General features: G+C 30.8%; 6 protein-coding genes across 6 annotated transcripts; 4 read left to right on the top strand and 2 right to left on the bottom strand.

Moving 5' to 3' along the window:
* Positions 1-42,357: 42,357 nt before the first annotated feature.
* Positions 42,358-44,106, bottom strand: LOC129905175 (UDP-glucosyltransferase 2-like). Its single transcript, XM_055980584.1, has 3 exons — positions 43,411-44,106; positions 43,182-43,350; positions 42,358-43,124 (listed from the first exon to the last, which is right to left on the bottom strand). The coding sequence occupies exons 1-3, from the start codon at positions 44,082-44,084 to the stop codon at positions 42,399-42,401; spliced, it is 1,569 nt and encodes a 522-aa protein (XP_055836559.1). The 5' UTR covers positions 44,085-44,106; the 3' UTR covers positions 42,358-42,398.
* A 4,675-nt stretch (positions 44,107-48,781) lies between these two features.
* Positions 48,782-50,485, top strand: LOC129912157 (uncharacterized). The gene has a single exon (XM_055990290.1). It carries the CDS (start codon positions 48,782-48,784, stop codon positions 50,483-50,485), a length of 1,704 nt encoding a protein of 567 aa, XP_055846265.1.
* Positions 50,486-52,905: 2,420 nt separating this feature from the next.
* LOC129912146 (UDP-glycosyltransferase UGT5-like) lies at positions 52,906-54,547 on the top strand (the record flags this gene model as incomplete). Its single annotated transcript, XM_055990278.1, has 3 exons — positions 52,906-53,595; positions 53,658-53,826; positions 53,882-54,547. Coding segments are annotated over exons 1-3 (1,515 nt in total), but the record flags the coding sequence as incomplete, so codon positions are not given.
* A 2,649-nt stretch (positions 54,548-57,196) lies between these two features.
* On the top strand, positions 57,197-58,931 carry LOC129912137 (UDP-glucosyltransferase 2-like). The gene is made up of 3 exons (XM_055990266.1): positions 57,197-57,903; positions 57,964-58,132; positions 58,206-58,931. The coding sequence occupies exons 1-3, from the start codon at positions 57,230-57,232 to the stop codon at positions 58,929-58,931; spliced, it is 1,569 nt and encodes a 522-aa protein (XP_055846241.1). The 5' UTR covers positions 57,197-57,229.
* A 2,616-nt stretch (positions 58,932-61,547) lies between these two features.
* Positions 61,548-63,026, top strand: LOC129912128 (UDP-glycosyltransferase UGT5-like). Its single transcript, XM_055990259.1, has 4 exons — positions 61,548-62,098; positions 62,194-62,341; positions 62,396-62,965; positions 63,021-63,026. Exons 1-4 carry the CDS (start codon positions 61,548-61,550, stop codon positions 63,024-63,026), a joined length of 1,275 nt encoding a protein of 424 aa, XP_055846234.1.
* A 1,846-nt stretch (positions 63,027-64,872) lies between these two features.
* Positions 64,873-66,608, bottom strand: LOC129912121 (UDP-glycosyltransferase UGT5-like). The gene is made up of 3 exons (XM_055990246.1): positions 65,890-66,608; positions 65,663-65,831; positions 64,873-65,601 (listed from the first exon to the last, which is right to left on the bottom strand). Exons 1-3 carry the CDS (start codon positions 66,570-66,572, stop codon positions 64,873-64,875), a joined length of 1,581 nt encoding a protein of 526 aa, XP_055846221.1. The 5' UTR covers positions 66,573-66,608.
* Positions 66,609-72,089: the final 5,481 nt, after the last annotated feature.

The raw sequence follows: 72,089 nt of genomic DNA, 5'->3' as shown, positions 1-72,089 counted from the left end.
CATAAAACACACAACACGTTGCAAGTAACATGTTTCATGTGGCAAGTTGCATGTGGCAAGTTGTATGTGGCAAGTTGCATGTGGCAAGTTGCATGTGGTAATTTCCATGTGGCAAGTTGCCAGGGTTGCAAAAAGCTCACATTTCAGCTCAGCTCACAGCTCAGCTCAAATTTGAGTGGGTACCATAGTTTAGCTCATTTGAGCTGAGCTGAAAGTGAGCGCCCCAACTTCCAACGCCTATATCTCGGAATTTTGAAGAAAATGAAAAAAAAAAATTTTGATGCCAAAAGGTAGCAAGGACTCTAACCTACATTTGGGTACAACTCTCATCCCTGTAGGTCCACGCGTTCTCAAACCGGGAGAACTTAAAAGTAAAAAAAAAATAGGCACGATTCTGAAAAAATAGGCATGATGTGGCGGTTCACCGAAAAAAAAATTGCAATGTAAAATTAACATTTCGTCATATCAACCCAAAATTTATTCAAAAATTTAAAAATAACTGAAATTAACGGAAAAAAATGTGTTTTATACGTTGAAAAATGTCTAACTCACATTTTTCTTGTTAGTTTCACATTTTTTTTACAATGGCAAATTCACATTTCAATGTCAAAAAAAAATATCAAATCTTCTTCGAAAATCTGCCATATTAATTGGACATTTTTTAATGTAAATATCCAAATTAAATGGTAATTTCACATTATTTTAAGTTTTCGATTTCGAAAATGTGAAATTGATATGAAAATGTAAAAAAAAAAATGTAAATTCTACATTGTTTGAAAGATTTTGATATTGAAAATGTTAAATTGATATGAAAATGAAAATCATTCTCGAAAATGTGAAATTGATATGAAAATGTAAAAGAAAAAAATGGAAATTCTACATTGTTTGAAAGATTTTGATATTGAAAATGTAAAATTGATATGAAATGCAAATAATATTAATTCTACATATTTAATATTGAAAATATATTGAATGCAAATCCTCAATCAATAGAAAGGTTTTGATAATCGAAATGTTAAATTTAATGAATTTGTAAATGATAGTTTCATTGAATATATTCCAATATTTTTATATATTTTTGATATACAGGCGTTTATGCATCAATGTAATTTTTACATTTTTAACATCAAAATGATATGAATAATATAAAAAAGATTTTTAAACGCCAAATTTTTGTGAGTGGGAGTCAATACTTATACATAAACATATTCGCGATCCGTTGCAAAAAAAAAATGTATTTTTCACATTGAAACAATGTATATGAATAATATAAAAGCCTTAATAAAGGAAAAATAGAAAAAATGAAAATTATTTTTATTTTAAAGTGAAGCGATTGAATAATTTCAATTTAAAAATTTAATCGACCTCTACTCCAAAATTATAAATTTTAATTAGGAGCCTTTTTATGCGGTCAGTTATGTACATTGATCAGGAAAACTACTCTAACTCTACTCTAATGTATTATTTAGGTTGTTTTTACTCGTTTTAAAACACAAATATAGCATAAATCAATGTCAAATGACCCAAAGAAACGTTTTTGAAAAGAAATATTACAATCGAACAATTATTAGCTTTTGTTAAAAATTTATTTATTTATTTCTTTGAAACGAATAACATTTTCTGTGGTTGTCGAAACCCGATATTTTGGCTAAGCAAGCCATGTTTTCATGAGACTTCGTAGTACAATTAAATAAAAATCTTTCATACATCCTTATACAATCTTACTGGGAATAACTTTATCTTTTTACTTCCAATAAAAGTGAGTTGGAATACATAAATGTTTTGCAACAATGTGAAACTATGGAATGTAAAAAAACACGTGTTCCAACTAGAATGAAATTGGATGGATTTTGTGAGTTTTTTTTGTTTGATTTACTCAATTCTCACGAAAACACTGCTATAGCGTCAAAAAGTATGATTTGATTTTGGTTCATAAAAATTTTCTAGTGTGACATTCACTGGATTCGGGAGCTTTTTAATAAGTAGTATGAAACAAATTCATAACTAAGGGACCAGTTATAGCTATCATTAAAATCTATCAGTACAATTTTAGTTTTTCAAATGATTTTGATTTTGATTTTTTATTCGAATGATTTCAATTAGGTTTAAATTGCTTTTCTTCTTTAAATATGCTGGTTTTCATTTTACTACTTTTTCTACTACCTACTACTTATTACATATTTGTATAAAAGTAGGTAGGAAGTGCTTTCTCATTGATGTTTCCGTATAGCTTTCATAACCCTTTCGCTTTCAGAAGTTATGTTTTTATGCATTTAAACCCTCTTAAAAAACAAGTATTCTAAGTACCTGCTTTGTGCACGCGAATATTTTGCCGTTCCGCCATGTCCCGCCATATGGTCGATAGGAAAGGGGTTTTTACTAAGGTATGCATAGATCATAAACCTATGGTCCACAATTTTCTGCTTTCCACATCAAAGAGATTTTTTGACGCTGCGTCGCCATGTCGCTCCAAATGGTAGAAAACTATTTTTTTTTCTATAGGAGATACTTTGTGACGCACAATTACGAAATACATTAATGTATTTTGAGATGATTTGAAAGTCAAATTTTCTAGTGTTAAGTCAGTTTTTAATAAAAACCCCCTGATCTACAAATTCATGCGTTTTGCAAATTACAGCTTAACAATCGTTTCAATATTTCAATACTTTCAATGCACGAAGTCGCTGCTTCACTCGTTATTCCTTTTTGCTTACTTTTGTGTGATTTTATAAAGCCTTTTTTTCTAGAAACTATGTATTTATGTCTTTTTACTTTCAAAACAGGGTATAATTTCGTTAAGACCCTCCTTTTATTTAATAATTTATGTAAAATGAACATTCATATTTCTGTTTGGTTCTCAATATTTTTAAATATTACTACTATTTCGACAACGACATCCCTGCGCACAAAATCCGACAAATTTCACCGACGAGAAGTCTAGACACAAATACATAGACATTTTCGTGGTCCGTTGCAAAATTAATGAGTTTTTCACATTACTTAATGTAGTTTTTACGTTGATAATGTAGTTTTCACATTAAAAAATGTATTTTTTACATTAAAAATGTGGTTTTCACATCAAAGAAATGTAATTTTCACATTAATCAATGTAGCACAAAGTTGCTGGGTCACTCTTTATTCCTTTTTGCTAAATTTTGAGTGATTTTATGAAGCTTTTTTTTCTAGAAACTATCTATTTATGTCTTTTTACTTTCAAAACAGGGTATAACTTTGTTAATACCCTCCTTTTTATTATTATTTTTATTATTTATATAAAATGAAGATTCATATCTCTGTTTGGTTCCAATACTTGTAAATATTACTACTATTTCTTTACCAACGACATCCCTGCTCACAAAATCCGCCAAATTTCACCGACGAGAAATCTAGACACAAATACATAGACGTTTTCGTGTTCCGTTAAAAAAATAATGTGTTTTTTACATTATTTAATGTACCTAGTTTTCACAGTAATAATGTAGTTTTGACATTTAAAAATGTAGTTTTTACATTAATAATGTAGTTTACACATTAAAGAAATGTAATTTTCACATTAATCAATGTAGCTTTGATATGTTTAATGTGAAAATGATATGAATAAACAGAAATATTTTACAAATACATGGATTTTTTTCGGCTTTGGCCGTTACATCCCTCATTTTCATTCTCATTCTCAGTTTGGCTTCTCGAGTTCGGTTGATTTTTAGCAGCGAAATTACTCGTGATTATAAAATAACTAAGTATTAATTTATTTCTATCTTTGCCATTGTGAAAAAAAAAAAACAAAACAATTACCCTCGCCATTGTGCAACACAAAAAACAAAAATTAAATTATAGATCCTCGCAATTGTGCAAAACAAAAGGATTTTGAGGAGGAATTTGAGCTACCTTCAGCTTATGACGCTTTTTTTTGGTAAGTTTCTTACTTCTATTCTTATTATTTTATTCACCGGACTGCAAAAACGAAATAATTAAACATAAATTCTAGAATAAATCACATTTGTCCAAAGGATTCGACTTGAAATCATATTCTTAGGAGAAAAAAGTTATATTTGCAGATCGCTGATTTCTTTTCCGAGCGGAGACACCATCTATTAATTTTGTATACTTGTTTTTTTTTTTCATGAAACTCATGCAAAACGGCGATAGCGAGGCAGTGGAACTATAGAAAAACACCATAACCATTCGGCAGGAAGAAATATTCGCAATGAGGAAACTCTGATGGGAATTCTAGACGAATTCTACAAACAATCTGGTGGGAACAATTTGTAAGTACGTTTAACAATTAAGTTTTCTTGTATTATATTACTTTACTCCCCTTTACTTTACTTTTTGCTTTATTTCGTTTTACCTATATTATCTCTCACAACAGATTGATTTCGCTTTGCTGCTATGTACCCTGATATAAAAAATTTTAACTTATGAACAAGTTGGATGTTTTGTACTTTAGCATTTATACGTACTACAATGCCAATATTGAAGATGGTCGGTGCAGGCGTTTGTTTTATTCCCTGAAAGATGAAAATCTTAATAAAAGTATGTTGTTAATAATAAAAAAACCTATTCAATTTAATAACACACAATTTATTTTAGATTCAAGAGATTGTATTGTTACAAAGCTCTAAAACACGGTTTCAAAACCGACTTCACGCTTTGTTTCCAAAAAGGAGGGGAAATCGGCTGTCCAGAAAGCAACACTAGGGAATGCTTTAAACAGCTTCATCCTGCATCTCAAAACAGGGAACGATTTGAAGCAAGCTAGAGAGCTTAAAATGAAGACATCCATCAAAAACAAAAACACTATCTAATTATTCGTAATGGTTATTGTGACGGACATATTGGATTTTTGGATTTATACGGGAATTTTATGTGAGTTTTAGAAATAGTTATCTTAAATTCAATTGCTTTTTATGTGCCTTTGAAAGTTCTTTTAAAGTATTTCAAATATTTAACTTAAATTATTACGGTTTACTTAATGTTCTTGTATTGTGTTTTTATTGCATTTTTGTTATTATATTTTTAATTCTTTTTAAGCTATATAGATTTTGAAAAAAATTAACCAATTCTATTAGTGTAACCCTATTTTAAAATCGTAATAAAGTGTTTCAGGAAAAAGTAAACGAATTCTTTTTATTAAGGAATGGATTGAAACCGTGAATGTACTATAATTAAACCATGTAAGTATTATTAAGATATTATTTCAACGTAATATTGATATGAAATAATGTTGAAATGACACTATTCATATCAATATTACATTGATTTAATATCATTTCTACATTTTTTTTTGTAGAATTTAAACGTAAAATTGATATGAAATAATGTTAAAATGACATTATTCATATCAATTTTACGTTGATTTCATATCAATTCTACATTTTTTTTGTAGAATTTCAACGTAAAATTGATATGAAATAATGTTGAAATGACATTATTCATATCAATTTTACGTTGATTTCATATCATTTCTACATTTTTATTTTAGAATTTAAACGTAAAATTGATATGAAATAATGTTAAAATGACATTATTCATATCAATATTTTTTCGAAATTCGAAATTAAAATTCGAAATCAAAATTGATAAGAAAATAATGTAAAATTGATATTAAACAACATCAGCTCGAATTGGTAAGCGTTTAATGTTACTTTTACGGTGGTTTATTGTAAATTTTTTTTTCGGTGTTTAACATGGAAGGCGATTTTTTAAAAATCTGACAATATGCAAAGCGTAGGCCCATGACACAAGCTATCATTTGGCATCACTCCCAAAAATTGCTCTCAAGCGGCTTAGCTTCCAGTAGCGTTCAAAGATTCGGGGATTTTTCGAAAAAAAATTTTACCCCAACTTTCAAACGCGATTTTCTCGGAATTTTGAAAAAAATCGAAAAACCGGATTATTCCACTATCGGGTAGCTGAGAATATAAGCTTTCATATGGCACCACTCTCCTGTCTCTAGATCAAAGCGTTCCAACGCCTATATCGCGGAGTTTTGAAGAAAATGAAAATTAAATTTTTGATGCCAAAAGGTAGCGTTGACTCTAACCTACATTTGGGTATATTTCTCATCCCTGTAGGTCCACGCGTTCTCAAACCGGGAGAACTTAAAAGAAATCTCAAATGAGCTGAGCTATAGCTATAGCATAGCTCAAAATTGAGCTAGCTCAAAATTTGAGCTGAGCTCAGCTAACTTTTGAGATTTGTATAGCAACCCTGCAAGTTCCATATTGCTACTACTAGTGCTGAAGCACACACAATTCTCATAAAATTACCATATCGCACATTTTATGCGCAATTTATTTACTTTCGTTAACCATATACCGTACGTTCTGAACCGCACAACATGAGTGAATTTCACAGAATAAATTGAAAACTACATGGACGCAAGGAGGATGAAAGAATTAATTTATTGTTCACTTGATAAAAATGTAAAAAAACTAAGTGTGGATTAATTACTTCATAATAGAAATTAAAAATATCAAATGAAATTCATTTACATAATACTGAATGAGAAGTATAACTTCAGTCGCTTGTACATGTGTACACACGCTCTTTTTTTAATTCATTAGTTTTTCATTACAAATTAAAAAAAATATTTGTCGCAAATAAAAAAATGTTTGCATTAAAAAAAATATTTATTGCTACTGAAAAACATTTGCATTACAAAACAAATTTTATTGCTACTGAGAAATATGTTTTTGCTTAAAAAAAAAAAAAAACAATTTAATGCAAATAAAAATATTTTGCATTAAAAAAAAATTTTATTGCAAAAAAAAAAAAATTCAATGCAAAATTTGTGCATTAAATATTTTTTTGTTTGTAATATAAATCGTATTTCTTACAATTTCGGTTTATGACCATATATTAGGTTCATAATAGTTAATACATACAGTTGATAGCATTAATAAGCTATGTATTCTTAAATCTCCAAAACTGTAAGAAATTCGACGAATATGAAGAAAAATTTTAATACACACATTTTCAATGATTTTTTTATTTTGACTGCAAAAAATCAATTTTTTATTTAGTTTTAAGTAATCAAAGTTTGTAATGTATAGTTATTTTAATTCAATATTTTGTGTGATACCCAAACAGTTCATATTAAGCTTTTTAGTTTTATAAAATATTAAAAAATACCTCGCAATTTGCAATACTACATTTTTTTAATGCAAAATATTTTCGTATTAATAAAAATCTTATTTTAAATGCAAATAGTTTTCAGTTGAAACAAAATTGTTTTTTATTGCAATTTTTTTCAGTAGCAATAAGTATATTGTTTGAATGCAACTTTCTTATTTTAAATAAATATTTTTTTTTTAATTTTAAATAAATTTTTTTTTAATGGTAATTTTTACAACCCTGGTTTCAAGTTAGGTTAAAATAAGCTTTAAATTTTTGAAGCAAAATATTAATGTTTCGATTTTAGCCGCACAATATGTCGCTAAAGTCGACTGGGATTCTTTTATGAGGATTGTCACTTTAAGGGGGGGTTTCCATAGCATTTTAATGGAAGATGGTTGACTAATTGTTGTATAACTTTTGCAGTTTATAAGATAATCTTATGAAACGTACTTTTTTGAAAAGGTAATAAACGTACGAATATTTTTGCATCATTTAAATTTTAGAAACATTTCTTGTGCGATTTTTATATGGGTCGAAAATGATTTTTTTCCTGCAAATTTAGATTGAATCAGAATTGTGGTTGGGGCACCGTTGTTTATAAACTTTTTATTTTTTTTTTTTTTGTTTTATAATGATCAAATGTGTTTTCATGCAACGCGTGAAACAGATTTTTTTTTTTTTTTTTTTTTATTAGAAAAAAAGCTTCGTTAATTTGTTGTAATTTCATGCTTTTTTACTCACTCTTCTTAGAATAACTTTACCGTTTATTAGTGTTTTTAGATGAAACAAAAAGAAAACAATAAAGGGAAATTAGGAGAATCCAATAAAATTTCTAAAATTTAATTTGAAGTTAGTTTGAACGGTTAATTTGAAGGAAAGGTGTCAAAATGCACTTTTTTAGCATTTTGGTCGTGGGGCAAAGCGTGATTATTTTTTAAAATGTTTTTGTATTTTTTAATGAGAAGTTAATAAAGTTGTTCATGCAACCCGTTTGCCAAAAAAAAATATTTTTTTTATTTACACACTAAAAATTTGATTTTAATAAACCAATATTTGCAATCTGTTTTTGAGGAAGGGGCAGTCAAAGCATCCACAATTTATTTTTATTATTTTTTTTCATTATATTTCAAATCAGTTTCAAAAAAAAAATATATATTTTTGCTCACAGTATTTTTAATATAAATTGTTGAAAAAGTGTCTATTTTAGCTTTTTTTACTTTGAAAATTCCATTGATCACGCACACATGCAAATTTAGTTCAAAAGAATGCCACGCATAAGCTGGCGCTAATGAACTCTTTTTTTCTGTTCTTTTCTATTTATTGAAAAAAAACTTGCTCTTGCGCTCTCATTTTCTCGTTATATTTTGTTTTTGTTTTTTGTGTTTACATAATATGTACTTTTTTTTTTTGTTTCCTATTTCCTCACTCAGGCAGGCAGAAATCATTCATGAAATTATGAAGATGCTGCAGAGAGTAGGTAGATAGTAGATATTTTTTGCAAGATCATTATCTTTTGTTTTCAAAAAGGGTTGTTTTGTTCTTGTTGACTCTTGGGTTTTTTCTAACAATTCATTTCGTGTTTATAATATCGCACCCGCGGTTGCGAGTTGACACTTTTGGGTTTTTTTTTTTTGGTGTCAGCGAAATTCTTTGCATTGTGTAATATTCACATCGCTCGTGCGGGGATATAGGTAAAGGATTAGATATGTGGTATGCATTTGTTTGTGTGTAAAAATGTGTATTGACATTTGACATGTGCTTGTGCACAATGATTGATTTCTATATTTAGGTTGATTTCTGGGTTGTATTGTTTATTATACTACACTCGCGCGTGCGTGCGGGGTTATATAATATAAATATATCGTTTTGTTTTTCATAGTCTTTGTTTATATGTTGCGGATTCGGTTTTTTTTGTAGGTTTGTAGGTATAATAGTTATATTTTCGCGGGGGAATGTGTAAAGGGTTATATAAGTGTATTTGTGGTTAGAATGCACCTGATGGTATTTATAGAAATAGTTTTGAATAGGTGAAGATGCTCAGTATGTTTCCTTAGCAAAAACAAAGTTTTTAAAATTACACCTACTGAGGAAACAAGCAAAAAAGTAGCTAATGCCTATCTGAATTTATAAATAAAATATCAGTTTGAAAAAATAGATCATTTTTTTTTCAAAGTGTTGAGATTGAAAATTATTTTTGAAAACTTCCCTAAACTTTGATTACATAATTGAAAAATTAATTTCAAGGTTTAAAAAAAAGTAACTTATAAGTTATTAATGCTGCCTTATTTTTGTTTCCTAATAATGTAGTAAATAAAAAACAAAATCGATTCAGTTACGAACTGAGTTCATTACATTGCTGACTTTAAAAAAAATCTTTATTAAAAAGGTGTTGAAAGTAAATTGGATTGATATCGAGTCCATCCTCAAACAACATACACATAAGCACCTAAACATTCTATATACCTATTGTAAGTAGTGCGAGACAAAAAATTTATCAACGAAGAACAACTCAAAAGTGAGCAAGAACCTGAAAATCAATCCTTCTGCGCATCTACTCATATTTTTATACAAACTACACAAAGGATACTGTCAAGTATATTATATCAATGCACCCACATAACAAATCCTCTACCTGCTTCTCCGCTGAACAACTATAATTATTATTATAATGCAAAAAATTTCTCTGATACACAAAAAAGTCAAATGCCATCCACAACAGCAACATGGAAACAAGTTTCTTTTTCATTTCAAAAATAAATAGATATACACTCCAGAAATCTTTCATGAAAATATTGAATTTCAAACCAGTTTTCGACCACAAACACCATATCTATATAAAGATCTATGTATACCTACATCCACTTGCATGTCACCCCGCAAGCGTGAGTGCGATGGCGATCTCACAAAGAGACAATGAATGAAAACCCATAACCAACATCCTGAGAGTAAAAAACCAGAGAATTCGATGGCGAGAGAGCGAAACACATTCACTAATACACACAAATGCTTTTACATGAGATTTGACTTTGCTGAAAAAGGGAACCCAGTCTTAATCACAGATAAAGCCGTTTTTCATAAAAGCTGTGCCGAAAAACGTGCCTATACATTTTTTAAAAATCTGCCAGACGTTACCTAGTTAAGATTTCTTATGTTTTAAATAAGACAGAGTTTAACACCGCTTGTATTTTTTTTCAGTGTAGGTATCATAAAACAGTTTTCTTGGAAAAAAAATACTCTGTTCATAATTTTTTGCATTTCTCTTACAACTATCAAAGAGATAATTTTGCTATCATCAATTGGCACAAGGTCCTTCTGAATTCTCATCTCGGTCCTTGAAAAGTGGTTATCGTGGTTTGAGTTTCCACCAGAAACCCTTAATTTTTAACGCACTCTGATACACACAAACATAGTATAATCTGAATGGTTCCAACCAATTTGCAGTTTGTCGTTTCTTGTTTTTTAATTTTTTTTTTGTTGTTTGTTTGCAGTTTTTCCCTGTGAAAACTCAATTTTTAATTGAATTTTTGAATTTATTTCATGTTGATTGAACATATGCAATGAAGTCGAGCGAAATAAATGCAAAATGAAAATGAAAATGAGAAACACCAGAGAACCGTATGAATGCACCATATTGACCATCATCAGCCGAGACGAGCGAAACTGCAACAGAACGGTTGGCACAGAGGCCAAATTTAACCGACGACTTGCAACATGACAGTATTTTATTTAATAAATAATTTTTATGTGTACGAGAGAGATGTTTATTATTATTTTTTAATTTTTTTTTTTTTTTTTCTGTTCTGAATGTCGGTTTTAATTTGTGTTTATTTTTTTTTTTATTTATTTTTCCTTTGATTCGAATGAACCTTTTTGCTGTTTTCTGTCAAAAAATTTATTTGTTAATTTGAAATGAGTTCATATAGAAGCGTAGACTCATCAGAGTTGGTTTTTCAGCTTGAATTGGCAATTTGTAGTTAGGCTGTTTTACTTTTTCGGGCTTAATATAATTTTATATGAAGTTTGGTTAACAATTTAATTTTTTGAAATGTGGTTGCAATGTGGTTTCTTTTGTGCTTGTTATTTGATTTTGGATAAATAATTTCAAAAATAATTTACTCTGACACTGGGCAATAGATAAACTTTTTTAATGTCATGAACTTTTCAATCGGGTTCATTATAAAACTTGTTATAACGTATTTATCCTGATTTAAATCAAAATTGTTTTTTTTTTTTTTAATTTTATATTTTATTTGCCACGCATAAAGAGTAAGAGTAAGAGTAAGAGTAAGAGTAAGAGTAAGAGTAAGAGTAAGAGTAAGAGTAAGAGTAAGAATAAGAGTAAGAGTAAGAGTAAGAGTAAGAGTAAGAGTAAGAGTAAGAGTAAGAGTAAGAGTAAGAGTAAGAGTAAGAGTAAGAGTAAGAGTAAGAGTAAGAGTAAGAGTAAGAGTAAGAGTAAGAGTAAGAGTAAGAGTAAGAGTAAGAGTAAGAGTAAGAGTAAGAGTAAGAGTAAGAGTAAGAGTAAGAGTAAGAGTAAGAGTAAGAGTAAGAGTAAGAGTAAGAGTAAGAGTAAGAGTAAGAGTAAGAGTAAGAGTAAGAGTAAGAGTAAGAGTAAGAGTAAGAGTAAGAGTAAGAGTAAGAGTAAGAGTAAGAGTAAGAGTAAGAGTAAGAGTAAGAGTAAGAGTAAGAGTAAGAGTAAGAGTAAGAGTAAGAGTAAGAGTAAGAGTAAGAGTAAGAGTAAGAGTAAGAGTAAGAGTAAGAGTAAGAGTAAGAGTAAGAGTAAGAGTAAGAGTAAGAGTAAGAGTAAGAGTAAGAGTAAGAGTAAGAGTAAGAGTAAGAGTAAGAGTAAGAGTAAGAGTAAGAGTAAGAGTAAGAGTAAGAGTAAGAGTAAGAGTAAGAGTAAGAGTAAGAGTAAGAGTAAGAGTAAGAGTAAGAGTAAGAGTAAGAGTAAGAGTAAGAGTAAGAGTAAGAGTAAGAGTAAGAGTAAGAGTAAGAGTAAGAGTAAGAGTAAGAGTAAGAGTAAGAGTAAGAGTAAGAGTAAGAGTAAGAGTAAGAGTAAGAGTAAGAGTAAGAGTAAGAGTAAGAGTAAGAGTAAGAGTAAGAGTAAGAGTAAGAGTAAGAGTAAGAGTAAGAGTAAGAGTAAGAGTAAGAGTAAGAGTAAGAGTAAGAGTAAGAGTAAGAGTAGGAGTAGGAGTAGGAGTAGGAGTAGGAGTAGGAGTAGGAGTAGGAGTAGGAGTAGGAGTAGGAGTAGGAGTAGGAGTAGGAGTAGGAGTAGGAGTAGGAGTAGGAGTAGGAGTAGGAGTAGGAGTAGGAGTAGGAGTAGGAGTAGGAGTAGGAGTAGGAGTAAGAGTAAGAGTAAGAGTAAGAGTAAGAGTAAGAGTAAGAGTAAGAGTAAGAGTAAGAGTAAGAGTAAGAGTAAGAGTAAGAGTAAGAGTAAGAGTAAGAGTAAGAGTAAGAGTAAGAGTAAGAGTAAGAGTAAGAGTAAGAGTAAGAGTAAGAGTAAGAGTAAGAGTAAGAGTAAGAGTAAGAGTAAGAGTAAGAGTAAGAGTAAGAGTAAGAGTAAGAGTAAGAGTAAGAGTAAGAGTAAGAGTAAGAGTAAGAGTAAGAGTAAGAGTAAGAGTAAGAGTAAGAGTAAGAGTAAGAGTAAGAGTAAGAGTAAGAGTAAGAGTAAGAGTAATAGCTCTTAAGCACACTTAAAGTTATTTTAATTTTTTAGTAGGTACTTTCCTATGAAGTAAAGTGGTAGAAAAAGTTTTTTTTATTATAGGCTTTTACCCCCTCTCAATCACTATCATGAATTTCATGGTTCATTAAAAAAAAAAAATAGCTTCTATGGTTGATGAAGACGTAGGCAGGTCCATCAATAAAACACATTAAAGAGTCCGTATTTCGTATTATTAAATTATATCCCTTTTTTTGCTGCACTTCGTCCATTTTCAAAGAACACACTCTTCACCCCCTTTTTCTCGGCCTGTGTAACTCTCAAAAGCATTTTAACCTCCATTTTTCACAGACAATTTTAATGCAATTAATGGCTAGGCAGTAGCCGTAGTACAGTTCTCCGAAGCTTAACCTAATAATAATGCATCCTGTGTGCACTGAACAAGTGCGGCGGTGGTGCTAGTGGTAGTGTAGAAGGTACACTTTCCGAAAGGGTCAAGTGGGTGGTTTGTTCGTTTTTGCTATATTCTTGTTGGATGGAAAATAAGAGAGGGTTTGAGGTAGGATCTGTGTACTTGTTTTGCTGTATACTTTCCACAGCCGGAGTAGGTAAACTTAGTGCACTCATTTAGTGCCGCGTGTTTCTGTGTTTGTGTTCTTGTTTGTGTGTGTATATGTTTGCCCTTTGATGATGGATTCCTGTTTGCTGAAGCAATTAGATTGTTTACTCTTTGCTCTCTGTGCTGTGCAGAGCCTTTAGGTTGCTCAGTGGAACAGAAAGCTTAATGCAGTTTGTGTTGTCTGCGAAATGCACCTGTGCTTCTGCTTTATGTTGTAGGTAGTTGTTGTATAGTAGTGGGCTCTCTCTCTATTTGGGAAGTTTTGCTAATTGGTTGGCAAATAAGAGGAGATATTCTATCATACAGGAATGGGGTTGCAATGGATTGTAAATTAAATAATAATGGAATACCTACAATTTTCTTCACTGTTGCTCTATATTTTCAGCTTTGAGGAATGACTGGGAGGAAAAAGTAACGGAGTAACGGGTCAAAGTTATGAAAAACCGAAGTTATGAAAAACCAGAGCTTTGAAACGTGACCAAAGCTATGAAACGTGATTTTTGGTTCTGCAACCATTGAGAGGAACGATATACGGGAGGTAAGTACCAAAAAGCTAGAGCGTGTAGGCTGAGTCAAGACAAGAAAAAAAATTTATGGGTTGGGAGTGTGTACTCCAGCCGTTTAACCGGGTAGGGCAATTTTCTAAAAAAGTGACTTGATTTGGAAAAAAATTATAAAAAATCAACGGTTACACGAACAATAACAACGTAGAAAAAAATAACAAAAATAATAAAAAATTATTAAAATTATTTTTATTTTAAGTGGAGTGATTGAATATAATTCAATATAAGTTCAAGTGACCTCAACTCCAAAAATTTATAAAGCGTTTCGCCCAGGTACGACAGATCTAACTGATGAGCCCACTGTCGTACCTGGGCGAAACGCTTTATAAATTTTTGGAGTTGAGGTCACTTGAACTTATATTGAACAATAACAACTGTACCTTTTTGTAAAGTCAAAGACTTGTTCTTGTTTCTAAAAAATGGACTAATTTTTGCAAAATTAATTTTCAAACAAAATATATGGCTTTAAAAAAAAAGTAGTTTTGCTTATTTTTACCTGATTTATCGAAAACAACAAGACATTTTTGGATCCAGTTTTCTGTTTTTGTTTTATTACAAAAAAAAAGCATTAAATTCTGAAAACTAAATTAGTACTTAATTATGTAGATATAATTTGGAAAAAATTAGTTCGTTTTTATTTTTTTTTTTCTAAATTTTGCTTAACGGGAGGAGGGGGGGGGGGGGAATAATATCCCCATCCCATAAAATTTTTTTCTAATCTTGACTCAGCCTTCACGCTCTAGCTCCTTGGTATATTCCTCGTGTATATCGTTTCTCTCAATAGTTACCAACCCAAAAACCACGTTTCATAGCTTTGGTGTTTGTAGCTCAAATTTTTCATAAGTTCGGTTGTTCAAAACTTTGACGCGCTTAACCTCGTCGCGCATAAATCTGGTTTTCATAACTTCGTCATTTCCCTACTGGGATTCGTAGCTATATTTTAATTAATTTCGCCGAGTCTATGCCTTGTCGATGCAGAACAAGCTTCAAAACCATTTAAATATCCTGTTAGTTTTTCACAGCCCAAATTCTGATTTTAGATACATTAATTTTTTTTGTACGTATTAAAGAATACATTGTGTTACAAAATAAAAATCATTTCAATTACTTTGAAAATGACCTAGAAGAGGTTGTAGGTATTACTGAGTACATCATATTTCGGCACTTGAAATTTTTCGTAGACCCTCAAGTTATCGTCAAAAAACCGTTTTTCAATGTTTTCAGATTTCAACGATTTTTTACTCAGCCATTTTTGGGTCAATTTCAGATTTTTTATACCTAGTTCTAAACAGAGGAGTATGTACTTGTTCGTTTTGAAAATATTTTTTTAGTATGCTCAAGCACCAAATTGGGTGTAGATTTAATGGGTGAATCTAAAAGGACAAGATTTTTTCACAGTTTTTTAGAGTTCGAACCGTTTTAAGCTACATTTTGTGTTTTGGAAATTTTTTTTATAAACAGTTTTATTGTTAAAAAAAAAACTGTTAAAACAAACTGCGATCTGGCACGAAATATACCAAATCATAGATTTTTTTAATTATCAACAATTTTGACAACTTTCCTATTATTTTATTAATTATTTAAATAAAAAAATGTAAATGCTCAGCAAAATTGTATAAATGTAATATTTTGTTAAATCAAAATAAACTTTTCAATATAAGTTCAAGTGACCTCAACTCCAAAAATTTATAAAGCGTTTCGCCCAGGTACGACAGTGGGCGAAACGCTTTATAAATTTTTGGAGTTGAGGTCACTTGAACTTATATTGAATTATATTCAATCACTCCACTTAAAATAAAAATAATTTTAATAATTTTTTATTATTTTTGTTATTTTTTTCTTCGTTAAAATAAACTTTTCTTATTGAATTTGATATTCTTTATTTTTAAAACGAGTAAATATATGAATTTTTTTTAAGAAACTTTGTATGAATTTATACTTTCTTCAGAACGGCATACAAAATTTGTTTTTGGAAAATGTTAAAATTTTTATACACAAAAGTTGGATTTTTTAAAACATATCAACAATAAAAACAAACTAAAATTCTTTGTTATTCAAGAAATCTAATGGCAAAATTTAAAACAATTTACAAATGGTATTTTCGTAAATTCAAAATCAGCTTTTTATTATATGGAAGTTTAGTTTTATGGTTTGGAAATTTTTAAACAAAATCATTTGTATAAAAAAAATTAAATTTAATGCAAGAAGATTTGTAATAAATTCTAATCATGAAAATAACCCATTTATGATTTTGAATTAGTTTATCAGAACTTAGGATGCTTTTGGTTCGAAAGTGGAGATTTATAGCTCAAAAATACATTTAAAATAGGTAAGTATAAATTTTCATCGGGGTTGAATGTGCAAAAAATCATCTGAACTGCTCGATAACAAAATGGAAACATATGCTTTTCATTGAAAAAAGCAAATTAAGTTTGTTTAATACCGATTGTGAAATGACAATAAGACACTGAAAAGTGATACCTATGTCTTGAATCACGGCGAAGGATCGGTGATGGTTTGGGAATTTTTTAAGCTGCAGACTGTGGATCAGTGAGCCAAATCTACGAAATTATGATGGATCATTTCGAGTATAGCGATTAGAGAGATTTTTAACTCGATAATGGTTCCATATTCGGAAAATGAAATGCCATTTTATTGGATCTTCCAGCAAGTTAGGTATAATTTTAAAGGCTCCAAACAAAGTGGTTCGCATAAACAATACTCGTTCTTGAGAATAACCAACCGTCACATAACGACGGCTTAAATCCGATTGAAAATTTGTGTGCCACCTTTAAGTGAGGGGTGGCTTCACTGTTGCTCTATATTTTTATGCTTTGAGAAATGACTTTGAGGAAATAGTAACAGAGTAAGGCGTCAAAGTTATGAAAAACTGAAGTTGTGAAAAACGGAAGTTATGAAAAACCAGAGCTATGAAACGTGACCAAAGCTATGAAACGTGATTTTTTTTGGTTGGGAGTGTGTACTCCAGCCGTTTAACCGGGTAGGGCAATTTTCTAAAAAAATTGACTTGATTTGGAAAAAAATAATAACTGTACCTTTTTTAAAGCCATAGACTTTTTCTTGTTTCTAAACAAAGCTGTTAAATATACTAGTTTTTGCAAAATTAATTTTCAAACAAAATATATGGCTTTAAAAAAAAGTAGTTTTGGTTATTGGATCCAGTTTTCTGTTTTTGTTTAAAAACAAAAAAGAGCATTGAATTCTGAAAACTAGATTAGTACTTAATTAGATATAATTTTGAAAAAAATAGTTCGAATTTTTTTTTTTAATTTTTTTCAAAATTTTTGCTTAACGGGAGTGGGGGGGGGGGGGGGATAAATCCTGTTAGTTTTTCACAGCCCAAATTCTGATTTTAGATACATTAATTTTTTTTTGTATGTATTAACCCTTTCGGACCCAGCGTTACTCTCATGTAACATTTTTTTAAAAATTCGTAAAAAATATTAAATTAAACAATTGTTTAGGTTACGATGGCTTAATTGAAAGATAATAATGCCTAGTTACTGAATTATTATTTAATTTTTTTTTATATAGAGAAAGGGACTGAAATTCACCTTTTTTGAATTTTGAAAAAAAGATAAAAAATGTTAATGCAGAAAGTGTTTTGTTTTTTTGCTTAGAAGAAGTAGCATACATTATAGTTTCATAAAAAGTTATTTTCTCAGTACTCCGACTTTTTTTGGTGGTCATATAAAATTTTGATTGTTCTCTTCACAATTTTTCTTTTAATTACCGATTTTTAAAGTTATTTCAAAAATTGCCAAGTAAACAATCAAAATTTTATTGATACGAATTTGAACCCAAACTTTAGAACTTGGTACACTTTTACATCTCAATACTTTTTGTGCCAGCATAATTTCAACATAACAGAACAGTTATGTTTTTGTTGTGATTTCACTACTTTTTGCAAGGTACACAGAGAAAAATATGACCCGCTAAAAACTAACAGATTGCCATATTGTTTTACCGTCCATACATTTCATAAGGAAATCTTATTAAAATCAACGATTAATAAGGTTTTTTTAAGGAGATTTCTTATTATTTTTATAGAAAAAATCTTATTAAAATTTGACTGAAAAGTTGATTTTTTTTGCAACTTAGCACTAGAACAAAAATCGCGATCAATATTTTCATGGCAGGTTGGTTCAGGTGGTAAGGTGGGCGACTAAAGATTTGAAGTCTCAAGTTCGATTCCCAGCCTGGTCATCTTTTTTTTTATTTTTTTGCAGATTTTAAAACAATAAGGAAAACCCGATTGTTTTAATAAGGTTTCCTTTCTTGGATGAAAACCATAGAGAAATCTTATTGTTTTTGTTCTATTTTATGTGGTCTATTTTTCTCTGTGTATGGCTGTAGAATTGAAAATCTCTATATTTGATGAAAATTCAGTGAAAATGGGCGGTTGCCACGCCCCCTGGCTGAAATTCTCAAATTTTAAATTTTTTCCTTTGTATAAACTACCATCTCTACCTTTCTACCAAATTTCAAGATTCTACGATAATCAGAAGTGCTCTATAATATTTGATGAAAATTCAGCGGAAATGGGCGGATGCCACGCCCCCTGAATTGAAAATCTCAAATTTTTCTTTGTATACACAACAAGTCCTATCACCGTGTAAAATTTCAAGTTTCTACGATATCGGGAAGTTCTCCATAATTTTGATGATCTGTCAGTAAGTCAGTGAGTCAGTTACGGTTTTTGCGATTTTTGGAGCCTATATCTCAGAAACTACTCATTGTAGGAGGCTGAAATTTTGTAAGATGTTTGGTTTTGACCAGTTCAACAAATGTAGCGAGTTTGAAATTTCTAGCATCTTTGGTGTGGAAGTTAGAGGGGGGTCGAAAATGGCCTGAGTTGTTTCCTGTAAATAAGGGTGTAGTGCCAAAGTTGCTAGAGAATTTGGCTGGGCCGTGCCCCTTGATGCTTGAATTACATTTAAATAATTTCATCAATGAATATTTAGGTACTTAAAAGTTTTTAACCACAAAAATTATAATGACTATTTTTGACAAAATACTAAGCGAAATAAATTAAAAAATTCTATCAATATAAGCTATTTTTACCTTAAGATCTAGTAATAACTACTATGTGCAATCAAGTGCAAAATTCACTAATTCAAAAATATGAATAATTAATTCTTACGTGTAGCCTTCTAAAATGCAATACAGAGATTAACGCAAAAATAATTCAACAAAAGTTTAAATTAAATGTGTAGGTATATACAATTGCTTAACCTTAAAAAGAGGTTGTCTGTAAAGCCGGTTTACGGACGATGATTTTACGTGATAACGTCGTAAGAAAACAGGTTGTGTGTTTTTAAAATGAGTCCATTGAAGCGTTTATTTATTTCAAAAAGTATTAAAATAATTTATTAAAAACAATCATTTCTTATGAAAAAAGTGAACAAATCATTTCCATCGCCCAAAAATTCATTTTTTTGATATAACAACCTATAATAAATTTTATACCACCTGAAAGCTTATTGCTTCAGCTCAAAATATATATATCGATCATGTCTATTAGACATCTACAAAAAGAGCTAGAATTTTATGAAGTCGATAAATTTTCATCAAAAAAAGCAAAAAAAAAATATAATTCTATATTCTAACGCTATTTAATCAATTTTTTTTAGACAACCTATACAAATTTTATATCACGTAAAAGCTTATAATTTCACCTTTCATATGACGTTTCAATCTTATTTCTGCGATGCCTAGAAAACAGTTAGAATTTTTTAAAGCCAACCATGTCAAAATTCCAAACTGAGATTACGGTATTTACCACACTGTTGGCTGTTCATGATCAACAGATCTCCATTGGTGTTTTGATGTATTTCGCAAGTTTTTTAATTTAACATTGTGTAGCTTGTAGTGAATGTGGAGATATGTTTGATATACCAAATGAAAGGTAACATCATCAGGATGCTCAGTAAAGTTAAATCAAATTTGTATTTGCTTTAGATCAAAAGATAGAACCTGTTGAATGATAAAACTTTATTTTACCGTTATCTCAAAATTCCACAGATATAGTCCTGTCTGTTATCTATCTACAATATAAATTTCATTTATTTATCTGTTGAAGAAAAAAAGATAAAAATAAAAAACGATTAAAAGGGTCAAAAAAATTGAGCCAAAAAAGCTTGTTTTTTTCCGTTATTCGGTCAAAAACCATTTTGAAATACAAATGTTTTACACATGTATGCACACAGTCATAGACTACAGGTTCTATAAGCTTGAGAATAAAAACTCACCCAAAAATACCACAAAATAAGTAGGTGCTTTTCAAAAATTCATATTTCGAAACGCAGAGACTTAAAGAAATCCGTATCAGACCTCTAACTTTTTTTTTATTATCTTTCGAATAACGTTTTTCAAATTGTCAAAAAATCCCCTACCTATAATCACTACTTTGTCAAAGGTCTACCTCATGTTTTAGTTTTAGAAAACCATTAATAGCTTGGTTTTGAATTTTTTTTTAGAATTTTTGTCAATACCATTGTCAGTCTTGCAATAAATTTATCTATTGATTAAAAAAAAAATTCAACTCCTTGTCGCGTTTAGAAAAAAGCCAATTTTTTTAAATTAAATTTTACCCCTATTACCCCTATTATTAAAAGATGGGATTTTTTAAAATCCTTTAAATGTATTTAACATTATAGGTTATTATCTTTCAAATAAGCTATAAAAGATTTTTGTATCTCTAATAGTTTATTTTTAATTTTTAATTGAAATTTTTGCCGCACTGCAAAAGTGCGATAGTGGAACGGGAGAAAATGGCGTCACTTTTTTGTGGTGGCTGCCATGGTTCATCGATTTATAAGACGTTATCACGTCAAAAAAAAATAAATAAATCAATTATTTGTACTCTTAAATGCTACTGAAATCTAAATGAAATAAAATAATAACCTTCAAACATAAAATTATGTAACAAAACTCGTAACAGCTTTTGAAAAGTTCAATAGGTTATATACAGTTCACTTGATTCTATAAACTAATACAAAAATCACTTTTTGCCAAATTTTCCAACAAATGATTTTCCTCTAATTATTAAAAAAAATCACAAATCCTTTCAGTTCATTCCAGTAATTGCAAAAAAATATCTACTATGCCATAATACCCACTGATTTTAAAATAAACTTTTTGTTAAAAAAAAAACTCTCTACCTATATTTTACTACAAAATACAAAAAAAAAGTAGTAACTTTTTTTTTTGAATACTTCTAACACACAATGAAAATCCACTAACCGTTTAATTTTAATTCGAATGTTGCAACTACAAGTGAGTTGGTGTTCATCGTTTGATCGGAGGGGTGTGTTCAAAAGTGTACAGAGTACAGTACAATGTACCATAAAATGAAGGACTGTGAACTCTGGAATCAGTTATCGAATTATCGATGCGATTAATTGGATATCCAATTTGTCCATCCAATTATCGCAAATTTACATTTCACCGAACCCAAATTGGAAATCAATTGCATACCCGGAATATAACCATCATTCCGACCCTGTCCCCGTCACCATATTCACCAGCAAACCGAAACATCACCATCAAACAGAGCAACATCCAGCTAGAGAATGAGAAAAGGTTATAGAGGAACACCAAAAGTTACCTTGGTGAAGCTACTACATCCATTTTTTTTTTCTGTTTTTCCTTTTTTTTTCTGTGTCGGTTTGATTCGGGTGTGACTCCATTTTTCAGTGCTGTGAAAGATCAAAGTCTATACAAAAATGGGATTTGTGCTTTTTATTTAAATTATAAAATAAAAGGCGGCAACGAGCTCATAGCAACTGGGTACTATTTACCTTTTTGGCAATTTTTCGAATCAAAGAGGCAAACGAAAAAATAAAAGTTTGGAACCATCAAACGAACAGCCAAATTATAAACACCGGATGCATGCAGCCGAAGTTGCCAATCAGTAGCCAGTTAGCAACGTAAACTTTGCTAAGAAGTTTTACAGGAGTTTTATATAACTTTTTTTTATATGAACTTGGGTTAGCTTTTAGGCGAGTTATGGATTTGAAAAATAAAATGATTCGATATCAAATTGGAATCTATCGAAAATGTTTATTTATAGAACTTTTGACAGCTTTTTAGCCAGCTTCTGGCTGGAAGTTAGAATTTCATGTCAGGTACCTTGGTATTCCCTGACAATTTTTTGAAAACTACTCCCATTTTCATTCCATGTTTTGCCACAGAAAGAAAGTGAGGGACAAATTTTGTTGAATTTAAGACATTTAAAGAACTTTTTTCCCACGCCTAATTGCCTCCTGCCTACCGATTTTATAAAATGGTCCAATTTTCTATTTAACCTAATTATGTTAATTTGCTTTCAAATATTTTGTTATGTTAGAAATTACATTGAATTTCTTAGAACTTATTGGGATTTTTGTGTTCTTTTTTCTTTTAAGAATCAGCTATTACCTCCTTACGACCTCTAAATACCCCTTAAATTTATTTGAAAAACAAATCTACGCCTTGTTCTATATAATACTTTTCGAAAACTTATCCTAAGAAGGAAATGGAAAATTATTTTCACAAGACGATAAGTTGGAGTTAGCTCGCTCACCTTCAATATAGTGTTTGCAGCTGAAAAAAAAACAGCATTTTCGCTTTCATATTTTCAAATGTACCTATAATTTTTTTTCTTTCTTCGTTCTGTGACGTGTTTTCTTTAGAAGATTATATTGCATGAGCGCCTTGTCGTTGAAATTGAAAATCGCATAATAATCCAGTCAAATAAGGGTTTAACCTCGGAATGAATGTTAGTAGAAATTTTTTTTGCTCAATATCTTCCTTTTGCCATTCTATAACATATCTCAAAAGTCTAGAAAAATCTCATGTCCGCTTGTCGCGATTTCAAGGTCAAATCGCGAAATGGAGATTTTCAAAATTAGCAAAAATAGGCTATGGTATTATATACACATATGATACATGATTTCAAGGTATTTTTAATGCTGATTCCAAAAAATCTAAAATCAAGACAATCTGACGTCTCTGGAAAAAGTTATACCTGTTTTTCATCTGTCAACTCATATTATTATAACAGTTGCAAACTTACTACCGAAAAACCCTTAAAAGTTATGGTAGATGAACCAAATTTTGCATGAAGATTTTAGAATCCATCATTATTTAAAATCAAAACAATCCATTACAAAAAATATATATACCTACGAAATAATGGTATTTTTTGATGGAGGGGCAAATTTTAGGATATGCACTAAAGAAGATTCTTGTTCATCTTAGGAATAAGTGCGAATAGGCTAATTTTTTCATTTTAATCTTTGTTTGGATATTCTTTAACTACCCTCAAAAATCTAAAAAAATCTCATGTCCCCAAGTCCTAATTTTCTTGGTTTGAAAATAAGGTGCAGATTTTAAAAAATTAATAAGAAAAGTTTAAATTTTTATATGTATACCAACATAAGCGACATGATTTAAAGGTATTTTTTAACACTTATTCCAACAAAACTCACAAACAAGTCAACCTGACCATCCCTGAAAAGTAATGCACCTTATTCATCTTGATCTGACACAAATATCTGAAGTGTAGTTTTTCAATTTTTTAAAATCTGCACCTTATCTTTAAACCAAGAAAATTAGGACTTGCGGACATGAGATTTTTTTTTAGATTTTTGCGGGTAGTTAAAGAATATCCAAACAAAGATTAAAATGAAAAAATTAGCCTATTTGCACTTATTCCTAAGATGAACAAGAATCTTCTTTAGTGCATATCCTAAAATTTGCCCCTCCATCAAAAAATACCATTATTTCGTAGGTATATATATTTTTTGTAATGGATTGTTTTGATTTTAAATAATGATGGATTCTAAAATCTTCATGCAAAATTTGGTTCATCTACCATAACTTTTAAGGGTTTTTCGGTAGTAAGTTTGCAACTGTTATAATAATATGAGTTGACAGATGAAAAACAGGTATAACTTTTTCCAGAGACGTCAGATTGTCTTGATTTTAGATTTTTTGGAATCAGCATTAAAAATACCTTGAAATCATGTATCATATGTGTATATAATACCATAGCCTATTTTTGCTAATTTTGAAAATCTCCATTTCGCGATTTGACCTTGAAATCGCGACAAGCGGACATGAGATTTTTCTAGACTTTTGAGATATGTTATAGAATGGCAAAAGGAGGATATTGAGCAAAAAAAATATATACTAACATTCATTCCGAGATTTACCCCTTTTTTCTCCTTATTTGACTGTATTATAAAGTTTTGAAAATAACTGAGAAATAACTATGATGAGACAGAGTTTGATAGAGAGAGAGAGAGAATATCATTATGAAAAGCTGCTAAGAACTTTTCGCAAAAGATTTTTGCTAAACAAAAAGTTTTTTTTTTTTTTTTTCTTTTTCTTAGGATGCGTAAATTTCTTTCAAGAGTTCTTCTATACGAGTATAGTTTGTTTTTATTATGAAACAGGTGTTTCTATAAGAAAGTTTGCAAAAAAAAATTAAAAAGGATTCTGAAAGTTGTCATTTTTATTTTGTTTACGATTTGCATTCATTAGGGGAATTAAAAGTTAAACATTTTTAATAAAGCTTGGAGTTTGCAAATAAAATGTGTAATACAAACTATGAAGAAATCCTGGAAGGAAATGAAACTTTTTTGCTTGCAATTGAAATATGTGAAACCATGTACAATGGTGTATCATTTCATACATTAATTTTCTATTTTCAAGAACGCAATACATTTTTATTACAAAATTAATGAAGACGATTAAAATTATTGGATTAAGGGATGTTTTGAAAAATCTGTGAAAGAAAATTTCTAACGAGAGGTAAGTTTTTTTTAAGTTCCTGTGGAAACAAGTAAGGTATAAGTGGCAAGTGATAAGTGATAAGATATAAGTGATATGATATAAGTGATGGGTGGCATAAGTAATACGCGATACGCGATAAGAGACAATGGTAAACTAAATAAATTGCACGACTGGGGTCGCACGTACTTGCTCTTATGCTTAAAGTAACTATAATGTTAAAGCTATTTATTCAAGAAATTTAAAATTTGATATTTTGAAGAAATTTCATAAGTACCTAGTATAAAAAAATTAAATCTGTTTTTATAATTAATTAAACTCCGTTTTAAATTATCTTAAAAAAAAAAAAACAAATATGCCATTTTATTTCTTGTATAAAAAGGTATTTTTAGAAAAAAAATTTCGAAAATTGTAGGAGCCGTTTTTTAAAAAAATAAATTTTTATATATAAAAATTTTTTAACATTTTTCAAAAAAAAGTTGGTATGCCATTTTGAAGAAATAATTAATTTACACATAAAAACTAAATTTCAAAATTTTTCATTGATCCGTTTTCAAAAAATTGATTTTTCAAAAAAAGATTTTGAAATATTTTTTAAAAATCCATAAATGCGTTTTTTGAAAATTTTCTAAAATTTTAATATTATCTTTACTTACACACTTTTTTATAAATCGGGTTAATGTTGTACGAGACATTCAGAAACGAAAAAAACCGTTCTATGACAGGTACCGTTAATAACGGTACAAAAAATATTTTTTTTATTTAAAAAGTTGGTTCTTATGTGTAGTACTACACACAAAAATTTTAATCAAAATCGTTAGAGCCGTTTTTGAAAAAAATTAACTTTTCTATTTCCGTTATATGGCAGGTACCGTTAGTTTTAGTCATAAAAAAAAATTTCAATTTCCCCTCTAGGGAATCACCAAAAACTGCTAACTACCAAGTTTGAAGAAAATCACTTCACTCGTTTAGGGTGCAGCTCCAGATAGAGACAGACACACAGACAGACAGAATTGCCGGACCCACTTTTTTGGCATTCTCCATCATCGTAATGTCATGTAAAATTGTTATCTCAAGTTCGATTTTTTTTACGAATCCTAAACTTGCCCTATAGTACCTATATCGCAAGTAAAAATCAAAAATTATCTATCTAAAAGTGATAAGTGATGTGTAAAAAGTGATATTTGATAAAAAAAGAGTATCCAGTTATAATAACAACGGATTTTACGCACTTACACGGATTGACAGAACCTTTTTTTTGCAAAAATGAAGAGAAAATTGATATTAAATTTGAAGAGTTTAAGTGGAGTGTTCGAAATTTTATTTAAAAGTCTACATATCGCTGGCTGAGAATTATAAGGGTGTATTTCATACAATATAAAAAAAATGAGTTTTATACACCAAAATTTTCGTAATTTCAATGGCTTTTAGATAAAATTTAAATAAAAATTAGAAAAAAATTAATGGCGACGGCACAGGTAAAAAAGACATACAACTTTCATGATTTCACATACATGTATTAATATAATAAGGTTCTATGTTATTCAAATTGCAACATAGAACCTTTTTACTGATTTTTTTAAACAAAAAAATACATTGATTTAAGTTACATAGAACTTTTTTACGCAAATTTTTCAAAATGAAATCTTATGGAAATGATCTTTTTTCTAACTAAAGTAAAAATAAAAGATCTTTTGATGTTTTTGCTGGTATTGAACAACAAGGGATGGAGTCGGCTAACTTGATAGTCAATAAATGACAGTCAAAAACGACGATTTTGCTCCATAATTCGTCGTTTTTGACTATCAACTATCGACTATCAAGTTAGCGGACGGGCTTTTGCTTAACAGCAAAGAATTTTTGTATCTCGTTCTGTACTCTTTAAACCAAAAAATTTGTACTATCCAACCTTAACTTTTGCAATAATTCATAACCTAGATATTCTTACATGATAATTAAATTAAAATAATGTTTTTTGTGTGCCAAGAATTGGAAGTGGTTTTTTGAAAACTTTTTTTCATAATCGAGGTTGGGAATTTCATAGTTCGTATTAATAAACCAAAAGTTAAAGAAACACTTAGATTCCTTAACTTTAAATAAAAGAAGTCACCTTAGTACACAAAAAACAAAAAAAATAACTAATTTGTAGTGGTATTTGGAAAATTCAGTATTTTTTTTTTTCAAAGGTCAAGATTTTACTCTACTAACCGTAGTGAAGTGAGCTCTTCGTTATAAATAATAATAAAACTTTTTTTTAACTTGAAGCAAATTTACTTACGTTATACATGGAGACAAATAAGCAACTTAGAATCAAGATGATACTCCTCTAAAATCCAATCCTCTTAAATTAATAAGATTTCTAATAAAAATAGGTAAAATTTGTTTAAATATTTTTTAAAATCAAAGTGAACTTCATTTTAATAAAAATTTTCTTCTTAAGAAAATTTAAGTGTAGATACCTGCTAAGATTGAAATTATTTTTCATTAATTTTATGTACTTATTAAAATAAAAAGATTAAACAAATTTTAAATTTTTTTTGGCATATACATTTTGTACCGTAGATGATTGTTTTAAGACGACTGTCTTTCTGGCAAAAAAGCATGCAAAAATCCGATTGATTTAATACAAATTCTAAATGTTATTAGCATGCCTTTTTTCTGTGTACCTAATTCAACAAAAGTAGGAATTTTTGTTTTCTATAAATGCAACAACGTGATTTGTGGTATTTTGTTCTGTTATTTAAAATAGATTTTGACTGTTTTGTGCAAAATTTGAATAAAATTAAATTAAATCAAAGCCTTTTTCACAATGAAGTCACTTTTTTCATATAAAATGCATTTATTACATGTAAGCTCTTTATAACTATATGTTGAACATAGAACCTTTTTCAAATTTTTTTACAAATTTTTTCATAAAAAGGTTCTATGTCATTTTTTTAAAATGCTCATAGAATCCTTTTTTGTGGTGAAATTAATGTTTTTTTCATGGTTTTATGATTTTTTTTAGGGTCCTTCATAAGATTGCATCAATACTTTACTGATGCTATGTAACTATTTTATCCAAAAACCAGAATAAAAAAACTTTGAGATCGATTTTCTCAAAACTAAGGTGAGTTGACATACAACCCTATAATTCTCAGCCAGCGATATGTAAAACTTTGTTTTAAGCTTAAAAAAGAATGGAAAGAATTCAAATGATGTATGAAACTCTATTGTTTAAAAAACAAATAAAGTGTAAGTTTTTATCCCATAAATCTTGAAAAAGTTATTTTTTCCTCAATTTTCTTAACTTTAAACATTTTTTATTGCATAATGAAACAAAAAAAAAATGAAAACAATGAAAGAACATTTGTCTACGCACAAATTGGTTTTACTGAATTGAACCAAAACCAAAAATCTTAACTAAGAAGTGAGATGCTGGAATTAAAAAAAAAAAAAACAAAATGCAACATGTCACTTCGTAATGATGGATCCAACCGCTGCGCTGATTTCCCATCAACTTTGCCCAGAGGCGGATTTACGAATTTTCATAGAATAGGTTGAATAATTTTTTGCCGCCCTTGCACCTACAACTACTACCCTTATTTTTTTTATGTTCCTTACCTCATAACTTTGGACTAAGTGAACCAATTTTGATATTTCTTTTTGTATTGGAAAGCTGGTGAATGCAGTGTAATCCTATTTTAATAGAAACCATAGAAACTATGAGAAAAACCATAAAACCCAGTTTTGAACCATGGTCGCTTTTGTCGGCATGTGCAATTTCGGCGAAATTGTTTACGCATACAATTATTTTTAGGTCAGTCATCTATGAGAGGGTAATGTATAGTATTTACACAATGAAGTACATTTAGCAAAAGGTGAATAAATAATTTTAATTGCACTTATAAACAGTTACAAATAATCGACTTAGTCGAGTTAAATAAGTAAGTTACAATGCATTTTTCCGCCATTTTTGTTGGCAAAATCATCGATTATGTCGTCGTACGATTTTGACGTTCTTAACCTGCTGCGGGCTAAAATATGACAGACACTAGTCGTTAAAATTTGATGTTTCTCAAGAGAGAATTTTACATTTGAAATTATTACTTTTGAAAGTGTGACTGCCCACAAAAAAAAAAAAAAAAAAACAACCAAGAACATCTGGGAACCATTATTATTTTATTTATTATTTCATATTAAAAAATTGAAAAAAATTTTGTTAACAGCTGTGAACTGTGAATAATTAGGGTTTGAAGATTGAATTAAAAACTGTTACAATGGTATTTTTTATCGTAATGAAGTTGAAAATTATCGTTAAAAATAAAAAAAAGTGTTTTAAATTAAGAATTTCTTGCAAAAAAAATTATTTATTGAACATAAGAAAAAACACTTTTTATGGTAATTTTGTTTTACCTTGAGGGAATTTTAATGAAAATAGTGCCAAAAAAAGTCTCATTTAACCCATTTTTAACCCAATTAGCACAGCAAGAAAATAAAATTGTTCCCTTTTTTATAACCAAACGTCAAAATTTTACCATGCTAGAAAATTTAACCAAAATTTTAACCCAGTTCGCACACGGCCTTATTCATCAAATTTTTAATTTTAGACTTTTATATGAAAAGTGAGTATATCTCAAAATATTAACATTTCAATGCAACCATGTCAAAAAAGTTTTCTCTTATTTTCTCCATGAGAGCTTTTATCAAATCGCACTTTCTCCGCTTTTTTTTTTACTAAATATTTTTGGAAAATTTTAATGATAATCTGTAAAAATCCACAAAATAAACAAATTTAAATTTAGTGGAACATGCCGTTCATCGGTGGGCATTTGGCATACATCGGCCACCCAAAGTTATATTTTAAAACGTCCTTTTTGGCGTTTGTGTATAAATTTACCCATAACACAATGATTATTATAGTAGGTACCTTGGCAGTACTGTTTTTATCGAAACAAAAGTAAACTCCAAAAAATTATCGGGAGTTTTCATTTATATACATATACACAGACACATAGTTATTGGTGTTTTTAATACGTATGTAAGTGGTTTTGATTTGTTGTCGTTTTTTCACACAATTTTATCCGGAATTCCAAAAAAAAAAATCACAAAATAATATACAAACCATCCAACTTGTAGCCTCTAACCAGTAGTAGAACGCGTATATGTATGGGTTGTTAGTGGGAAAAAGGAATTCAATTTCTGCAATCTTGTTCTTTTCACTCAAACAATATGTGGGCAAAGGCCGTAGAGGTCGATTACTAGTTGAGGGGCGGCGAACTAGCTATTTTGCTCTAAAATGTTGCTGCACTCTGAATGTGCAATAACAAGCGAGAGAGGAAAGTCTTCTATCATTTATCTACTATCTGTAAGGCATCAGAAAACCATCATGGAAAAATCTTTTTGACAAAAGGTAAAAAATATCGGTCCCAAATTTGCCGTCCTTAAAATCTGCCGCCCTAGACTGAAGCCTTCTCAGCCTTCTGGTAAATCCGCCTCTGACTTTGACTGTTGATTTACCGGTTTCGGACGTAGAGTTGATTTGTTGGGGACCAGATACTAGAAGCCTGTTGAACTACAGCCCACACTTTCAATATCTCAGAAAACCCTGAAAAGGTGTTCAATTGAGTGAAACCATTTATCCCACCAGCCCACAGTGTGTCGTCCCCTTATGTTAAATCACTTTTTTTTTTGTTAAAAATTAATATTTTTGCTATTAAAATATAATTTAGAAGTGTCAACTCATTTGAAAACATATTTATCTTACAAAATAACCCAGGTTATGTATTCAAAATAAGCTCCGAAACATGAGTACCTCGGAAATCGAAAATATTTTCAGGAATTTATGCGAATCTTTGAGAGTGTATATTTCACGTTTGGTGAATGTTTGAAAAATTTTGTTAATGTTATTTTGTTTATTTGAGTGTTGTTGTAAAATGTATAACAAAAAAAAATTAAATTTATAAAATTATATATGAGTTATTAAAATTTCTTTCATAAATGGCCAAAAAAAAAAAAATTTAATTTTTAAACTTAATTTAAAAAAAAAACTTATCAAATCATATCGATAATTTTTTTATATTATTTTGCCTTAGGCCTATACTTAATATTGGCAAAGTTTGGTCTGCTTCTGTTTGCGATTACCAGAGATATATTTATGTGCTACGAGTCAAGTACTCAAAATAATTCATTTTTTGAGAAACATCTTCAAGGGGATCACAAAAATAAAAAAATTGATGTTTTTAATAATTTTTAGCCATACACAAGTAACAAGAAGCTGTTTATGTAATTAAAAATATTTTAAATATTGTTTTCAACAAGAAAAAAATTATATTTTTCTGCATACTAAATTTTTAATATAATTACTTGACTCGGCCACGCTTTACTGTGTATTATAGCGTATTTACCAACCTCGCCGATATAAGAATTTACGAAAATGCAAATAAAACGTTATTTCAAAATTTGAAAGCGATTGACAAAAAACTATTCGAGATTTGCTATGAAACGCAAATAAACATACGATTTTATTTGTATAGAGAAGATAAACAAAACAAGTTGACTTCAACTTAAGATTTCTCAAGGTAGAAAAAAAAATTTAAACGGGCTTTAAAAGAAAACATTTAGTTCTTTTAGAAACTGTCACAAATTTATTTAAAATAAATCACCATGTTCAAGAACATAACCTCAAAAACTGGAATATTTCAAAAACGTGATATGATAGAATTTTTCTGACTTCGGATTCGAGTTTAGCACACCAAAAACCTTACGAAAAGTATATTTTTATTTATATATAAAAAAAAAATTAATTTTGCTCACAAGTGGCTTCTTCAATAAATGTTAATTTCATAAATTATAGGGTAGGATGGTATAAGAGTGCGCGGTTGATAAGAGTGCGCATGGCCATTTTCTACGGTTTGAAAGGGAATATAAAACTGAATGCACTTATTTTGGAAAGATCTAAATGAGTTTGATCTGCTGTCAAAATTTCATGCAAATGTGTTTGTAAACAGAGGTGCTAGTTAAGTTTAAGTTTTTTAGCACTGTTTTTTCCAATTTTTCTTGTCAAACAAATTAAATTTTCCGCTTAACAACAAAAAATAAAAATAAACAAAGTATGGGACATTGAAAAGTCGACAAAAAGAAACATTTGAGGAACACGTAAGATTGGTCATAAAGTACATTGTGAAATACATATATATTCTTCGATTACATGTCTGAACGTGTAAGAGTGCGCACCATGATGATGTATAAGAGTGCGCGGGTTATAAGAGCAGTAAATGCTATCCAAGGTTTCAAAATAACTGGCATTTGTCCATATACCAGCAAACAGCAGCTAGAAAAAGCAATTCCAACCAAAAAAAAACCAAATACAAGATTTGCAAAAAACAAGCGAATGAAAGTAACTAGGAAATATTGAAATTTTTTCGGAACCATTAATCGAAGACTAAATTGATTGTTCCTCATGCAAGGAGTGATGGATTGAAAAATACTCTGTTTATTTAAAGATAGGCAGTTTTATTTGCGACTTTTGTGCGAACTTACACCTGTACGCAGCTGCGCACTCTTACAAACTAAGCCGCGCACTCTTACACAATAGGATGTATAAGAGTACGCAAATGACCTAACGTGGTATTTTGTTTATAACTTTTGAATTAATACATTTTTGTTACCAGTTTTAAGTTTTTTTCGTTGCTTTGATTATAAACTAAAAACTATATATAAAAAAAGTAGTTAAATTCTTTTTGTTATTGTTTTATTTGGTATTTTGTCTAAAATGCGCACTCTTATACCACCTTACACTACTAAAAAAAAAAGTAATAGGTTGTTTAATTTGTTAATTTGTAATTTTTTTTTCTATTCCTGCCATAAAAACACAAAAAAAGATATTAAAACTCCAAAAACTTAGCTGCAAGTATTTATGATAAACTTTTGTATGGGCTCGACACACTGTGCAGCCTTTGGAAAACAAAGATCATTTTTATCATATTTCGTTTTTTACATTTTTTTAGTATTTTACAAGAATTCTCTTTTCTTAAAAAAGAAGGATAGCTTTTTTTTCCTTTTATTTCTTGGTTGCATTTTTTTTCTCGAAAAGATTACTTTTCATTCTTAATATGCCTGGACTCTGCAGGCCTTTGCATTGCGCCTTGCAGAGTTTTTATGAATTCTATCCATCCAACCTCAATTAATTAAAAATTTTGTCAAATGTACCTTCCTTCGATGTCCTAATTAATCCTTACAAAAGAATCCTATAGGTTGCCACTTGTTACCGCACACTAGAAAACTAGCCACCTATCTCTGAGAGAGCCTCTGTTGAAAAAGTTTGTTTGATAATTGAACCTAATTCTAAATTCTTTTGTGTCACAAGGAAATTATGTTCTTCATAAGAAAAAATTTCTCAGTTAAATTAAAAAAAAAAAATAGCTGACCTCACTTTGCGGTTAACCTGAATTATTGTGCAACCACCCGTTTAGTTCGTTTCGATCCTACCAAAACCAAACCAAACCAACAGCAAAAGGAGCAAGAGTCTTGTGTTAAGAGTTCAAAAGGACCATCGAATCGAAGAAACTGTGAACTCAACACAAAGTGAAAAATTATTTAAAAAAAAAAATAAACCACAAACTACTATGATGAAGTTGCTGCTGCACACAGTTGTTGTTGGGTTGTTTGGATTCACAGAAGAAGTTCTCTCCACTCATTCCGCTTTGACCAAAAGAAAAAGTTGAGAGAGAAATTAAAAAATTTTAGTACAAGGCACCGTTTGAAGAACTAGCGCTATGATGGAGTCTTAAAAGTCTCTCACCCGCACCCCCAAACTACTTACTCATCCTTGGTTGCACAGCTTGACAAAGGATATACAACAGCAAATAGCTAAGAAAAGGATACAAATGCCAAGCACAGCACACGCTGTTTGATGATATTGAAAAGTCGATTCAGCAAAAGTTCATTGGCGTCCTTCTATACGCTCTCGTTTGACATACCTTCACTCGAGAGCAGGAGCAAAAGCGTTTATATTATTGCCACAGTCTAGCCGCTTTTTTTTTTTTTTTTGAGCCAATCCTTGCGTCTACCTTCTCCCACACACTTCAGACTCCATCACTATTACCCCCCCCTCATTCCTCAAACAGTAGCAGCGGGAGTGCTTTCATCCATATCGTTTCTCCATTCGATGGAAAAATATAGCGAGGAAACAGTATTTTCGCAACAACTGTTTCCTTTGATGGTAGCAGTCAATCAAGTCGAGTTTTTCACGGTTCAGATGATTTTATTTTTCATATAAAATATATGTTTGGTGCAAAAGAGAGAAAATCAAAAGGATATGGAAGAGAGAAAGAGAGATAAAATGGCGGAAGCACGACAGCTGATTGCCTGGTGCTGGGTGCAGGTTGATGGTGAGATTTAAACGCAAAATCAAAGTTTTGTCCTGATGGTTATGCGGAATAAGTTCTGTCGCAGGAAATTTAAGATGCATCAGTTAGTATAAATGGTGGGGAGATTGTATGCCAGGGAATATATTGAATTGGAATTTTTGGATAGTTCGTTGTGAAAGATACCTGTGAAATGCGTTTTTCAATACTATTTGAAAAGTTCGTTGTCATCCGTTTGACTTCTGGCTTTGGGTGAGTCTTGGTTTGAGCTTTGAGGTTAAGTTGGCTGTCACTGCACTGAACATTCGAAAAAAAAGTTCCCATTAAGCTTCTTTCAACTTCAGATGACACTAAAGCGGAAGAATTCTGTGAATGGAATAAATGGCGGGAACTGATTTGCGCCGTTTTTATACTTTAACGCACGTGACCTTAATTGTTTGTAAAGTGTAGCCCTTGCTAGATTATAGCTTGCTCACTGGCTCCTTTGGTGGACGAAACTCGTCCTTAGGCTCTGCGTTACTGATTGTAACTCGGAATAACTTGGATAGCAGCCGCCCAGCGTTACAAGCCATTATGCTGCGTTACTTGGAAAGAAGTATGCTGAATGTTTGCCCTTGGACAGTACAACAGTCTTCCGCGTAACGCATGGTAACGCTGAAGGGTTATATCTAAGATGAAAATCAGATTCATTAACGCAGAACCAAAAAAAACTACCAAGATTCCAGTGGGCATGTCTCTAGCTCGAAAATATAGCTATGAATGTCGTTCACTTAGCCTTGTTGATTGAATTTACTTGAAATATTACTGAAATAGCCTGATAGCCTTGACATGTAGGGATTCTTGCTTAATTAAATTTTCTTTGGCAGGAGCTGTGTTCGTGAAAAGCTTCTGGGTCGTTTGGTGGACAAACTCGTCTTTGGGCTCAGCGTTACTGAATGTGATTCCGAATCTTGGATAGCGGCCGTCAGGTTTACAAGACGTTACCCAACGTAACGTTGGTCTGAACCTATTCTGGTCAGATACGTGCATGAGCTTGGTAGTGTAATAGTGCGTTTAGTCGCAAGAAGGATGCTGAATGCATGCACTTGCCCAGTCAAAAAGTCTTTCGCATAACGCCATGTAACGCCTTTAATTTTGGGCTGGTACTAGCATGCAAAGATGTTAGCGAGTTTATTCAAACTAAAGCCCGATATGGAAGTCTCCTAATCAATCGCGTTACATTAGATTTCACAGGCTTCATTGTCCCTTTGAGGGCTGCTCGTAAGTAGACGCGTCACCATAATCCGCATCAGGAGAGAAAGTAATACTCAAATGTTGTATGCTCCGTTATTTGCTCTTGTCTAATGTATTTTGCTAAGTTTATTCTGCGTTACTTTTTCTGCAAAAATAGCAAATAAATGCGTCTTTGATGTGACAGAAACAAAAAAAATTCGGAAATGAAGAAAAAATGTTCGACAACCCGAAATTTGATTCCTTGTCCTTTGAGAGCTTCTAGATCAATGAACCTTTAACCAATTCCAACCTTTAAAGACAGTCGAGCAGCGTGTTAAAATTAAGCACGAAGCATTTATTTATTAGAAAGAGGAAGAGGGGGGCACGTAAAGCAGTTTTACATGCGAGGGCTCTGTGTTCAAATATTCGTCAATAATGAGTTTTCATAAAAATTGTTGCATACATTTAGGTGCTTTATTTTACTACCTTCATTATTGGTTCCGTTTAGATAAAATATTGAACAATAAGTGTAAGTTGGATAAAATTGAGTCTATTTTTATCCGAAAACAAAACCAAAACGACAATAACTTACACAAATTCTAAGTAATAGAAACCGATAAAATTACAAAACTCCTTTTAGATTTCAAAATTAATGAATACCTTTATCTAAAACGAACTTTCCCAAATGGACACTTAAATTACATTGACAACAAGTTATTCCCATAGCTGGTATTCCTTTTAAACAACAAAAACTGCTGCCCAAATTCCCACGAACAAACCCAAGTACAAACAAAGTTCTTTGCTCCTAAAAGCCATCAATTTAATATTATCACCGAGGAGCAAAAATTGTCTGCACTTCTGTGAATTAGAAAACTGTTCTTCTTCAAATAGCCAACAACTCCAGCTGCAGTGAATATAAGAACAAAAAAACTAAAACCTCTTCTGTCCATAGCAGTAATAGCTAGTAGGTATCTGGTGGTAGTTCCAATTAAATCAGAACTTCAATTAGCCATAAACTGGCCGAATTATTGCATGCAAACGTTCAATTTTCTATATAAATGAAAGATAGCAAATTATTATACTCTTTTGCTTGCACCAGATTTTGTCGAGAAGTTAGCAAATGCAAGTCTCATAATATTGTGTGCCAACTTCAGCACAGCAATACCAACCAACCAACTAACTTGTGTTGTGTGTTCCTCGAGGACAATTGAAAATCCATACACTATTAAATTTTATTGCCAATCGATTTCAGCCATCAGCAGAGTTTTTGCTGCTGTTGATTTCTCAGTGCAGGTTCTTTTGGGTTGGCTTGTTTTTTTTGGTATGTCGTCAATTGGTTTTGTGTGTCGAAGCGAACTGTTTTATTGGCAATACATTGGTCCTAGTCCTAGATAGTGTAGAAAATGGAAGCTAGTGTGACCATTGTATGTAAATTGTGTTTTATGCTAATTTTCGTTATTCTTGTTCACTTTATGCTTTATCTAACTGGCTTACTTACCTACTGGGGAGAAGAAATTGCGCTAACCACGCTAACTTAACTTGCGTAAGGCTTTATAGAAGCAAAATTTTTAGATGAAGAACTATGATACCCCAAAAACTGAAATACAGTTGACTCAAAATTGCCAAAGCATTGAAATGCGAAAACTCCTCAAAGGTTAAATTCTAGACCATATCTAAAAGACTCAAGGTCACAACAAATCAAATTTTTTTTAAACAAAATTAGAATTACAAAATTCCCAAAATTCAAAACCAAACTAAAGAGAAAACTTCAAATTCAAAAAATCAAAACATTTCAAAAATTTATTAGGTTTGAAATCCAAAATTTAGATAATTCCAAAACTTCGAATTGGATTTTCAAAATTTTCCGTATTCTTCAAATTGGGTGTACTTTTTTTTTAAATAAAAATGATTGGAAAGTTGTCAGGATATAAGGTCTTCTAAATTTGGATTCAAGATTTTGTTATTTGTGAGAATTTTATATTTTCCGTAGAACTTTGAGATTTTTCTTAAGAGTTTTAGATTTTTTCATTAGCATGTAAATCTGAAATACAAAAAACAACCAAAAAGCACTTTAAATAATAAAATTCTAACAAAAAAAATCCTGAATCCAAATCTCCCACATTTTTGATTCTGCGTTTCATTGTTTTTCAAAAAGTTATAGGTTTTCAGAGAACGATTCTTGTAAAATTGTATTCCAAAAAATCTATAAAACGCTCAACAATATCCCAAAAAAATAAAATTTGTTTTTACAAAAATGAAAATCCTGAATACGAAATCCCCCTCATTTTACATTTTCAGTTTCAGTCATTCTATGGAATCTTGAATATGAAGGACCATTATTCTTCTTATAAGCATGTAATCAAAAAAATCTAGGATCTCAAATAAAGTCTCAAAATTTTAATTAAAAAAATAAAATTGAAAATTATCCTCACAAAAACAAAAATCTTGAATTCAAAATCCTCTTCATTTTTGATTGTAAGTTTCATTGATTTTCGGGGTCTTGGGATATGGGATTTTTGAGACTACGATTCCTGTTATTAAAAAAATTTTAAATCCCGAAAAAGATTTCAAAATAAATATAAAAAAATTAAAATTTCAAAAAAACGGAATATTCCGATTTCAAAATCTAATTCATTTTCAATTTTTAGTCTCAATATTGGGTTTTGGAAAAAGCGGTCTATGTAAACCTATGATGCAAAAAATCTCAAAATTCAAAAAGAAATTAAATTCTACTCCATTTTCGATTGGGTGTTTAAAACTATGTATCCAGAAATTATGTAATCCAAAAATCTTAAATCTTAAAAAAAACTCAAAATTCAAAAAATATTTAAATTCTAACAAAAACGAAAAATTTGAACCAAAAATTTGCTTCATTTTCAATGCTCTTCAAAATCTAGGACCATCAAGCTTTTGAGGGTATAACCTCTGTAAACCTGGTATCAAAAAAATATAAAATACCTAAAAATAACTCAAAACCAAATAAAAAAATTGAAAACTCATACAAAAACGAAAATATTGAATCTCCTTCATTTTCGATTCTGAAATTTAATTATCACTGGAATCTGGGGTTTCTGAGAGGATGATCCAAAATTTAATTCATTTTCTATTCCTATAGTGTCATTTATTTTTAGGATCCTGGGACATTTAATTTTTGAGATATAGGGTTTCAAACGCTTTTTTTTGCGTTTTTCTAGAAAAGTCTTTAAATCTGGTGTTTGCCGAATTTTAAGATTTCTGAAAAATTCTCAGTTGATTTTTTAAATTTCGAATTTTTGGGTTTTTTGAATTTTAATGTTAAATTTTTTTGAAAATCTCGCTTTTCGGGTGAATTTAATGCAAATAAGCAAAAAAGGTGCGGGAGTCTGTAGTTGTTTTGATAAAGTTGCTCATATTTTCAGGATCGGAAGTTTTGGTTTTTTATTTCGAATAGGTACTTTAAATTTTTCGAATATGGGCTCTGTTCTAAATAAAATCCCCATCACATCTTATGTTTTCAAATTCTGACCTGGTGTAAAAAAGAATTTAACGGATTCCGTACTGGATTTAATAAATTTTCATTTTCAGTTATCTATAGGGTTCTTAGACTTAACTTTATGTCCGTTACAAAATATATTAAACCTAATTTTCTTTGTGTTCTATGATTTTATGGACTTGATGGTCAATGGTCACCCCATTTCAAAATTCACAGAATGTCCTTTTTCCCATTGTAAACATTATCATGTAATGGTTTTTTGGCTAAAAAGACCCTACCAAACCCCATCCACCACAACTCAGCATGTTATTTAAACTATCTAAGCAATACTGGACACCCGAGAAACGAGAGAGGTTTATTTTTAGAACTTTAGGTCATTAACATTTTGTGTGTTGTGTGTGTGCGGTAATAGTAGCTCATGAATTAAAAAATACCCTCATCTAGTCGCACCTGACATTGAATGGGAAATTCTATTCTCCCTGCGATCCTTGCCTAGCTCTAGCGATGATGATTTGCATAATCAACATGGTCTCTGCTCAGTGTTCAGCTCATTCAAAATTATTATGATGGTGACATACTTTTACATGGAAACAATGGAAAGGACCATAGGGAAAGCATTGGGGAAGGATTTCTTTTATTTCATCAAACCCAAAGTCTCATTATGAACAAAATTCACCTTTTGGGGATTTTGTTGTGAGTTGAGAGGTCGTCCTCTTACTCGAAACAGGAACACCAGAGGAGTTATATTCTCTGCTCTTACACAATGCGAGATTAAAGGATATTTAATTTGACATGGAAAATTTGCAAGTCCTCCGCTATTGTGTGTTCTCCATTCTCCTTTCCGTCATTATGTCGTTTTGGTTGTGTCTGTCGTTTTGGTTGGGTCGATCCCTGATGCCATAATATAGCTCCGTTGTATAGTGGATATAAGCCGTGTGACAGGGGAATATGCTCTCGAAATTGCCATTTAATCATCTCTAAGGATAATAATTTATCTGCAAGGATTATCGTGGTTCATGTTGTCGCAGTATCAAGAGACAAGTGTGTATATGTGGGGAGTCAATATAATATACAGTTTTGTGAGGATAATAGATATTTGTATAGTGTGGAACAAGAGTAAGAAGAATTCACCTGGTGTACGTGTGTATGTAGAGGGCATATAGCTATAATAATATAGTTGGGGGACATAATCATATTCAGAGTTGTGAGATCATTGTCATTGCGCGCTGAAAGCGAGGGATTATTTACCTGGTTTTATTTTATCTGTGGAACAATTGTGTGACAGTTGTCGTCGCATTATGTGAATTGAAAATGACAACGTGGTAAGCCCTTTAAGTATAATTTTCAACTTGATTTATACGTATTTTAAATTAACTTTTTTATGATAATTTTTTACAATTTCATTTTGTTTGGATACAATTTTTATGAATCATTGTAGTCTTTTTCTTAATTGGGGAAAATTCTACAAAGTAATAAAAGGATAAAGGAAGTGATAAGAGACACATTTTATTTTGAAGGTGGGTAGGTATAGTTTGGCCCAAGGTATTTTGGACCTTAGATAAATTTAAAATGCGAAAGGGGGGCAGTATACAAAAATATTAGTGAATATATTACTTAAATATCCTTAATAACTGTTATTTGTCGCCATTTTCAATAAAGGTCATAAAATAACCTTTATTTTTAAAAAAGAAAAATTTCGGTCAAGGCCTGAGAGAAACCTTTATTTTGTATTTTTTTATGTTTCGGTCAACCAGTGAGATTTATCGCTGAGAGAAAAAATTAAATCTCATCTGAAAATGTATCAATTCCTAGAGACATGGGAGTGGTGCCATATGAAAGCTTATATTCTCAGCTACCCGATAGTGGTAAAATCGGGTTTTTGGATTTTTTTCAAAATTCCGAGAAAACCGCGTTTGAAAGTAGGGGTAAAATTTTTTTTCGAAAAATCCCCGAATCTTTGAACGCTCCTGGAAGCTAAACCGCTTGAGAACAATTTTTGGGAGTGATGCCAAATGATAGCTTGTGTCATGGGCCTACGCTTTGCACATTGTCAGATTTTCAAAAAATCTCCTCCCATGTTAGTCCGCCACATGTTCCTTAAAAAAAATTTCGTGCCTATTTTTTTGATTTTTTAAGTTCTCCCGGTTTGAGAACGCGTGCACCTACAGGGATGGGAGTTGTACCCAAATGTAGGTTAGAGTCCCTGCCACCTTTTGGCATCAAAAATTTTTTTCATTTCTTTTTTTTTTCAAAATTCCGAGATATTGCCTTTTGAAGTTGGGCGGGCGGAAACGCTTTTGGAAGCTGAATGCTTTGACCTAGATATTAGAACATTGGTCTCCTGAAATATTCGAAATTGCATTGGTTGTGCTTGTCGTCCCAGCGACTCAAATCACAGTGGAAAACACATTTTCGTCTTCAGATTTTACTTTAAACGAAAAGAGATATAATCTTGGGTCTAAGGAACTTTGAGAGACTATTTAGTTCATACATTATTTAATACATAAACTTAGAAAAATCATCCTTTTCATATTTATTTTTGCAATATAAAGACATTCTTGACATATTCGACATTTTCCTTTGAATTTTTGATTTATTTTCAGCGAAAACGATTAAAGGTTGGCCTTTCCATTTATGTATTTTTTTTGTAAAAACCTCAACCATTCAGAGATATTTAAAAAAATAAAAAAATAAATCTCAACCGATAACCTTTATTTTTGATTTTTAAAAATAATTCTCAAACCTTAACCGAAACTATTTAAAGTAATGTGGTAACTCTCAGAGAGAAACCAATTGAAAATAAAGGTTGACTGTTATTTCTGGTCTCTGCAAGAGAGCCCTAAAGACCATCCGAAGTAACGACAATGAACAAATTAAGATACTGTTGCCAACTATGTTAAAAAAAAAACTTGAAACTAATAAAAAATTACTGTGTTTTTAACAAAACTGAATAGTTAATTTTTGTTAAAAAAAAGGAACTTTTCTAGATGTTTTCATTTCAAATCCAAAGTCAAAAAAATCTATGAAGCCATGTTTTCAATATAAGAACGCACACTGAAGTTATTATATCACGAAAACGTTACAACTTAGAATTTTTCTGACCTTTTGGTGTTCGAATTCCCTACATCAAAAACTTAGAGATAAGTATTTTTTATTTAACAAACAAAATTATATATATAAAATTTTGTATTACTTCAAATTGTTTAATGATTGCCACAAAATATACAACAGGCCACTTTAAAACTCTTAAAATGATTTAACTTTTTACGAAAATTGAAAATTCAGTACACTGATGACTTTATGTGATTTTTATTAAAAAATTACTATGCAAATGATTTTTGTCAAAAAAATTCGTCAAAAGCACCACTGTGAGCTGCCGGATATTGAAAAAGTAGTATTAGAGCTTTGCTTAAAGAAGAGTCCTTTGGTTATTGTGTCATTTTGGACAGAACCAGACACACAAGGAGAATTATTTATGACCTCTTCTGTTCTGAGGGCATAAAAAGCCATTTTCTTTAAAATTTTCAGAGCTTCCCCATTCTTCGCTAACTCTTGAAGCAAAATCCATTTTGACCAAACTTTATTTTCAAATATGCCTACTAACTTATTCAAACTTTAATTTTTTGTTTGATATCGTTATGAACAAAGTGTACAATACCGTTAATATTTTTCTAAACACCCAATAACTTAAATACAAAACTAACCCTAAAACACCTACAACATCAAGACTGTTCTTCTGTAAAAAACTCATTTGAACAGCTGGACTCTGCATATGTTTGGCTCCACGATGTCTTATAACATATTCCGTCCAATAAATCACACTCTCCCTCGGTAACAATGGTCGATCTCTGAACAAATTTGAAAACTTGGAAATTGTTTCCAAATATTTAGGATTTTCAAGAACTTCATAAAAATCATTTCGAAAACTTTCTTCCGTCAAATTTCTATGATTCACAACCAATCCATAACCCATGTTAACAAGTTCATTAGCATTTGCTGGTTGATCTCCATAAACTGGAATAGCTAACATCGGAATTCCATGATATTGAGCCTCTACTAAGCTTCCTTTACCTCCATGAGTAATGAAAAGTTTGAGTTTCTTATGTGCAAGAAGATCATCTTGAGGAAACCAATTTCGGAACATGATATTCGGTGAGTTGCCAGGAGGATCAATACTATCCCATTTCCATAAAACTTTATATTTCGATTGTGAAAGGACTTTGAACATTGCTGAAGTTGTATTTGAGGAGAAAACTGTGGTCTTTACATTTGTTCCCAAGCTGAAGAGAATAAAACCTTCATTGGCATCTTTTAGGAATTCTTCAATATCCTGAAACAATTAATGAGTCTTACTTCAAAACTTAAAAAAAATTCAGCAAAGTGTTACCGTCGGAAGTGGATCTGGTTTTTCTTTGACCTGAATTCCTCCAATTTCTACGAAACCTGGTGTCAAAGGTCGTATTCTTCCTTCACTAAAATGTGTAGCACTAAAAACAAGCGATATGTTCTTCTGCATTTCATCATAGGAAGGATATTTCTCTGCAGGAAAATGATCACTGAAATCGACAGAAACTCATTACGGTCGTTTCTTAGTTTGTAACTTTCCTTCAACTTACTTATAATATTGCACCATTTGATATTCAGCAAATTCTTCAATACCAACTAATAGTCCAGCAGTTAACATATTCTTCCATCTGTATTTGAAATACACCATATCGGAGGATGCAACACCAAATACAGGAACAGTAGATATTGACCAAGGACTTCCAACCAAACCCAGCAAACCTTGACTAGGTTGATTTACCCAGCTCAGGATAACCGGACACTTGAAATGAGCTGCTATTCCAATAAGATAAGTATTTAGAACCAATCCCAAGATCACTGTGTCAAATTGATTTCCTGGATTGTTTAGCAGCTCTTGAAAACGTGGATTTTTAATAGCATCATCCTGTATTCGAGTTCGTTCAACATTGGCCCAAAAAAGATGTTTGAATCCTTCCCACCAAGTTTTTCCACCACTTGCTGTACTCAGCATTTTTCGATATTCAGCATAATGCTCTTTCTCAGGAGGAAGATAGATATGATGGTATTTTGGATTCTTGTCATTAAGAGGTAATATTGTCACAACAGTGACATTATGACCTCTTTCAGCCAAAGTTCTGGCAATAGCCATGTGAATTATAAGATGCGATGTTCCAGTTGTAGTAAAGAGACAGAGAATATTCGACGAAAAAGTTGAACCGAAGCATATTGATAGAATAAATATCGAAACTACTACCGAACTTTTCATATTGATGTTTCCAATAAAGTGGACAAAATGCAACTGGAAATTATTTTTGTAATTGTTTATTGTTTTATACAATTTGAGGAAATATAATATTAAAAATAAATGAAATTATCTTATCTTCATTTCGAAGATAAGAAACATTAATTTTTAAAACCATTCGGGGTGTAGTTGTACATAGGATTAGTTACCCACATTCAAACAAGTTTAATTTCTGTTCTTTTGGGTGATAAGGCGATAAGAAGGTGTTCCATTCAATAATACCTAATGTTTTACTAAATTTAAATTTTATTGAAATTGGAAAGTCCTTATCTCTATTACCTACTTAATCGCAATTTCGAAATTTGTTTATTTTCATTTGGTAGATATTTAAAAATAACAGACAGCGTGACTAGACAGTTTTTATTACAATAACTCACATATTATGTATGTATAAGTTTATTTTTCATCAAAGGCAGGCAGGGTAAATGTTAGACAATTTAATTCAAAGAATTTCTTTCTCTTTTTCTTTCATTAATTATAATTCACAGCCACTTACTCCCTACAAAATACCAAATAAAGATTCAAAACCAAACAATCAAAATTGTTCAGCAGAGGCTATAAGCAAATGATTCTAAACCTTATGCTACTAAGAAAATCAACGGTTACATCTCTAGGGAGCTTCTATACATGTGAGTGTGAGGTTACCATTACCGAAAATAAATCCAAAGCCTTTGTGGAGCCAGAACAAGTTTTACATGATTTTCCAATATTAAATCAGTTTTAAATATTTTTGAATGAATCTTTGGAACATTTGGATTTGAGTGATTCGGCACTTTAAACAACTTTGGTTTTTTCAAAAGGAGGGGGGGGGGGGGGGGGCATATCTAGTTTAACTTTATTAAAATTCGAAGTTTTCCGAATATAAATATTTTGATGTATAATGAAAGGTTAAACTCCATGCTATGAAATGTTAACAAAGAAACAAAAATTAAAACTGCATGCAGCGTTCTGCAGTGTCATGAAGATAAGATTAAAATAAGGAAAAATATATTTAAAGTTAGATGATTTTATTGAGTGAAACTAATAGTTGTGTATTTTATTATTTATCAAAGCTAGCTGGACAAACATTTTTTTAATGATTTTTTGGTGTTCTATTATGATGTTACCACAAAAACAAATGTGTTGTTAAGTCTTAAAATGGAAGAAAATTTAATTTTGTTTCAAGACCTTAGGCCCTTAATTTCAATTATTTGTTCTGACTTCGTCAAGCGTTTTAAAAATGTATCCGCATGTATCCTTCGTGAAATGGTGCTTAGGACCTCGCTCAATATTCTATTTATCAAAAACGTATTTTCGATATTTTCAAAAATCATAAATCAGATTTTTGTGAATCGCAAATTTTTTAGACTCCTCATGATATCGCTTCGTTTTCGAGATATAGATAGTTTTGATAAACAACTCCCAAAATCGATTGCTCGATGTCGGCTCTTCCCCATCTATTTTGTACATATATGTACTCCGATGCCTCATATCGGACTTATAATTAGATATATATATCTGAAAATCATTAAGGCACTTGTAGAAATACATATTCAATATAATTAACTGTCTGACGAATAAAGATATAAGGCTCATAAACAATCAGATAAAAACATTGAATTTTTCAATTAAGAAAGATCACTTAGTTAGCTATTCTACAGAATAACACAAAAAAAAAAAAAATGTCGAATTCAAAAATTTTTATTCCGCTGTATTTTTTATCAAAATTTCTTTCAAAACAGCTAAAGATTTAATATAAAGTACTTAATTCTGATAACAAATTTTAAAATTTTATGAAAAAAAAACCAAAATTTGGTATATTTTCAAAACTTTGAATTGTGGTAGCGACCCCTAGAACGTGTGTAAACTGGCCCAAATTTTACCCAATTTATATTTAAGGCAGGAAGAACAAAATGAAAGGGTGTCCCATTAAAATTTCGAAAATTGATTTTTAAGAAGCACCCTAATACCTACATATATGTGTGTTTTTGGATTTTCGGTTTTCGAATTTGGGTGGTGTTGAGGGGTTTTTATAATTTGTATGGGTTGAAATATCTTTGAATTGAAACATTTTATATTTTAATACGTTAAAGAGAATCAGAAGATTACTTTTGTTTAATTTTTGGATCTTAAAATTTTCAAAAGGGGGCAAAATTTGAGTAAGAGTTTACTAAAATCGTTTTTTTTTTTAGTTTAAATGCCTAGTTGTTTGTTTTAATTAACGATTTTTGGTTTGGCTTAAGAAATATTAATGTTCAACTTGGAACAACTTTTGGAATTTTATTTTTCGGCCTATGGAAATTTTTGAAAATGTGAAAACAGTGCATTTTCGAGTTGATACTCTTACTGTTGAACACTGAAACTCACTCAAAATATGTATGTTAAATATTCGATTTCAGAAAAAAAAAAATTTAAATCAATAAATATAAATTTTTTTTTTTAGTTTCTTGAAAAAAAAGTTTCTAAAATTTTAAAAATAAAAATTTTAGGATCTCAATTTTTCAGAATTTTTTTGTTTTTGGCCCCTTAATTTCGAAATATTGAACTTAGAGGTCCAAAAATTTGGAACATTGGACGGAACAACTTTTTCAACCCGGAACAACTTTTAAAATTTCAATTTTCGAAAAAAGGGGGACTAGGTCAAACACGATTTTTTGACTTTAAAACCCATATTTTAGAACATTCCGGAAAAAATCGTTAACAACCTGAAACCACTTTCAAAAATAACAATTTCAAAAAAAGGTTGGCTAACTTCACACACTCTGCTCTTCCATACAAATGGCATCACTGTGCGGTGGTTGCTCAACGGTAGTTGTTAACATTGGTTCTTATCAAAATCAATGACTTATCTTGGTTGTGGATTTTAGCTAAAACAAGAACTTATAAGGTTGTTTTTTTACAACCATCAACACAAAAATGTCTTTCTTTACCAGCATTGACAATAACATTGATATCATCCTTCGGTATTTTTGTTGCGGGTGCATCCAGGGGCGTACACTCCCTCGGGGCAAGTGGGGCGGCACCCCGGGGCCCCCGACCGACCGCAGGGTCCCAACTGGAGACAATGCAGAGAAGGAAACTGTTGAGTTACGAAGTAAATTAAAATGTATTTGAATTACTTCGGATACAAGAGAGACAAATTATATCATTCAGTGTAATGTATTATGCATTGGTAGCCACACAATATACATATATTGATTTAATAAAATATAAAAAGGTAAGGGCCCCAAAAAATAAACTGCTTTTTTAAAAGAAAAAACTATAATTTTATCTAAGGGCCCCAAAAAATATTACTTGAAAAATCTTTGCAACCACAAATAATCCATTAGGGGCCCCAAAAAAGCAAAAAACAACTTCAGGCCAGGGGCCCCAAAAGCCTTTACTTCGGGGCGTCAAAAAAAAAAATACCTAAATTAAAAAAAAATGTTTGTTAAATTAAATTACATTATTTGTTGATGGATTACTAAATATTACTTTAGGAGCCCCAAAAAATATGACTTCGGGGCTCCAAAAATATTATATGAAGGGTCCCAGAAAATAATTTTTCAGGAACCCAGTTAGTTGAGAGACAATCAAATATTAATTTGGGGGCCCAAAAATCTATTAGGTACTAAGAAGTCCAAAAATATTCATCAAATTATCTGATGGCATGACAAATATTATTTGAGGATCCTCATAAAGTTGTTACTTCAGTGGTTTAAAGCAATCAAATGGAAAATTAAATATCAATTCAGGGGCCCCAACATAAATACATCAGGGCCCAAAATAAAAACATCAAGTTGTTGGTGGCATTCCGAATATTACTTTAGAACCTATTAATTCTTGGCTCCAAAAAAATTATATTATATTTTAGGGGCCTCTAAGCACTTAATTTTGAGGCCACAAAAATAATTTTTCAGGGGCCCCAAAATTTAAAAATTATGTCTGATGATGGAAAATCAACTACCTATGTATTTATTACTTCAGAACATAGGTCCCAATAACTATCAATTCTAAGCTTCAAAAATTTTTATTTTAAGGAACTTTAAATATTTAATTTTTGGGGCCCCAAAATTAATTTTTCAGGGGGCTCACAGTGAAAAAATATTATGTTTGATGATGGAAAATCAAATATGTACATGTACATACATATTACTTCAGAACAGAGGGCCCAGAACTATCAATTTTAAGCTAAAAATTTTTTTATTTTAGGGGTCTCTAAATAGATTTATTACAAGTATTTACTACTTTTATGATAGAAATTTTAAGTAAGTATAGCAAAGTGCATTACGAATATATTAAAACATTAAAATAAACCTAAAAATAAATAAGCCATAAAAAAAATGTATTTAGTATACGTACTTTTGTTTTTGTATCCAAGCGGCCCCCAAATATCAAAAGGGCCCCAAAATTTAGTCTTGCTCCGGGGCCCCGGCGACTCAACGTACGCCACTGGGTGCATCCCTTCATAGTACACTCTTCATTTAGCTAAATGCGTGTTGTAATAATAATTTATTAATAATAAATTAATATTGCCTAAGTTGTCTCTAGTGCAAAATAAAAATGATAAAATCAGTAATTTTGCAAAATACCTTTACCAAAATGACAAGTTTTCTATATACCTATTCTCCTTTAAGTACAATAATTTATAAATAACTTTTCCTAGTTTGATTTTGCATTTCCTCATTAACACTGTTAGGAATATGTTGGTGTTTCAAAGAATAATTTTCTTTATTTATCTACTTATTGTGAAATCAAGTTCATCTCAATATTCTTATCTAACAGATCTTATCCATCGAGCTTACAATGAAAATGACTCACCAACTATTACATTTGTCAACTTGAATGAAGATTTTCTATCAATTTTCTTGCAAGAAAATTCCGAAATACCAGTTTTGATACTGAATAACTTGGAAGTTGAATACGAAAAATTCCCTAACGTCATTTTGGTAGTTCAAGTGCTTAAAGATGAATCCATTCAAAATGATAAAGTATTGGAAAAAATAATTCCAAAACTTCGAGTTCGAAAATGTGTTATAGTGTTTGAAAGTAATTCTAATTCTACTAACTTGGAACAAAGTTTCTCATTTCTTGTTAGCAATAATTTTCGTCGAATCCTTGGAATTGCTGACAACATTTCATATGCCTACTTTCCATATGCAGACAATAAAATGCAGACATTATCTAAAGATGGACCACTCCCTCAACCCTTAAACGATCTTAATGGATTTACTTTTCGAACAACTTGTACTCGGGACATTCCACGGCTTTCGCCTTTCTTAGGTATACGAAAAGAGAAACGAGAAATTGGAGGTTTCCTGGGAAAGTTATTTCTCAGTTTTATCCATAAACACAATGCAACTTTTAGAGAAGTCTTGAACCACAAAAACACATCAATGGGAATTGATGAAATAATTATTGCAACTCGTGAAAATCGACTCGATCTTAGTATGAATGCTTATAGACCACAGTCAACAAGGGGCTGGAGTTATCCAGCAAAAGTTATCACTTGTGTTTTGATGGTTCCAGTAAATGGCTATGTCAATCCTGAGGAGTATTTCGTTAGACCATTTAGTTTTGGAGTTTGGATATGTGTTGGTTTATTTTTGATTTATGTCACAGTGATGAAAGTACTGCTTAACAAATGTCGTCAGAAGAACCCTGAATATTGGTATAGTTTCAGTGAAGCGTATTCAGCAATTTTGATGTTGGGCCCAGAAAAAACGGTTACATCCAATTACAGTTTTCACATTCAGGTTTTCGTATTCACCTTTTTGATTGGAAGCATCTATGTGATTTATTTCACCTCCTTTATGACAGCTTTTATACGAATCAAACAATACGATACCATTGAAGATCTCATTGATAATAAAGTCCCAATAATGGTACCGCAATTCGATTTTCAAGTAATTTTGAACAATAGTCATTATCCGAAGAAGTTTTTAGACTTATTTGTTCCAGTTACACTTGCAGTTTATAATCAACAAATTCATACTTTGCTAAACATAAATTTCACCTTTATCGTTGGCGAGGATAGAATGAAATTTTTCAATACAATCGAAAGGACTTTAAAAGATAATCCATTGTTTCGCAAAGCTAAAGAATCGTTAAACTTTTATTTTCTTAGCTATATTTTGCCACCGAATTCAGTATTCGAAGAGATTTTGAATGATTGCATTATGAGAGTACAAGATGCGGGATTAATTCAGAAGTGGGATTCAGATTTAACTTTTAATGCTATGATACATGTTAAACTATATTGGAAAGATTATGATTTTAATAAAGGCATGGAGCATGTTGCATTGAATGTTGGGCATTTTAAATTTGCTTGGACTGGATTGGCTGTTGGATTAATTTTGGCAACTTTGGTGTTTTTGTGGGAATATTTTGAAAAGAAAAAAAAATAATTAATAGACATATAATAAATTAAGTTTATTAATAATATTGTAATATTGTCTTAATTCTTTAAATGTTTTAAAATAAAATCTATTTTTGAACTCCTAGCAGAACTTTTTTTTATTCACATAAATAGTGCCAAAAATTTTAGGTTAAATATTTAACCCAACTACACACGGCCTTTAATAAGCTTCATATTTAACCAAGAATATATATCGAGCGTATCAGCCTTTGAAAACGGCACAATTGAAATCACATTCATTGGTGTAGGTTACACCGCATCCGATCCACAAAATGGGCTCAGCATTCGAAAACAAAAGCGAGCTCCATTAACAACTGCAGCCAAAACAAGGATAACAGCTTCAAGAATTGTTAATAGTTTCATGATTTTGAAATATGACTTTTCTTTGAGATTTATTGTAAACTGAACAATTATTGCTTTTATAGTATTATGTATATTTCTAATATTATTCTAATAGCTATAATCTGTAGTTCGTACAAAAAAGTGGTTGTCTGTAAAACCGGTTTACAGACGATGATTTTAAGTGATAATGTCATAAGAAAACAGGTTGTGTGCTTTTGTTAAAAAAAACCTATTTTCAGAAAAAAAATCATATATTTTTATCTTCTCTCAAAATTAAATGCATTTTTTTCTATGACAACCTATTTTAAATATTATATCATAAGAAAGCTTATTATTTTACCCCTTCATATAATGCTTCAATCATATTTCTACGATGTCTATAAAAAAAGTTAGAATTTTTTAAAGCCGACCATGTCGAAATTTCCAACTGAGAATACGGTACTTCCCACACTGGTCATGGGCAACAGATCTCCACAGGTGTTTTGAGGAATTTCTAAAGTTTTTGAATTTAACATTGTATAGCTTGTAGTGAATGTACAGTTATGTGTGATATACCAAATGAAAGGTAATATTATCAGCATGCTCAATAAAGTTAAATCAAATTTGTATCTGCTCTAGATCAAAAGATATAACCTATTGAAAAATAGAACTTTATTTTACCGTTATCTCAAAATTGTGACAACAAAATTGATGGAAATTTTGCACATGTATAGTCTTGTCTATTATTTATCTACAATATAAATTTCATTCATTTACCTGTTGAAAAAAAAGATTAACATAAAAAACGGTTAAAAAACTTAGGACAAAAAAACTTGTTTTTCCCGTTATTCGGTCAAAAATCATTTTAAAATATCAATTCTTCATTTTTCAGCTACTACAAAAAATTGCTAAACATAAAAACCCACCCAAAAATACCTCCAAAAAAGTAGGTGTCTTTAAAAATTCATATTTCGAAACGCTGAGACTAAGAAAAAACTCCGTAGTGAACCTCTAATCTATTATTTCATTATCTATTGAAAGGCATTTTTAAATTGTCAAAAAAAATCAACTTTCTACAACGTCGCGTTTAGAAAACAGAAAACAAAAAAGTTTTTTTTTTTTTTTAATCTCAATAAAACGACTATATCTCAAAAAGGAGAGCTGACCAAAATGAGTTTTGAAGATCAGTTTCTTTATGGTAAGATAAGCCGAACCTATTAAACATACCTATATAAATTTAGATATTTCGGAGAAGAAAATAGATATTGAAAAGATTGAAATTGAATTTGAAAGAAAAAAAACAAGTTCTTTCAAAAATTTAGTTGAAAAATATTTACTAATGCCAAAGTATTGCTTGGAAAATAGAAAAAAAATGGGTTTTTTGAGATTTTCAAACAGGAATATCTATAAAACATGACGTACTAGGCCTATTCTGATTTTGAATTCGGAATCAGCTTACAAAAATCCTTTAGAAAAGTGTAGTTTTATTAAAAGTAGGATTTCCTTGCAGATCGCAATTATGCGGTAATTATTTAATTCTTTAATAATAATTCAATCATTGAAATTCAATTATTTGTCTATAGAAAAAAAACGTAGTTTTATGAAATTGATTTATCAGCTTGGGTAGGTAATTTATACCTATGTACACCAAAAATAATTTACTTTGAAAAAATAATTTCGAATTTTTTTGTGAGTTTTTGATTTAATTTCATGAAAGAATTATGATAATTCATATAAAATTTTATCCAATAACCCGAAAAACGATACATTTTCGAACAGTATTTAATGTTAGCCTATTAAGGGTCTAGAATTAAGAAAAAACTACAAAGATTCTTAAAACATGAAAACTAAAATTACTATAACCAAAATTAAGTAGTTATCAAATAGTCTAGAATTGAAGTGTATCGACTTTTGTCTGAGTGTGGTGGACAAATGACACATTAAACGTTTTCTTAATCAATGAGAAAATATCACACGCGTTGGTAGTAATCAGAATGTATAGCTTATCAATTGTGAAGAAAGATAAGTGATATTTTGAATAAACCTTTGCGAATTTAAATAAAATATTTCAGTTGTAAATATAAGCTCGTCAAATACAATGGGGCCTTCGGTGATATCCCCGGTTTTTCTTCTGGTACTTCTGGTACTATGTTGCATTTCAAAAATCAATGGAGCAAATATTCTTTGCCTTTTCACAAGTCCTGGTCGATCTCATATGATAATTGACATGGCGATTGCAAAACCACTAATTGATAAGGGTCATAATGTCACAATTGTAACAACCATGGATCTCAAGGATAATAACCCAAAATACAATCATATATTTTTGCCACCCTCTGAAAAGGATTACGCTGAATATCATAGAATTCTTAGCACTGCAATGGGGCAGTCTTCTCTCTATGATACTTGGAGAGATATTTTCTGGGCGAATGTTGAACGAGTTCGAATACAGGACAAAGCAATCAAACATCCTCGTTTCAAAGAGTTCCTTGAAAATCCTGGAAATAAATTCGATGTTGTTATCCTTGGATGGGTATTTAATACTTATCAGCTTGGAATTGCAGCACATTTTAAATGTCCGGTCATTGTGAGCTTTCACAATCATCCATCCCCACTTATAGCGGGTTTCACTGGTACCCCCTCTCCATTAGCTACCGTTAACTGTATCTTTTCCTATGATCTTTTATGTTTCAAGAACAGATTGAGAAATATGTTTTTTGCTTTATTGTGGGGTGCCTTTGAAGAATTTGGAGAATACAAAATGGCTCAATATTATGAGTGAGTTTAATTTAAATGGAGTGATTTTTTTTGTATTGAGTGATTTATTTCTTTTAATTTAGTGAGTACTTTTCCGATGAGAGATATCCTCCGTATGATGAAATGAAGAAAAATGTATCATTGGTGTTTTGTGCTTCTCATTTTGTTGATGGACGAATTCGAGCCCTCACTCCAAGTTTTATAGAAATTGGTGGAATCCAGATTAAGGAGAAATCTGATCCACTTCCAAAGGTATAATTTGAGTTCCTTCTCTTAACCGAAAACTGATGTAAAATATTAATTTCAGGACGTCGAAGAATTCATCGAGACTGCTAATAATGGTTTCATTTTCTTTAGTTTGGGCACAAATGTCAAGACCGCCGACATATCACCAAATGCAACTTTGGCTATTTTCAAAGTTCTCTCCCAATCAAAATATAAAGTTCTTTGGAAATGGGATGATACTGATCCTCCAGGCAAATCACCCAACATCATGTTCCGAAAGTGGTTTCCTCAAGATGATCTACTGGCCAATTCAAAACTTAAACTTTTCATTAGCCATGCGGGAAAAGGTAGTTCTGTCGAAGTTCAATATCATGGAGTTCCAATGTTAGCAATTCCTGTTTATGGTGATCAGTTTGGAAATGCAAAAGAAATTGCCGCAGAGGGTTATGGTGTTATTGTGAACCATTGGAATGTTACCGAAGAAAGTTTTCGAAAAGATTTCTATGAAATTCTTGAAAATCCTAAATATTTGAAAGCTGTAAGGAAATATTCACAGAAGTACAGGGATCGACCAATGTCGCCGAGGGAAAGTGTTGTTTACTGGACGGAGTATGTTATAAGGCATCGTGGAGCCAAGCATATGCAGAGTCCAGTGATTCATTTGAATTTCTTCCAAAAGAATAGTCTTGATGTTCTAGCTGTTTTGGTAGTAGTTTTGTATGTAAGTTTTGTAATTATTAGAAAAATTTTCAGACTTATTTGCATGTTGATATTTAAAGAAAAAATAAAGTCAGATTAGAAGAAAAATATTAAGAATATTATGCATTTTGAAGAGTGGCTACTGGCAGATAAAGACTTCAGACAATAGAATTAAGACGGCTTTATCCACTGTCTACATATTTTGATAAAGAAATCGTGTAAAGAAAAACAATTAACAGAAAAATCTAGATTACAAAGGGCATATCCTTTCATCGTAAGAAGTACAGAATGATCCTGGAAATTTTTAAACACTTTGAAAAACGTTTCTTGATTAAATCGTCTAAAACTTCCACCAGCTTATCCTTGAAGCTTCTAGAGACCATTTAGTAAGGAATCAGTGAGAGTAAGTCAATGAAAAATATACAACAACGATTTTACTGACATTATGCATAAGGCGAGGCCATCGAAAATTTATGCCAAAATGTAAAACTTGTTTAAGACTAGTGATGGGAACTATCGAATGATTTGAACTATCGATAGTTAGTAACTGAATGATTTGAACTATCGAATAGTTCATTCATTCGAATAAAAACTATCGAATAAAACTACCGAATAAAAACTATCGAATAAACTATCGAATAAACTATCGAATCAAAACTATCGAATAAACTATCGAATAAAAACTATCGAAATAAACTATCGAATAAAAACTATCAAATAAAAAAACAATCCAATAGACTGAAAGAAAACAGTAACTGAATATAAAAAAATGCAAATGAAAAAACTATCGTTTGAAAAAACTATTCGAATGAAAAAACTATTGTTTGAAAAAACTATTCGAATGAAAAAACTATCGAATAAAAAACTATCGAACGAAAAAACTATTCGAATGAATGATTTTAAACTATCGAATGAATGAATATTTTACAACTATCGATAGTTTGATAGTTTTTATTCGATAGTTCCCATCACTATTTAAGACCATCAAACCTAAGAGGGGGCAATGCACAATGAATCTCTGACCTACTTTAAGAATTTCCACCAAAAAAGAGGACGCTTGAAATAAAATAAAATACCCAACAGAGTCACACAAAATTTCTAATATTAGCTGTGTTTAATTTTTCTCGTGATCCAGATCAGATCATTGTTTTTATTTAACTTTACAAGAAAAGCAGGATTTTTTTTTGTTATTGTCTCGCAAATAAATACCTACAATGATCTGATCTGGATCACAAGGAAAATAAAACACAGCTATTGATACCTATACTTTTAGTCACTACAAGTTCTGAAAATGTTTAAATAAAAAAAAAAAAAACAATTCGATCTGCATTTAAAAGTTGGAAATTGAAGGCTTTCCAAAACTTGTTATGACTGCGTTTTTCATTTTCCATGAACACATAATAGGTATGAAATTTCGGCTCTGAGAAATTAGGCCCCAGGAAATAAGTCCCCAATAAAAAATGAAATAAGGCCCCAGAAAAATACACACAAAACAACAACATTAACGAAATTTCTCAAATTTTGGGGTGTTATTTCATTTTTTGTGGCCTTGTTTCATTTTGTTTTTGGGACATAATTTCATTATGAAATAAGGCCCCCATGAAATAAGACCCCAACACTAGTTTTGGGGCTTACTTTCATTTTATTTTAAAAACAATTTGGGGCCTTATTTCATTTTTCATAATCATATACCTAATAAATTTACATAAAAATGCTAAACTAAATTGATATTCAAAAAAACTTTTGTAAAATTCCGCTTATGAAGGTTCTATAAATTAATACCTACCCTATTTTTACCAAAACAAAATTTAGAAGGTCCTAGTTGAAAGGTAACTTTTGATAGCATTTTCGTAAAAAAAAAAAAAAAACAAACACAAAAATGTTCATTAAGTAACGGGATACTCTAATGTGTAATCTGCTGGTGACTACTATTCACTGCTGTCTTCTGTAAAATAAAGATTAATATGAAGTAGTTTTGAATGATTCGCTATCAATGAGATTTTTACTATTCACATGTTCTTTAAATTAAGCGTTTTTAACGTAACAAAATATTTAAGTAAAAACGACTTTACATAATCAGGAACTGAACTGGAAACTGCATAAACTTTTTTCGGACCAAATATCCGCTTTATTAAATTCTATGAATCACTTAAGGTAGCTTTTACACTGCAGAAATGTTGCTATAAATGTGAATCAATTCTTTATTCTTCAGTTTGTAATTTATAAAAAAACCTGCCTAGTCATGCTGTCTGTCATTATTAATTTCTATTTTAAGAACTTATGTTCAAGTAATGGATTTAAAAGAAATAAAAACATTTTAATCTTAGATAATGCATGCAAGTATCGCCAAAGGTCTTGCTTTCTTTCCTTTTTACTTTCTTTCTTCCTTTCTTTTATTTGCAAGAAAATAAACAAATTTTGAAATTGATTAAGAAATGGAGATAAGAAGATTCGAGTTTCAATATAATTTTAATGTCGTAAAATAGTATAGGTAGGTATTACTGAATGAAATAATTTCTTATCGCTTTATCATCCAAGAGATCAGACATTGAACTTATACAAATGTGGGCAATTTTATTTACAAATTTTATAATAATTTTATCTGTCTTTGGAATAAAGATAAGATTATTTCTTTTATTTTTAAAAACATTTCCTAAAAACTTATAAAACAATAAACCATTACAAACATAATTTCCAGTTGCATTTTGTCCACTTTATTGGAAACATCAATATGAAAAGTTCGGTAGTAGTTTCGATATTGATTCTATCAATATGCTTCGGTTCGACATTTTCGTCAAATATTCTCTGTCTCTTCACTACAACTGGAACATCACATCTTATAATTCACATGGCTATTGCTAGAACACTGGCTGATAGAGGTCATAATGTGACTGTTGTAACAATATTACCTCTTAAGGACAAAAATCCAAAATATCATCATATCTATCTACCACCTTCGGAAGATGAATTTGCTAAATATAAAAACATGTTGAGTACAGCAGGAGCGGAAAGAAATTGGTGGGATGCAGCTAAACATCTTTTTTTGGCCAACGTTGAACGAATTCGAATACAGGATAAAGCAATCAAGGATATACGTTTTCAAGAACTATTAAACAATCCGGGAAATCATTTTGACACTGTGATTTTAGGAATTGTATTTAATACCTATCTTATTGGAGTGGCCGCTCATTTCAAGTGTCCGGTTATTCTTAGCTGGGTAAATCAACCAAGTCGGGATTTATTGGGCTTGGCTGGAAGTCCTTGGGCAATATCAAGTGTTGCTGTTTTTGGTGGTGGATCATCGAATATGGTTCACTTCAACTACAGATTTAAGAATATGCTATTTGCAGCATTTTTAGTTGGTATTGAAGAATTTGCTGAATATCAAATGGTGCAATATTATGAGTGAGTTCAATTAAAGTTACAACGTATGAAGAGACTGTAAGGAAATTTTGTGAATTTCAGTGATCATTTTCCTGCAGAGAAATATCCTTCTTATGGAGATATGAGGAAGAACATATCGCTTGTTTTTAGTGCTACACATTTTAGTGAAGGAAGAATTCGCCCTTTGACGCCAGGTTTTGTAGAAATAGGAGGAATTCAGGTGAAGGAAAAACCAGATCCACTACCGACGGTAATTTCTCACTATTTCACTTAATTTTTTTTTTTTTTTTTTTTTTTTTAAGTGAAAACTTTTATTTTTTTAGGATATTGAAGAATTTCTGAAAGATGCCAATGAAGGTTTCATTGTCTTCAGCTTGGGTACAAATGTCAAGACCAACGATTTCTCATCAAATGCAACTTCAGCAATTTTCAAAGTTCTTTCGCAATCGAAATACAAAGTTCTGTGGAAATGGGATAGTATTGATCCTCCTGGAAAATCCTCCAACATTATGTTCAGAAATTGGTTTCCTCAAGATGATCTTCTATCACATAAAAAACTAAAACTATTCATTACTCATGGCGGCAAAGGAAGCTTAGTCGAAGCTCAATATCATGGTGTTCCAATGTTAGCTATCCCAATTTATGGAGATCAGCCTATGAATGCTAGAGAACTTGTCAACATGGGTTACGGTTTAATAGTGAATCATCAAAATGTGACGGAAGAAAGTTTTCGAAATGATTTCTATGAAGTTCTTGAAAATCCTAAATATTTAGAAACAATTTCAAAGTTTTCAAACTTGTTTAGAGATCGACCATTGTCACCGAGGGAGAGTGTGATTTATTGGACGGAATATGTTATAAGACATCGTGGAGCCAAACATATGCAGAGTCCAGCTGTTCAAATGAGTTTTCTACAGAAAAATAGTCTTGATATTTTAGCTGTTTTAGTATTAGTTTTGTATTTAAGTTATTGGGTGATTAGAAAAGTATTAAAGGTAGTGTATGCAATGTTCAAAGTGATATCAAATAAGAAATTAAAGTCTGAATAAAAAATTGTTTTGCAAATTTGTTTTTGTTTTAATAGTTCCATTGTAAATAGAATTTAGTCATACGAAAGGTCCAAGTTTTGATCCTTGGGAAAATCCAGTTACAATACATTTCAACTTTGATTTGTACATACACCTCCATCCGACATCCAGAAAGCTTATTTTTTTAAGTCTCTAATTTTAAGTTTCATGGTATGAAATTTGTATTGTGTGTTGATCGTGTGTTTTCTGATTAGTATATCTGTACAATTTCATATTCTCAGTTTAGGTCTGGAAAGCACATTTTCCAAGAGAACTTGAGTTGAGTATACAATTTTTGTTATGTTTTATTTTCTAATTATTCAAAAGTTAGTCACTTGGTTTTTGAGTTAAATCAAAAACCTGAAAACTGACTAGTGTTGCCGTTTTCTCAGAAATGCACTAATGGATTTAGTAGCATTTTCGGCTGAAGTATACTAAAAAAAAAAAACTCTTGAACGAATTTGTACTATTTTTGTTTTTGAGCTCTAGTCTATTAAATAGACTAAAATAATTTTTTCAAATTTTAATATTTGAAAATTTGGGGGTACAATAAGAAAATTTTTCTATTATCGAAAAAACTTTTTTTTTTTACTTTAAGATTTAAGCTTTTGAATATTTTTTGATAGAACTTGGGAGCAATTTGGTTTGATTAATTAAACAACATTATTTTTTTTTTTTTGGGTTTCGAATTTGGTGGCGGAAGTAGAAGATCCACCTGTTTTTATTTTTTGATTTCAGAAGGGGGGTTTAAAGTGGGGTAGGAGTTTACTAAAATAGTTTTTTTTTAGTCAATTCTCTGGTATGGGTATGTATGTTGTTTGTCCAAAAAGTATAGGTAAGTAATTTTTGAAAATTTACAAATCATAAATATGTGCTTTGAAATTGCGTTTTTGAATTTACACTCTTACTGTAATATACTGAAACTCACTCAGAATGTATGGTTATATTTTCTTTAAATAAAAAATGTGTGCAACAAAAATGGGAAAAGTTCTTTTTTGAGGTTGTTGAAAAAAAAAGTTTGAAAAACTAAATCTTAAAAACAAAAATTTTACTACCTCAAATTTCTTAAACAATAGTTAAACACTTTTTAAAAGTTGAAAAAATATACCTAAAAAATTAAAAAATAGAATTCTGAAGGTCAAAACTGATTGTTTTTGAAATAAGGTCATTTTTGAAGGTAGTCCATTTTACCATACCCTCTTCGACTACGGTTCTGTAACTAACTTATTAACTTAATCTAAATAACTAGAATTTCAAAACATTAGATCCAAAAAATTTTCGCATGCTATGATGAAATTATAATTTTGATATTAATTTATTGCGTCAATCTGCTGATAAAAAGCCCCATTTGATCGCTATCCACTTTAACTCAAATCCGGTACAGGACGGCGATATCTGATCGTCCTAAATTTTGAAAGGGAAATCAATATTTTTTGACTTACCAATTCAAGTAGCTAGTTAGTTGGTACGAAAAAATCAAATTATTGTTCCAGTTCATAGCAGCACTTAGTCATTTGTACTCTCTTGAGATGTTAGTCACCTCTGAAATTACACAGTTTAAGAATCATAATACGTTACTGATGATAGCGGTATTGAAATTTACTACGGTTTTATTAATAAAAATATCAATTGAAAATTATTGTATTTAATTGAGTTTGTTTTACTGTCCTATGAATAATAAATTAAATGGTTATCATTTAATTGAAATTCAATTGTTTTCAAAAATTGATTATCAGCTATGGACGTTTGTAGCTACACCCAGAAAAATGTTCTTACCTTAAATCAGTTTAACTTCAAGTTCAGTTCAGCGTTCAGACTATGTTCGTTATAAAGTACTCGATATAATTTTAAGCTAATGGTTTTAAAATATTACTATTTCTTAAAAATATAATTAAAGTTGTACATTGTAAGGCGTAGAGGCAAGAAAAAAACTGTGAAAAAGAATCATCGTTCAAATAAAAATAAAAGTGCAACTTTTATAAGACCCTGGATACCGAAATATGCCTTTCGGTAGAGCGCCCTGACTTTGGTGGTCGCAACAGCAGTAAGAAATATGTTTTTCTTTTTAGTATAGTAAGCTCATTTAAGAGAGGGAACGTTAGTTCGTAGAATTCGTATATTTATAAATCTTAAGACTTGGTTTATTCCAGGTTTTTTTAAGCCCATTGTCTCTAAAAACACAATACACAAAAACAATAAGGTCTAAGACCCAATTCTAAGAATTATGAAAAAATAAAAATCGCTTAAAAATGCTTAAAATGTTAAATGGTCTTAAATCGATGAATGTTAATTTTTCTAAGTGTGATGCCAATCCAATACATTAATCAATGAGAAAATATCACATAACGGAGGAAATAATCGAAAATTCAGCTTATCAATTGTGTCGAAAAATAAGTGATTTTTTGGTTATTATACCTCAGTGAATTTAAATACAAGACTTCAGTTGTAATTTTAAACTCGTCAAATACAATGCACCCGACTGTGATATCCCCGGTTTTAGTTCCGGTACTCCTTGTGCTGTGTTTAATTGGCACTAGCAACGGTTCAAACATTCTGTGTCTATTCACTAGTCCTGGTCGATCACATTTAATAATCGACATGGCGATTGCAAGACCACTAATCGATAAGGGTCATAATGTGACAATTGTGACAACCATGGCTATCAAGGATAAAAATCCCAAATACAATCATATCTTCTTGCCACCCGCTGAAGAAGACTATGCCAAATATCAACAAATTCTCAGTACTGCAGCTGGACAGTCTTCTAGCTTTGATTCATATAAAGATATTTTCTGGGCAAATGTAGAACGAGTTCGAATACAGGATAAAGCTATCAGTAATCCGCGTTTCAAGGAGCTTCTTGAAAATCCTGGAAATAAATTTGATGCTGTCATCATCGGATGGGTATTTAATACTTATCAGATTGGAATTGCTGCTCATTTTAAATGCCCGGTTATATTGAGTTTTATCAATCATCCAACGTCGCTTGTGTTATCATTTTCTGGAAGTCCATCTTCATTAGCTACTGTTCCCAGTATGTTCCCCTATGATCTCATGTGTTTCAAAAACAGATTGAAAAATATGTTTTTTGCACTAATATGGCTCGTTCTTGAAGAATTTTCAGAATACAAAATGGCTCAATATTATGAGTGAGTTAAATATTTTTTATTGAGTGATTTTTTTTTTCATTGAGTGATTTTCTTCTCATTTTTTCATAATTTAGTGAGTACTTTTTTTCTGAAAGATATCCTTCGTATGACGAAATGAAGAAAAATATTTCCCTAGTGTTTTGTGCGTCTCATTTTGTTGATGGACGAATTCGAGCACTGACTCCAGGTTTTATAGAAATTGGTGGAATCCAAGTTAAGGAAAAACCTGATCCTCCACCAAAGGTATTTTATTGATCTTTCTCTCAAACAAAAACTGATGTGAAATATTATTTTCAGGACGTCGAAGAATTCATCGAAACTGCCGACGATGGTTTCATTTTCTTTAGTTTGGGCACAAACATTAAGACCGCCGATATATCACCAAATGCAACTATGGCAATTTTTAGAGTTCTTTCCCAATCAAAATATAAAGTTCTTTGGAAATGGGATGATGTTGATCCTCCAGGGAAATCTCCAAACATCATGTTCCGAAAATGGTTTCCTCAAGATGATCTTCTGGCTAATTCAAAACTCAAACTTTTCATCACCCATGCAGGAAAAGGTAGTACTGTAGAAGCTACATATCATGGTGTTCCTATGATAGCACTTCCTATTTATGGTGATCAGTTTGGAAATGCTAGAGAAATAACCGAAATGGGCTATGGACTGACTGTAAATCATTGGAATGCTACTGAAGATAGTTTTCGAAAGGATTTCTATGAAGTTCTTGAAAAACCTAAATATTTAAAAGCTGTAACGAAATTTTCACAAAGGTACAGAGATCGACCATTGTCGCCGAGAGAAAGTGTTGTTTTTTGGACGGAGTATGTTATACGGCATCGTGGAGCTAAGCATATGCAGAGTCCAGTAATTCATTTGAATTTCTTCCAGAAGAATAGTCTTGATATTTTAGCTGTTTTAGTTGTAGTTTTTTATTTAAGTTTTGTGATTATTCGAAAAATGTTCAGACTCATCTGCATGTTGATATTGAGAAAAAAATTAAAATCAGATTAGAATACCTATATTTTTTGAGAAAATTGAAATGCATTTTGCAATTTTTACGTTCACTTTATCATGATCGATTTAAATATTAATATTGGAATGGAAGACCGCTTTTTCAACAAAAGGAACTGAGGCTTCTAGACTTGTAGAAGGAAAAAGCAAGTTACTAGTAAAATATAGATTCTCATGTGATCAATGGTAACATTTGAAAAATTGAACAGAAAAACCCTGAAAGTTATGAAGTTTTGGAGAAAAGTTCTAAAAATTTGCAAATCTCCATTTGATAATACCTACAACCAGGGCCGTGGTTAAAATATGGTGGAAAGGTTGTGACGTAACAAAGTCACGCCCGTTACATCTTATTTGATGATATTCTCATACAGCACTTTTCATATTAAAAACAATGAAACAAATTATATAGATAATAAACTAAGTATTAGTGTATTAAGTTACCTAACTTAGTGAGTAGTTAAATGAATAAGAAAGAAAAACATATAAAAACTTTCCAAAACCTGCCAAAACCCTTTCATGGAATTACTCTAATTCAATTCATTTTCATAGTTCAGTTAAAAACTCAATTGCGCTCTCAAATTGTTTCCTTTGGCAAGAAACGAAATTAAAATTAGACATTTTTAGGAATATCCGCATACAAAAAATGTAACTGAAGTGCTATTCAAAATATTCAAAATTGGCGTTGCTAGTAAACCAAGAAAAAAATTGGAATGCATATGTATACATGAAAATTGAACACACATGTTTCATATTTTTAACTGTTGGCCCAATTAAACATGTAAAACAATATCTAAGAAAAAAATGGTATAAAGGTAGTCCATGGTCCGATTAGCAGTTGTCCCGATTATAGAGGGAAATTTGTATTAAAAATAGCAGTTAAAGCATTAATTGCGGTCCGAATAAGAGGTGGTCCGATTATAGAGTGTCCCGATTAGCAAGTTTTACTGTATGTCTAGGCCTGAAGCCATTTATCTAAAGCTTCTGCCTATTCCTTTCAGCAAGGTTCTGCAGTTAGAATTTTTCATTAATTACCCTGAAAAAGCTATTGCATTCCCAAGTGATCCTATTTTATCACATAACCACTTGCTGGTGGCCTCGATATCATTAATTTTACTACCACTCTCGATGTTACCTTCAAATTTATTGAGGACTGATTTCATAAAGCATTCTTCTCTTTGATATTTTTTATGCCAAATTGGTTCTTAGAATTAACTTTTTGTACAGCCCCTCTTCCCGCTTATAGCTACTCAGAAAAATTGAGGAATTGTTATTGTGAAGTTAATCTGTCTGGAGCCCAGTGTACGGGAATCAACGAATTTGGACTTTAATTACACGCATTAGCTTATATTTGTTTTTTTTTTTTTTTTAAATTCACATGAGATCTTACCAAGCAACAGATGTAGGCTAAAAGTGAATAAGTTAAGTGGATCTTGTGTATGAGTATTGAGTATACTTTAGAACTCACTATAATTGAGATAAGTGACTTTCGAATAATCTTGGGACGAAAACACTAAAAATTCAAGTCATGATATAAGGAGTAATATATATATAGTCTAGCCCAAAATATTTACTTTGTTCAATTTCATGGCAAGTTTATTCGCACAAGCCTATAATTATATCTAAAATTTACCGGAATTCCAATAAATAAAGCAGTTCACTATTTTGATGAAGAGCTTTAAGCAAAACTCTTTTAACCACCTTTTGTTTCACTAAAATAAAATTTAATTCACTATATCTTCGAGAATTACACAAGTTTTTTTTTAATTTTCCTTAATTTTAGGCTCCTTCTTTGCGAAAATCTTTCTATACACAAACTTAGTTGGAATAGTGATTGACTTATAAACTAAAAATACAACTAATAATAGAAAACCAATTACATCCAAACTTAAATACTGAAATCCACTCAAATGCACCAAAGGACTCTGCATGTGATAAGCTCCCTTATGTCTTAGTACATACTCCAACCAATAAACAGCAGTATCTCTGGCATGCATTGGTCTATCCCGATAAAGTGACGAAAATTGTTTAACTTTTCTAACATATTTCGGATTCTCCAGAACTTCCATAACTGCAGCTTTTAATGTCTCCGATGTCATTGTATTCTGATCAATCTTCACACCAAATCCGTCTCTTTCTACAGCAGCACCATTTGAAATTTGATCAGCATAAAATGGTATAGCTACCATTGGAACACCATGATATTGTGATTCAGTAACACCTCCTTTGCCAGCATGTGTAATAAAAAGTTTCACATTTGGATTGGCTAGTAAATCATCTTGAGGTAACCATGACTCATAGAAGATATTTGGAGCATTTCCTGGTTTCTCAACAGCATCCCATTTCCATAAAACTGTTTGCTTAAGACCAGCTAAAGCTTTGAAAATAATTTGATAAAGTTGAGGATTCATGTCTTTACTTTTAATATTCGATCCGAAACTGAGATAGATTACACCATGTTCTGACGAAGCATTGAAGATCTTTTGAAGATGCTGTAAAAAATAAGGAATATTGAGAAAAATTTGTCATAGGAGAAGGAACTTCTGTTCTTACCTCTGGCAAAGGATTAGACTTCGGTTTGATCTGAATTCCACCAACATCAACCAAAGCCGGAACATTTGGACGAATAAATCCATCAGTAAAATGTGAGTTACACAATACCAGTGACACCTTCTTCTTCACTTCTTCAAACGGAGGATATTTGGAAGGAGGAAACACTTCACTAAAAAAAGGACATTTCTCAAGTCGATTTCCCAAAAGGGTTCCAAAAAAGTTCTTACTTGTACAAATTATCCTCTTGCCAATTCAAGAAAAATCCAAAAATCCTGAAAATGAAGTTCGTCATGAAATTGCTCAATCTTCCACTAAATTTCAATGGATTTGGTGCCGCTACCAATGGCGAAGCTGGTACATAAGCAACTTCTGGTGGATTTCCAATATATCGGTCGAGGAACAAATTTGTCGAAGTCATAAAACTTATAACAATTGGACACTTAAAATGTCCAGCTAAACCAAGATGGAAGTTATTAAAATAATATCCCATAATGATGAGGTCGAATTTATTATCTGGATTGTGCATAAAGTCTTGGAATCGTTGATCTTTAATTGGATCAGCTTGTCTTGGAGCATTGGAGAAGGCAGAATTCAATCCATCTCTAATTTTTTGAAGGATATTTCGTGGTTTCTTAGCTCTTTCGTTAGCATCAGCAATTTCTTTCGTCCTTTGTTCACTTTGTGGAATAAGGATATGATGGATTTTTGGATTTTTGTCCTTGATGGGTAAAGAAGTTATAACTGTTGCATTATGACCACGTTCTACCATAGCTCTGATGTATGACATGTGAATTATAAGATGAGATGGACTGGTACTAGTGAAGACACCAAGGATGTTGGCTGGTCTGGCAACTCCGACGCAAAACGCCAGAAGGCCTAAAACGGCTACAAGTTTGTAACTTCCAGCCATGACTGGATTTACTTTCACACTTAAATTGAAACTAAATGAGTTTCTATGTCGAAGTAGGTTTATATACTAAAAATGTAGAAGTTTTTATCGAGAAGGCCAAATTTCAAACTTTTGGTGATAAGTGAGAATTATTTTTTTGACTCTTCGTTAACTTTTTTGTCTGTAATATAGACGAGGGGTAAACTATGGATTCTTTAAAAAAATGTACGATTCCAATGATTTTCGATTCTAAAAATTCTTGTTAAATTGCAAACAAATTAAACAAAAAATTAGATTTTTTCCTTGTTTCTTTTAACTTTAAAACCTTAGTTAAAAAGCATTGTTATTCCATTGATTTTATAACTATTGGAGCAAGTTCATACAACTTTGTCGTGTTTTTTAATTTTTTTTTTTTTTTTTTTTGGTTTTGCTTGACATTGATAAAACACTAACTCATTGGATTTTAAGGAAGCTCCGTCTCCGTGACAAACAAAATAATAATAATTGAGTAAATAAATGGGAGAGTAATGAAATGAGTTACTCTTTGTTTTGGATATGCTTTATCAGCAGATGAGTTTAATAATATTTATTATACCTTCAAAACTATACATGAAATAAAATACATACAAATCAATGATTGTGCAAGAATTATTTTGTGTGATTGAGTTTTTTTTGTTTATAATTTGTTTCGTATTTGTTTTGGTTTTTTTTTTTTATTGATTAGATAATAAAATTAGAATCATAGTATGCACTGCATAGAGAAAAGATAAGGTTTTTTTATTGGTTTTTTTTAACAAGTGTATAGTAAAGAATTGTTTTAATGTTGATTAAGTGATAAACATTTCGGATTATTGTTACCATAATCTCAGCAAACGGTTTTGTTTTAAATGTGATTTTTCAATACTTAATATAGAATATTGTGATTTAAGGAATGATTTTTACATAGTTAAAAGTTATCATATATTTTCGATAAGGCCAAAGATAGATACAAAATAGTAATACGTCACATTTACTAATGAATTTGACTTCTGTTAACTCATAGATTGCTGATTTTTACTTGCTCTATAGGGCATGTATTGGTTTCGTGTCGAAAAAAAATTGTCTGTGCGTCTGTACGTCCATCTGTACTAGAGTGACCGCAAGAAATCGATTTTCGAAATTTGGTCGGGGGAACCCCATAAAATGTTCCGCCTTTGCAGATTTTTAGATAGCCAATATTTCAGCTCGATTGTATAACTCTAAATGGTGCCGACACTCGCTCAAAGTATCAAAAATCTCTGTTTTTTCACTGTTTTTCGAAGAAAATTAGCTCTAGCTCCCAAACAGATCGGGTTATTTTCACTTTTTATATATTTAATTAAAGGTAGTGTTGTTACACATAATTCAGATGCTAAATTTGTTTAGTTTTACCAAAAAAAAATTTTGTCATCAATTTAAATTTTCAGTACTTACCTCAAAAAGAGCTGAAGTGCAAACTCGATTTAAAATGAAACTTTTTTTTAAACTGTTTTATTTAAAAAAACGAAACATTTAACAGAATTCTAAGGCTGTGTGTGAATTGCGTTAAATAGTTAACACTGTGTAAAATTTTTGACACTATTGAGGTGAACAAAAAAATTTCAGCTGTATGGCTTATTGTTTAATATTTTTCTCTGCCTCTTTTCTGCTATGAAACTCCTTTTTAATAAAAAAAAAAAAAAACAAAACAAAACCATCTGCAAAAAAAATTTAACTCAAATTTAACCAGGTCCCAGAGCCCAATAAATTTTTAACAGCTGAAAATTTTTTATTCACCTCAACAGTGTCAAATATTTTACACTATGTGAACTATTTTACGCAATTCACCATGCGCGTAGGAAGGAGGGGTCCTGGGTGGGCCAGGCCCACCCTAGAAAATCAATGGCCCACCCTAAAAAAACCGAAAGTTCTACGGAACCTTTAGTCTGGTATTAGCTCCCACTAACATTTTTTTTAATATCGCTTGCTGAGAATTATAGGGCTGTATGTATGTTTAATAATTTAATTAATTTTTAAATTAAAATTAATTTTTCAATTAAATTTAATTTTTTACAAAATTAAGATTTTTGGACGTCAAATATCTTTTAAACGGTTAGATAAACGAAAATGGTGTCCAAGGCCTTTTTTGTAGAGCGTTCAATTTCATACAAGAATATGTAAAGAAACCTGCTAAAAAGCCGATTTATAAAAACATGATTTTTTTTAGTAGAAGGATAATATAAAAAATGGAAATTTGCAAAGCGAAGGACATTTCCATTAATACAAAGATTTCATATTTGGTGAGTATATTCTAGAGATGTCTGGCAATCTATCGGAGTATAAAATCAAAAAAAAAATTCGATTTTTTTGAACCAGCTTTGTGTTTTCTTAGTCAGCGATATGTATAAATACCCCGTTTATATGAGCAGTCTAAAAGGTCGGATTCAAAAATTAGCTTTTTCAATTTAGGCCGTGTGTGAATTGCGTTAAATAGTAAACAGCATGTACAATTCTTGACACTATTGAGGTTAATAAAAAATTTTCAGCTGTTAAAAATTTATTGGGTTAAATTTGAGTTAAATTTTTTTTGCTGATGCTTTTTTTTTTCTTTATTTAAAAGGAGTATCATGGCAGAAAAAAGGCAGACAAAATTCTAAAAATAATCCATGCAGCTGAAATTTTTTTTATTAACCTCAATAGTGTCAAAAATTTTACACGGTGTTAACTATTTAATGCAATTCACACACGGCCTTAGACCGTGTGTGAATCGGGTTAAATACTATGCCGAGAATATATTTTTGATACTTTTGAGGTGAAAGGATAATTTCAGTTGTCAAAAATTTATCCTGCTCTAGGAGCCGGTTTAATTTTTATTTTCAGAGAATACATTTTTTGCAGAATTTTTGGAGTATTTTTTCAATAACTAATCAAAAACTGAAAATAAAGAAAGAAAATTGAAAAAGTAGTACAAAATTATGAGTGTATATTAGGAAAAATTTATATTTTTCAATATATTTCATTTTATTGATGATGAAAAAAATTGTTAGTTACCCATTAATGGCAACTCAAAAATAAAATTCACATGACAACGCGTGTTGGAAGTTTGTAAATTGTTAATATTTATACTTTTTTTTTTAAATCATTATTTCTTTCGATTTGCAGAAAAAAAATATTTATCTACGTTAAAAATGTATCCAAATTCACACAGCTAAATTGAGCCAAAGATAATGTTTTATTCACCATACATTCAAATGTCAAAAATGTATCCTCTGCTAAATATTTAACATATGGCTTTAGAGTCACATAGTCACCCGCATACAACAACTTTTATTTACAAATTTTTATTTTTATATGTACATACACTTCTGGCTTAAGTTTCAAGAGCACCTTAAACAAAAAAAATAAAATTGAAAACTTAAGTTTTTAAAGCCAATCGCTGTCATAAATTGCGACTGAATTCAACTTTTGTGTAGCTCAAAATAAAAGTGATGTAACTCCATCCAATTGCATTTCGATATATTAAGCTTTTAAAAAACGGAATACTATATTACACTACACAATATAAAAAGAAAAACCAGTAACTTTTTATATTGAAAAATATTAACAAAATACGATACCATTGAGCAAAAAACACACATTAAAAAAAAAAAACACATTTACCGATCGAATATATTATTAAAAATAAACTTTTGGCAAATTTTAAGTTATTAAAAACAACAGAGAGTGGCAAATTATTTGCCAATTAAAGGCGAAAATTAAATAAAATGCACGACTGTGTCACGTAGTTGCTGTAAACTAACACTTATGTTAGTTTACAGATTTAAATTTCAAAGAAATTTTGTTGATGTTGGGGAAGAGCCGACATTCAGGGCAAAGTTTTGTTAAATAATTTTTTTGTTATTAGACTTTTTTGAGAAAAACTAAAAATGCAGTTTTACGCCTGCAAAGTTTAATCAAAATCGTTAGAGCCGTTTCAAGTTCAAGTTATTTGGTATAACTTGAAGAATTTGTATGGGTAGAAAAAGAACAAAAAAAAACAACTTTCAGAATTCTATAAAAATCATCTGTACCAAATTTGAAGAAAATCAGTCCACTGGTTTATGGCTGTGGAAATGTGTACAGATGGACGTACAGACGCACGGACAGAATTCCTAGATCCACTTTTTCTTAATTCTCCACCATCGTAATGTTGGTTTTGATTAACACCTCGACACGAAACCAATACTTGCCTTATATAGACGTAGTAAAAAAAAATAGCACACTAATGGTTATGGCTTCAGGTCGATGAAAACATCTGGCCCACCCTAGATGAAATCTCTAGCTACGCCCATGCAATTCACACACGGCCTAAAAAACAAAAAAAAATAACATCGTGTTACATTTCTTATACATAATTAATGAAGTAAATACTAAAAAAATTTAATCAACAGATTTACAAAGTAGTTTTGGAAGCATCAGGATACAATTTTCGGCACTCACTGACTACTTGAAGTACATATTGTTTTTGTTCCTCATCTTTAGTTAAAAGGTTATTAAAATCCGTTATTAATTTGACTCCTCTTTCTGTGATGTCATTTACGACTTTAAGTGATTGCACTTTTTTAAAGCCTTCTTTAAAATGCGGGTTTTCGGGCCAAAGATTTGGAGGTTCTTTGAGAAAACTTGTGTCTATTTTCAATCGGCTGAAAAAGTTCAATGTTTCTTTGTTCACAATGTTTTTTAACCCTGCTGTGACAAATTGTTCATCTTCGTGTGTCTGTAGCTTTGGATTTACTTTTCTGTTGGTTTCCGTTTCACTGGTTTTCAAAATTATGTTGGCCGTTTCTAATTTTGTTCGCCATCTGGTAAAGTAAGGTCAAAGAACGCCAGACCTGCCTGCTCTGAAATATCTTTGTCTATCTTGCGTTATTCAATGCAATTACGCAAAAGATAAAGATCTTGTTTAGGAGCCAGATAAGCTCTTGGGGCATTAAACCAAGCCAAAGTTTTTTCTTTTTGAATGTAAGTTTGATTTTGAAACTACAAAGTCAATTGGATTTTGCCCTAGTGCTTCTATTGTAGCTATAATTATGCGAGAAGCATTTCTATCAGATGCCTTACATCGATCCAATAACAAAGAAAATTTCATTGTTAATAGCTCTTTCACCCCACGACTATACCTCATACTTTTGCTACCCGAGGGCCCAGAGATAGAGAAACATCCATTCTATCCCTATCCGCAGAATAAAACAGTTAAAAAAAAGTTTAATTTTAAATCGAGTTTGCACTTCAGCTCTTTTTGTGGTAAGTACTGAAAATTTAAATTGATGACAATTTTTTTCTTTTTTAGTAAAACTAAACAAATAAAGCATCTGAATTATGTGTAACAACACTACCTTTAATTAAATATATAAAAAGTGAAAATAACCCGATCTGTTTGGGAGCTAGAGCTAATTTTCTTCGAAAAACAGTGAAAAAACAGAGATTTTTGATACTTTGAGCGAGTGTCGGCACCATTTAGAGTTATCCAATCGAGCTGAAATTTTGGCTATCTAAAAATCT

Source organism: Episyrphus balteatus, chromosome 1 (genome assembly GCF_945859705.1).
Source record: "Episyrphus balteatus chromosome 1, idEpiBalt1.1, whole genome shotgun sequence".
NCBI classification, from domain to species: domain Eukaryota; kingdom Metazoa; phylum Arthropoda; class Insecta; order Diptera; family Syrphidae; genus Episyrphus; species Episyrphus balteatus.
Note: the sequence above shows the minus strand (reverse complement) of the source record. Positions and strands in the feature narration are given on the sequence as shown.

What these genes read in the sequence shown, in the direction of transcription:
- LOC129912128 (XM_055990259.1), top strand. Translation starts at nt 61,548, where the DNA reads ATGGCGATTGCAAGACCACTAATCGATAAGGGTCATAATGTGACAATT. An exon ending in AAAATGGCTCAATATTATGA is followed by an intron (nt 62,099 to 62,193) that starts GTGAGTTAAATA and finishes TTTTTCTGAAAG; the next exon opens with ATATCCTTCGTATGACGAAA. An exon ending in AACCTGATCCTCCACCAAAG is followed by an intron (nt 62,342 to 62,395) that starts GTATTTTATTGA and finishes TATTATTTTCAG; the next exon opens with GACGTCGAAGAATTCATCGA.
- LOC129912157 (XM_055990290.1), top strand. Translation starts at nt 48,782, where the DNA reads ATGTTGGTGTTTCAAAGAATAATTTTCTTTATTTATCTACTTATTGTG.
- LOC129912137 (XM_055990266.1), top strand. Translation starts at nt 57,230, where the DNA reads ATGAAAAGTTCGGTAGTAGTTTCGATATTGATTCTATCAATATGCTTC. An exon ending in CAAATGGTGCAATATTATGA is followed by an intron (nt 57,904 to 57,963) that starts GTGAGTTCAATT and finishes TGTGAATTTCAG; the next exon opens with TGATCATTTTCCTGCAGAGA. An exon ending in AACCAGATCCACTACCGACG is followed by an intron (nt 58,133 to 58,205) that starts GTAATTTCTCAC and finishes TTATTTTTTTAG; the next exon opens with GATATTGAAGAATTTCTGAA.
- LOC129912121 (XM_055990246.1), bottom strand. Translation starts at nt 66,572, where the DNA reads ATGGCTGGAAGTTACAAACTTGTAGCCGTTTTAGGCCTTCTGGCGTTT. An exon ending in CAAGAGGATAATTTGTACAA is followed by an intron (nt 65,832 to 65,889) that starts GTAAGAACTTTT and finishes TCCTTTTTTTAG; the next exon opens with TGAAGTGTTTCCTCCTTCCA. An exon ending in AGTCTAATCCTTTGCCAGAG is followed by an intron (nt 65,602 to 65,662) that starts GTAAGAACAGAA and finishes TATTTTTTACAG; the next exon opens with CATCTTCAAAAGATCTTCAA.
- LOC129905175 (XM_055980584.1), bottom strand. Translation starts at nt 44,084, where the DNA reads ATGAAAAGTTCGGTAGTAGTTTCGATATTTATTCTATCAATATGCTTC. An exon ending in CAAATGGTGCAATATTATAA is followed by an intron (nt 43,351 to 43,410) that starts GTAAGTTGAAGG and finishes TGTCGATTTCAG; the next exon opens with TGATCATTTTCCTGCAGAGA. An exon ending in AACCAGATCCACTTCCGACG is followed by an intron (nt 43,125 to 43,181) that starts GTAACACTTTGC and finishes TAATTGTTTCAG; the next exon opens with GATATTGAAGAATTCCTAAA.